This window comes from Malus sylvestris, chromosome 3 (genome assembly GCF_916048215.2).
Source record: "Malus sylvestris chromosome 3, drMalSylv7.2, whole genome shotgun sequence".
NCBI lineage: Eukaryota > Viridiplantae > Streptophyta > Magnoliopsida > Rosales > Rosaceae > Malus > Malus sylvestris.
This window is the reverse complement of record NC_062262.1, coordinates 7,813,710-7,876,584: the sequence shown is the minus strand read 5'-3', so window position 1 is coordinate 7,876,584 and position 62,875 is coordinate 7,813,710. Positions and strand designations below refer to the sequence as shown.

The 62,875-nt window shown below is 37.9% G+C and overlaps 7 protein-coding genes and 1 long non-coding RNA gene across 8 annotated transcripts in view; 5 read left to right on the top strand and 3 right to left on the bottom strand.

Annotated features, from left to right (window-relative positions):
• Positions 1 to 3,180: 3,180 nt before the first annotated feature.
• On the top strand, positions 3,181 to 6,579 carry LOC126616880 (probable serine/threonine-protein kinase PBL9). The gene is made up of 7 exons (XM_050285011.1): positions 3,181 to 3,489; positions 3,756 to 3,854; positions 4,383 to 4,696; positions 4,985 to 5,120; positions 5,213 to 5,355; positions 5,466 to 5,589; positions 5,889 to 6,579. The coding sequence occupies exons 2-7, from the start codon at positions 3,803 to 3,805 to the stop codon at positions 6,374 to 6,376; spliced, it is 1,257 nt and encodes a 418-aa protein (XP_050140968.1). The 5' UTR covers positions 3,181 to 3,489; positions 3,756 to 3,802; the 3' UTR covers positions 6,377 to 6,579.
• A 72-nt stretch (positions 6,580 to 6,651) lies between these two features.
• LOC126616879 (serine/threonine-protein kinase PCRK1-like) lies at positions 6,652 to 10,278 on the bottom strand. Its single transcript, XM_050285009.1, has 4 exons — positions 9,777 to 10,278; positions 8,478 to 8,738; positions 7,786 to 7,908; positions 6,652 to 7,454 (listed from the first exon to the last, which is right to left on the bottom strand). Exons 1-4 carry the CDS (start codon positions 10,161 to 10,163, stop codon positions 6,891 to 6,893), a joined length of 1,335 nt encoding a protein of 444 aa, XP_050140966.1. The 5' UTR covers positions 10,164 to 10,278; the 3' UTR covers positions 6,652 to 6,890.
• Positions 10,279 to 32,000: 21,722 nt separating this feature from the next.
• Positions 32,001 to 32,638, bottom strand: LOC126616892 (flowering-promoting factor 1-like). Its single transcript, XM_050285024.1, has one exon. The coding sequence runs from the start codon at positions 32,597 to 32,599 to the stop codon at positions 32,213 to 32,215; it is 387 nt and encodes a 128-aa protein (XP_050140981.1). The 5' UTR covers positions 32,600 to 32,638; the 3' UTR covers positions 32,001 to 32,212.
• A 10,484-nt stretch (positions 32,639 to 43,122) lies between these two features.
• LOC126616889 (uncharacterized) lies at positions 43,123 to 44,069 on the top strand. The gene has a single exon (XM_050285022.1). It carries the CDS (start codon positions 43,123 to 43,125, stop codon positions 43,648 to 43,650), a length of 528 nt encoding a protein of 175 aa, XP_050140979.1. The 3' UTR covers positions 43,651 to 44,069.
• Positions 44,070 to 54,825: 10,756 nt separating this feature from the next.
• Positions 54,826 to 55,233, top strand: LOC126616903 (uncharacterized). Its single transcript, XR_007621291.1, has 2 exons — positions 54,826 to 54,907; positions 55,124 to 55,233. It is a non-coding gene; the product is annotated as an uncharacterized LOC126616903 (long non-coding RNA).
• A 2,830-nt stretch (positions 55,234 to 58,063) lies between these two features.
• On the top strand, positions 58,064 to 58,965 carry LOC126616922 (uncharacterized). The gene is made up of 3 exons (XM_050285043.1): positions 58,064 to 58,094; positions 58,199 to 58,855; positions 58,961 to 58,965. The coding sequence occupies exons 1-3, from the start codon at positions 58,064 to 58,066 to the stop codon at positions 58,963 to 58,965; spliced, it is 693 nt and encodes a 230-aa protein (XP_050141000.1).
• Positions 58,965 to 61,085, top strand: LOC126616888 (factor of DNA methylation 1-like). The gene is made up of 4 exons (XM_050285021.1): positions 58,965 to 59,011; positions 59,114 to 59,383; positions 59,998 to 60,210; positions 60,741 to 61,085. Exons 2-4 carry the CDS (start codon positions 59,213 to 59,215, stop codon positions 60,969 to 60,971), a joined length of 615 nt encoding a protein of 204 aa, XP_050140978.1. The 5' UTR covers positions 58,965 to 59,011; positions 59,114 to 59,212; the 3' UTR covers positions 60,972 to 61,085.
• A 1,378-nt stretch (positions 61,086 to 62,463) lies between these two features.
• LOC126616874 ((R)-mandelonitrile lyase 3-like) overlaps positions 62,464 to 62,875 on the bottom strand; it is a 3,033-nt gene continuing 2,621 nt past the window's right edge. Inside the window, exon 5 of the mRNA XM_050285004.1 lies at positions 62,464 to 62,800. Coding sequence (XP_050140961.1) covers positions 62,761 to 62,800 — 40 coding nt within the window. The 3' untranslated portion in view covers positions 62,464 to 62,760. The remainder of the gene's footprint in view (positions 62,801 to 62,875) is intronic.

The following is a 62,875-nucleotide window of genomic DNA, read 5'->3' as shown; positions in this document are numbered from 1 at the left end:
TGCGTTCACGTAGTTTAGGGCGTGTAATTACAATGTCCTTAATTTAAACATTGGCAAAAAAAAACAATCCTTAATATTATAAGTCGTTATATTATTGGTTCCCGTCTATGAATGTCACATCCCGATCCGGGCACCCATCACATTTCGGGTTCGACTCCGCCATAGCACGATATTGTCCACTTTGGGCCCCGACCACGCCCTCATGGTTTTTTTTCTGGGAACTCACACGAGAACTTCTCAATGGGTCACCCATCCTGGGAATGCTCTCGTGCGAACTCGCTTAATTTCAGAGTTTTGATGGAACCCAAAGCCAGTGAGCTCCCAAAAGGCATCGTGTTAGGTAGAAATGAGAATATACATATAAGGCTTACATGATCGATTCCCCTAGGCGATATGGGATGTTACAATCCACCCCCCTAAGGGCCCGACGTCCTCGTCGGCACACTTCCGGCCAGAGATTGGCTCTGATACCAAATTGTCACATCTCGGTCCGGACCCACCACATCCCGGGCTCGACTCCGCCGTAGCACGATATTGTCCGCTTTGGGCCCCGACCATGCCCTCACGGTTTTGTTTCTGAAACTCACACAAGAACTTCCCAATGGGTCACTCATCATAGGAATGCTCTCGTTCAAATTTGCTTAACTTTGGAGTTCCGATGGAACCCTAAGCCAGTGAGCTTCCAAAAGGTTTCGTGCTAGGTAGAGATGAGAATATATATATAAGGCTTACATAATCAATTCCCCTGGACGATGTGGGATGTTACAATGAAACTAGCACCTGATAGGTATTTCAATATGATTGTTACATTGACATGTAATATTACTAATTTGGTCATATTGTAACATGTATATATACTTTATTAGGGAAAATTAGATTCTACCACTTCGTTTTCACATTTTTTTTAAACTAAACATTTGTAGTGTTTTAAGTTTTGATTAAACTTTTAAAATTTTAATAGGGTGCTTTAATGTATGTCCACATCAGCATTTTATTATTTAATTCATTATCTTTTATTAATGTAAAAGCATATATGCTCATTTCCAGTTTATCCTTTAATATCTATTACTAATTTTTAATTATCTCCCTAAAAATCAGAGAACAGTTTTCTGCCTTTTCGTTTCTCTCACCCGGTTCATCAAAAGAGAGATACAGTTGTGAGAAATTTTGCAGGGGAGAGAGAAAGAGAAAGAATGAGAGATAAAATAGCTATTGAAAATAAGCTGAAATATGTTAAGGGAGATAGAGAAATAAGGCGTTCATAAACAATGATCTATTTTATTGGCTTACGAATGTTCCGCGATCTTTATATCCACCATTATTGAGTATACACACATTGTATCTTATATCTCTTGACATGGATCATTACAATTTATTTTTCAAATAGAAACGTACCAATGTCAAATTGAAACGTACCAGTATCGAATTAAAATGTACCAATGTCGAATTAAAACGTACCAAGCAAGTTGAAACGTACCTCATGTTAAAGTGAAACGTATCCACTATAATATCTAGAAGGTAATGTGCCAACCGAAGTTAACTTTCCAAACGTACCATGCAACTTGAAACGTACCTCATGTTAAAGTGACACGTACCCACTATAATATCTAGAAGGTATTGCGCCAATCGAAGTAACTTTCCAATTGTACCATGGTATGTGAAAAATTATGAAAACATGGATACAAAGTGCGGTAAAACAAAAGGCTCACCCTATGGTATCAATATTTAGATTTGAAGGTGTGATATATCATACCACCATCGAAGTTGGTGGAGAACAGTCATTAAATTTACTTAAATGGTGGTACGATATACACATCGATTGGAAGAGTTGGTGTGTAAGATCCCACATCGTCCAGGAGTGAGGATCCTGTAAGTCTTATATGTACATGCCCACCTCCAATTAGTACGAGGCCTTTTGGGAGCTCATTGGCTTCGGGTTCCATCGGAACTTCGAAGTTAAGTGAGTTCGCGCGAGAGTATTCCCAGGATGGGTGACCCACTGGGAAGTTATCTTGTGAGTTCCCAGAAACAAAACAATGAGGGTATGGTCGGGGTCCAAAGCGGACAATATCGTGCTACGATGGAGTCGAGCCCGGGATGTGGTGGGGGCGCAGGCCGGGATGTGACATGGTGTGTGCTCCAATATGGTGTGGAGTTGGAAGAAAAAGGTACGGAAGAAATAGAAGCAAATATCAAGTTGTTTTTAAAAATTGTAAAAGAATTTATGTTGAAATTGAATACTGAATCATAACCACTAGAGATTTTATAGTTAATTTGGTGCACTACATATAATGACAAATCATATAATTTTGTATTATGTGGTGCCTAAATTGTAGGACGATGTTTAATCAAAATTCTAAAAAAACATGGTTATTTAAGCTTAAAATTTCAAGAGCTAGGCATTTGTATCAAAACGCCCCTATTTATTAATACTCTATCATATTATAAAGCATAAATAAGTATCATTACGTAACAGTGTGATAATAACACTTGGTAATTAAACTAATAGATGGGGACAATGATTAGGATTTCATTTTCGCCAACTTTTAAAAGACAGTAAGCAAATTATCACTAACACCAACCGAAAGGGTTCAAGGATAATTGGCCTATAATCTAATGCTACTAACAAGTGTAAGAATATTTCTTAAAATATTGTCCTATGATAAAAAAGGTTCAACTCAAATCGAAAACGAACGCAATACCTAATTAATTCTTATACGCAACACCATTTTTTTATTTTCTCCCCAAGAAATGATATCTACATGTATGAAGATGGACACTTAACCCACTTTGAAAAAGACGAAGTAAACAAAATTTCAGTGGCTAAATTAAATTAAGTTGCAGAGTCCCAAAGCTGCTGAAGCCAAGCCATCTCACTCATCTTATATTATGCATCGAAGATTGGAACACGAAACGTTATATTACAAGTTCATAATATATAATAAGATTCTTCTTCATATAATTTTTTTTATGTGTTCAAAACACGAGTTTGTATACCGCATTTATTGTAATACAAATAAATTTTTTATTTATTGTGAGTGTTTATCAACTTACACTGTAATAAGCGATGTACTTTGAAAAGCTTCTCGAAGATTGGGGTCTTTGAAACCAAATCAAACGGCTAAGGTTGGTTTAGCAGATGTGAGTAGGCTTATCTGCGGTGACTCGACTGCATGATATAGAGCGAGGGAGAGATAGGAAAGCCAAAAAACAGAGCGGTAGGAAACGTTGAGCTGAAGAGCGGGACCAGCCCGCCATTAATGCAGTACTCTGCACCGTCCTTCACAGCCCAACCCTCTCTCCATCACACCAAAGCTTTCAGTCAACTTGCTCCTGATCAGAAAAAGTTTTATTTTCTGCGTATCTGCCCATTAGAAAGCAGAAAACCATCTCACTCGAAACCATAAACAACCCACCTCCCTCTCTGTTATCTCTCTCTCTCTCTCTCTCTCTCTCTCTGAATACATTCCAGTTTTCGAAAAAAAAGAGGTAGGTTTTTGGATTCTTGGTGTTTTAGTTCATGGGTTTTTGTTAATTCTGTATCTAGATTAAGAAAGTTTCTTTCTTTCTTGTTTTGGAGAAAAAAACAAATTGAATCTCAGTTAAAAACCAATCAACTTTGGAAGCTTTGATGCCAACTTTTCCTGTTCTTTTTCTCTTTTGGGTTGAAAAGTTACTGCTTTTACTCTAGATCTGTCGGTTCTGAAGTTCATTTGAAGTGCTTTCAGCTGAAACAAAGTCTGTGTGATCTGCAGGTGGAGGGTTTGAGGAAAGCTGGTTGTTTTTTCTAGGGCTAGAATTCATGGGGGTCTGCCTGAGCGCCCGAATCAAAGCTGAGAGCCCTGCAAATACAGGTACGTATAGATTTCATGGATTCTAATTGCCACAAGCGTGGTTGTAAAGGAAATGTTTGAACCCGGGAAGCAATCCATCACTTGCGTACTTGCTTGATTTTGCTTCAGCTGTGTGTTCGGAATTTTGGGTTTTATCTAGTTATAGTGTTGTTTCAGTAGAAATTATAATTGTGGATTTGTATAATATTTTGGTCCTGGGTGGGTGGTTTGTTGAAAAACAGATTATCTGGAAACTTAAATATTTTCTCATGTTTATTTTCCCCTGTTTAGTTGCTGATAGATTCTCCGAAAGAGTTTCTTCGGTTTCCTTCGGAATACGAAAAATGGGAATGTCACTGAGCAGTTATCGCTTTGCCATTCTCTGATGAATTTGTTCTTCTTTCAAAATACAGCCGAAAACGAGAGGAGAAGTTTCACTTCTCAATAATTGTCTTAGATAATATGGTGTAAGGTATTGAGTAGTACGAAGCTTATCGATGCCTCGGTTGTGACTTTAAATTGATTTCCACTACACATTTACTTGTGCAGGTTCACAATTCAAAAGCAATGACGGGAACCTCAGCGCAAGCAGTAAGGTCTCATCATATACGGCACCTCCAACTCCTCGGAGTGAGGGCGAGATCTTGCAGTCTTCCAATCTAAAGAGCTTTAGTTTTAACAACCTCAAAATGGCCACAAGGAATTTCCGTCCTGATAGTGTGTTGGGAGAAGGTGGATTTGGTTCTGTTTTTAAGGGGTGGATTGATGAAAATTCGTTTACCGCTGCAAAGCCTGGGACTGGCATAGTTTTGGCTGTGAAACGGCTTAACCAAGAAAGTTATCAGGGTCACCGAGAGTGGTTGGTGAGTTATTTTATCCCCTGATTATATACTTCACACAAATTGAAAGCTTGCGTATTATCATACTCGGTTCTTTGATCCTATATATATACGGAGAACCTCTTAATCGTCTGGGGAAGGCAGAGTTAAGTTACGCATTGGTGCTTTTAAGTTTCAGCAAATTATCGTTTGAGCCTTCCTGCTCTTGAGTGCCTAGTGCTAGCAAATCCTGAGTTTCGCAATTTTAAATGAATTTTACTCCTTTTCTCCTCAAAATTGACTTATCGTGTGCTTTCATTTGGGTTTTCATAGGCAGAAGTGAATTATCTAGGACAGCTCTACCACCCGAATCTCGTGAAACTAATTGGCTTTTGCTTGGAGGATGAACACCGACTTCTGGTGTATGAATTCATGCCTCGAGGCAGCTTGGAAAATCATTTGTTCAGGAGTAGGTTCTTTCAGCTACGTCTCCGGATACATTTGAAACAAGATGGTTTTAGCAATTAATGTATTGATGATTTTAAACTGACTTTGTACCAGGAGGCTCTTATTTCCAACCTCTTTCTTGGAACCTCCGCATCAAGGTTGCCCTTGGTGCTGCAAAGGGTCTTGCTTTTCTTCACAGTGCTGAAACAAAAGTGATATACCGAGACTTCAAGACGTCAAACATCCTGCTTGATTCGGTATGTGACTACTCAATGTGTTAACTACAATATTATGATTATATTAGGAGATCTTTTGACTTCATTGTGTGCTATTCTGATAGTTTCTTTGGTTTCTGATATAATTCCAGAACTACAACGCAAAACTTTCCGACTTTGGTTTGGCCAAAGATGGGCCAACGGGTGATAAAAGCCATGTCTCTACGAGGGTCATGGGTACCTATGGATATGCAGCACCAGAATATCTAGCCACAGGTATTAAAAGTCGGGTTTTTATCACAAATGGTCCTTTATGCATTATAAATGCATAATTTACTTCCGTTATGTCTTGAACCAATCAATAACATCCTTCATGTTGTACAAAACACATCAATATGGTCCTTCCGCAAACTCCATTACAAATTCCATTGGTGTGCTGATGTGGTATACATGTGGGACTCGTTCTCTTTCCACATTCAACTTGGAATATTTCCAAGTGCTTTGGTTTTATATTCCTGATTACCATATATCAAAATTGATGCCTGTATAACGGCTCCAATTTTCACTAATTCCAGGTCATCTAACTGCCAAGAGCGACATCTATAGTTTCGGAGTCGTTTTGTTGGAGATGTTATCTGGCCGGAGAGCAGTTGACAAGAACCGGCCATCCGGAGAACACAATCTGGTGGAGTGGGCTAAACCCTTCCTGATAAACAAGCGTAAGGTCTTTCGCATCATAGACAACCGTCTAGAAGGTCAGTATTCAATGGATGGAGCTCACAAGGCAGCTACCCTTGCAGCAAGATGCTTGTCCACAGAATCCAAGCTCAGGCCAAACATGGATGAGGTTGTAAAAACACTTGAACAACTGCCAGATTATAATCCCAATGGAGGCACTCAGAGTAATGGTCAAAGGATGCGCAGACGAAGTGCAGACGATGCTAGCAAAGCCAAGCGTGCAGCAGCGGCAGCAGCAGCGGCAGCTGATGCGATAAAGGCAGCTAACAAGGCAAGGAATACCGTCGCCTATCCTCGGCCCTCTGCTTCCCCGCTTTACGCTTGAAAATGGCGTCAAACTAAATGGCAAAAGCTGCAATGTACGAATGTTCGTCCTGTCGATGTACAGTTTATTATGGCTAAATGTTATTCAAATTTCAACCCTTTCTTGACAAATTAGGCGAGCTTGTAAAATGAGCATTGCCATGATGTATCTTGTTAATCGCCAAATTGTTATTTTAGCTTGGAATGGTAGGGATGCAAGCGCTAGCTGCGTGTGAGAAGTTTTTTTTATTTTTTTATCACGGATGTCACGCACCTCTAAAATATACTCGGTACTCGTTACAGGGGAGAGAAAATTAACTTGTGACTCAAATTATGTGCATGAATCAAACGGACGCATGCCTCAAAAGTACAGCGTCCTTTTACAAATTATATATACAACCATCTGCCGAAAAAAAAATGGATAGGAACCCTATACCTCCGTAAGATTTGAAGAACATGTATCTGTTGTCTTTCGTTCCAGGAGCGAGGAAAGCTCGTGGATGAGGGTTTTTTCCTGACACAATCTGGCTGATAGCTTAATCACCAAGTCTAATCAACCACGGGCTCCAGAATCTCCAATCCAACTTCCGACTAGACTTGGTTCTAAAGTTTACCATGTCTCTTATATCGAAAACCCTCTTTTTGTTCCCTTGTTTAGTAGACTCGATCGCAGTCTCCTCCACGGTTTCTTCCTTCGCTTCTTCGGTTTGAATCACAGGTTCAGGGACAACTTTGTCTTGAGATGACAGCTCTTCTATGATGCATCGCAAAACCCCAACCACCTCACTCATTTTTGGGCGAGACTTTGGTTGTTTTGATAGACACCTGTTAGCTAATGATGCAAGATTTTGAGCTGATTTGACGCAATACTGTCCTTCAAGCCGAGGGTCAACAATAACGTGGAATTTCTTTGAGTCTGGAACATAGGGCTTGACCCATTCCAAAAGATTTTGCTCATTCCGGGGCAAATTTCTGTCCACCGCCCTTCTTCCTGTGATGAGCTCATACAGAACCACTCCGAAGCTCCATACGTCACTTTTAGCAGTCAGCTTCCCTGTATGTACATATTCTGGAGCCGCATAACCTATTGTCCCCACAATCTATAAAAACCGAATATTCATTGTAAGTAATGCATTTCCCAGAACACAGGACTTACAATTCACCAGAAACAAGCAAAGAAGTTGGTTGCCATTGCTAATAGGTCCCATTTCAGAATTCATAAGAGATTGGCCATCAGTTTAGTCTTACCAGAAATTTTCAAAGTGCCAAAGAAGGCCTAGAATTTTCAACAACCATTTACTTTTATCGCTAATATCACCTAGGTGAAATCAGCGACTTTGCATCCCAAACTCCCAATACCTTAAGAGGACGATATGCCCAAATTCATTCTAGAAAGACAAACTTCTCTACCCGAAGGATAATGCAACTTACTGTTGTTGAAACATGACTTGTTCCCTCTGGAGGTCCCTGCCTTGCAAGTCCAAAGTCTGAAAGCTTTGCATTGAAGTCCTCGTCTAGCAGAATGTTTGATGGTTTAAAGTCACGGAAAATTAGCTGCACCGATTATAAGGAAGATCCAGATCATATTGACTAGAGAATAGTTGAGAAAGTAACTTAAACAAAATGTCGGACACCAGATATATGAAAAGTGACGGGAGGCATGTATTTGCAGATATCATCTGTTATAAAAAAAATGGGAATATTTAGGCACAAAAAACTGTTTGGACGAGGGAATTGCAAGTACCAAGGGATTTAGGTTAAGTTAGTTAGAAATGCACTACAAAAGATCAGATGGAGGCTTTTGAACATAGATACTCAATACAATTCAATAACAGGGATTTACAAATAACTACTTCGAAGGAGTCATTTGTGAATCTTTTGTTTGTCTTTCTAATCATCATGCAATGCATTTCAACTCCCTCAATCTAATATTTTGTAGTTCATTTCCTACTAACTTAGCCTAAATCCCTTGGTACTTGCAAATCCCTCCTGCAAACGACCTAAGGGAACAAGGGAAAAGGCTACAGACAATGGATCTGTATGTGTATTTTAGATAAGGGCAACATGAGAACAGTGTCTTCATGCAGGGTGGTTTTGATATAAAAATAAACAACAGAGCGTACCTGAAAATCCATCTCCTCATGTAGATATGCCAATCCGCGGGCTGCATCTTGGGCAATTCTTAGTCTTGTCATCCATGGGAGATGTGGTGAAAACCGAACCAATAGATGGTCCTCCAAGCTTTTATTTCGCATAAGTTCATAAACCAATAGCCGTTGAATCCCCCTTTCATCGTCTTCTGCACAGTATCCTACTAGCTTAACAAGATTTGGGTGCCTGACAACGCCCAATAAGTTTACTTCGTTAATCCACTCCTTATGCCCCTGAATACTAGAATGTAAAATACAGCAACCCCATTAGACAACCTCAAAAAACTTGAAAACTTGAATCCCAAATAGAGCACGTAAAGTAAAATACATTCAGACCGTTCAAAGAAATTCTTAATCAAAACCAATCACTAATCAAATTGCCCTCCGAGCAAAACACAAATTCAGTCTAAATCTACACAACGACGGTTAGTAAACCGGATATGTTAACAAGCTTTTTACTTAAGAATTATCGACTCCTTTCCAAATATATGGTTTCTCAAGTACGCCGTGCCTACAAACCGAATTCGACTTAGCCGAAATGGCACAAATCCCATCTCTAAATTCAAGCAAACTTTCACCCCAACGCCACAAACTTACTAGAAAATAAGAACAAGACGGAACCCACAAAGCAGCAGTCCCAGAGAAAAGCTTGATAAATTAAAGTGAAAGGCTTGATAAATTCAAATTTAAAATATACAATAATTGCCGCATAAAATTTGCAAAACTGCAACCCAATCCAACAATTTTAGTGATTGAGGATTATATTCAATTGAGATTTTGAGATATTTTATTTCTTTTAATAAACTTAGGGTATAATTTTAAGTGATTCTCTGAAATTGATTGAAGGGGTATTCAATTAGAATTTTAAGATAGTTTATTAAAATCCTTAGAAATCCGGTGTATTCAATTATGATTTTAAAGAAATTTATAACATTTCAGGTGTATTCAATTAGAAATTGATTTTAAAGAATATGAGAAAATTGAGGAATTAGAGGAAATTAGAGAAATTTCGTAGTATATTTTAAGCATTCACAAATCTTACCTTACCTCTTCCCATAAGATTTCGAAGAATTGAATCAAAATTTTATATGAAATCTTTACAAATCAATTAAACTCTATAAAAATTCATGAATTTGTAAATCCTCCTGCCTTCTCAATTGAATACACCCCTAAAACACTAAAAATCCAAAGCTTTTCAGATACAGTAACTATCTTACAATAAAAAGGCGACAAATTTTGAAAAGGAAATTGAAAGGGGATCAAAGAGCATGCCTGGAAGCCATTGCGACTCAACTGTTTGATAGCAACGTCCAATTTCCCGTCGCCGACGTCGCAGCCACTGACGATTCCTCTGTAAACGCACCCAAACCCTCCTTCCCCAATCAGCAATGCCCTGCTGAATCCCCTGGTCGCCGCCTTCAGCTCCGAGAACGTGAACACCCTCAGATCATTGGCCCGCCGCATACTCAGCAGCTCCTGGAATGCCAACGAGTCGGACAGGTCCCTCGAGTCCGAGTCGAACTCGGACCGCCTAGTGTCGTAGCTACTGGAGGCCACGCTGAGAGACCGCACCCACGACACCTTCGACGTCGTCCGGGGAACGACGCCGGGTTCATCGTCGTCCCGCCGCTCCCCGTTAGTGAAATGGAAGCACTTCATCGGTTCAGAAGAAAGTCCGGCAAAGTTCAGAAGTTGCAGACAGACAGAGTCAAGAGAGAGAGAGTCAAGAGAGAAAGAGAGAGAGAGGAGCTTGGAATTGGATCGCAACTCAGAACGACGAAGTTGACAAAATGTTTTTTGTTTTTATATTTTAAACCGTTGAATTTTGAGAAATTGGGCGGCGATTTTGTCGAGAAAAAAAAACATATGCCAATAAAATTGTGGGTTGTTTAAAACGAAGGCAATATTGGAGTAAAATAATCGAAACAAGCTACTCTTTGGTAGGGATGTTTATCGGTTTGTTTTTTGCTTGTTCAGGTTCGATTTTGTAAAATATTAAGCTCGCTTAAAAATGGAGTCAAATTGTAATTTTGTATGTATAGCTTGTAAAACTTGTAACTCGCGACAGCTCATATATTTTTATGTACAACACTGTTTTAAAAAATTAATCACTAAGTAGTTGTCAACTGCTGGTCACGATTAATTTTTAAACGTTTGAAAATTACGAAAAAATGTGTAACTTACTTAAGCACCTGTCTAAACGATCGCCTATCTCCTCTAGACCTGTCTAAGTCGCGAAAAAGTGAGTTTACCAAACACAAACACTCAAGGTCCAAAGTAAAACTAAAAACCATCCAATTAAATTTTTGTTTATAGAATGAGTCCCAATGTACAAACACTGTTTCAAAGGGGGAGTTCTGAGTTGATATATTTATTTTCTCTTTTGTTTTGATCTTGTTTTTTGTATGCCGTTTTTACATGAGGAGTCGGAGTGGATCACGAGCGACTGCGGAAGATCCCCCATTACTTCGTTGAAGGGTATAATAGGAAATTTAGGTGTCTGCACTTTTCGTCGTTTGATTAGGTCAAGTTGTTTGGTCACCTTCAACTTCAAGTAGCATTATCCTCAAACTTGTCCTGCTGCCCCAGCCATGCCTTCTAGAAAAGCATACGCGGACCTGTATAAAAATATGCAGTCTTCTGGTAATCACTGTTATACTTTATATATTTCATAAATATCTAAAAACACTAACCTGAAATCGTGCGGAATATGCTCAGCCATGGACTTCTCTTTCAGTGGAAATTGTATTGGAATCCTACGGAATAATATGTTAGTTGACCAAAGTCTTATGCACACTCAACACTCCTCTATGCTCGAACTAATGGAGCGTTCGTATGAGTTTCTGTGTATTGTGAGCAGGGACTTTAGCCTTGTATTTATATGGACTTAACCCTAATGAATATTCCGATAATAATGTCATTAGGAATCCTTGCAGTCCAAGGATAATTAATACACCAAATCTCATTCCCAATAGGATAGAATTAGGAGCCTTTATTTTCCAAGGAGATCAGGAATATATTAACTTTACTTGGGGCTATTAACTAAGTCCTAATCTTATTTATATTCCAAGCAATCCTTAAATTAACTGTGTAGACCTATTAACTGTTGGATTATGGTCCAACGTCCAACAATCACAACACAATGATGCTACGTACCTACATTCTCTTTTCTGCAGTCTCTTTTGAAACGCTAGCAAAATTATCAATAGTACTGTTGTCTAATTCATACAAGTCAAGTCGGTAAGCAACAATACTAAGTCGTCTAATTGAAACCAACGAAAAAGACTGCAGGAAAAGAAAAAAAACATCATATAAGATGTACAGTACATGAATGATATTGTACTGTATATCTTGATCTTCTTCGTGGGTCTTCCCAAAATTACAAGCAACTTCCCAGATCGATCAACCAGAAAAATGGGATGCAATATCATAATCATGTTAATGTACTAACTGTACTAACTGTACATGAAATTAAATCTTTGCTGGTTTAAGAAAAAAAAACCAAACACATTCAAAACCATTATGTTTGGGCCATAAATAAAATACGGTCCAATATGGGGTCAAACTATTTCTATTTACGCAACGAGGTCTAATTTGGGATTCTATCTCATGGCTCGGACGACCACTTTATTCCACCTCAACCCGTCTGACGGCTCGAATAGGATACTCACCGGGCTAGTCTGTCACGTAGACGATCAGGCCTGAGAATATTTTTCCATCTTAGATGTCAACGTATGCGCCATCCACCACGCCGATGTCACCACGTGAAATAAGACACATATGAAGGCCACTTCAATATTTTCCTATATATTTTATCCTAATTTTAGTAATAATTTATTGATTATTTTGATAAGATTTTGATGTTTTGAATTATATTTCTAATGTAGGACATTCGACTTTCTCTTGAGTAAAAAGTAATCAAATAGACGAATTTTGGAGTGATTCCAATAGGAGAATGTTCGTGAGTTTTTCATGATGATTTTATCAAAGTTTCAAAATTTTCTACTGAGTCGTTTGACCGTGGCAAAGAAATAAAGGTCCAGCGCGTAGCTTTTCCAGATTGACGTTTCTGGACGTTTTGGGTATTTTGGAGGTCAAGATAGCATATTTTGAGGAATATTCCTTCTAAATATTTGTAGGGGACGTCTTCAGCTTTTAAAAGAGACCTTTTGGACTCTGATTTGGTCGGCCAAAAGTTTAATTTTCTGAGAAGTTTGAATTTTAGTTCAAATAGGAAATCTTTTATTTTCAATTTTATTATTTTATTATGTTTCCTAGTTTTATTCTAAGACATTTTAGGGTTTTATTTTGTAGTAGTATAAATAAAGATATTTAGCCATTAGGAAAAAGAGGTAGAAGGAGAGGAGGAGGACGCACACCTTACTTAGCTTTTGGCGATTCAAGTTTATTTTCAAGGTGTTTTCTATCCATGTTCTTAATAATATTATATTTTATGATTGTTCATAACTAATTTCTTTTGCTAGGGCGAGGTCACGAGCTTTAGTAAGAATATGTAGTTTTTTTTCAATTTACTTATGATATTATGCATGCATGTTTTGAATTATTAATCACCGTTTTAAACTATTTAATTGTCTTAGTGATCGCGACCATTAGGATATTTAGAAAAGTAATTTGATGCAATTTTGGTAGAAAGGTTCACTGAAATTGGCGCTGGCTTCTTGTGACTAATAATTGTAATTTCACTTAGGATGAACACTAAGTCTTAAGGGTTGCATGATTTTTAAAAGGGTTTTCATAAAACTTAATGAGTATTTCGTATTCATATTTGATTCGGACGTCTGAACGGGTTGCATGTTAGATATACGTTCTATGTTGGAGGTTTCAAGTATGACATATATTAGGAAAACCTAACCTTCGAAATATGCATGGGTAATTTATAAGTAATTGGAAGAACTACGTATGATTGTAAAGGTGATAGCGGAACCCTAATGCTTTTACAAATAGTCTATTTTCTTTAAATTGATTTTTTTATTATTAAATTAGTTTTTATTATTTTAAAATCTAAAATCAACATTTTCCAAACTTTGTTTATAATAATTAATTAAGAGTTGGTTTTAAATACAAAGTATTCATTCAATCCCTGTGGAAAACGACCTTACTTGAACTATTTATATTACAACTACCTTGTACTATTGCAAGTATTTTTAAGTGTTTTTATCCCTACTTTTGCAGGTGATAAAAATCTCTATCAAGAAATCGGCGCCATTACCCATTAGGAATTATAGTCATTGGTAGCACCAAATGACCATTTACCCCTGCACCAGCTTTTTGATATGATTGAGGTTACTCATTTTCCAATGCCTATAAATAGAGGTCTTCATGCTCAGGACCTTCGTCAAATCCAGTCTCTACGATTATACAAAACCTTAAGTGATTCTTCAATCAACCAAACTATTTTTCACCAGAAACCTAATTGCTCTTCAACAAAACCCTTTTGCTCTTCAACTCCGATGTCAAAACCTTCCTTCAAAGCAAACACAACCTACAATCCTTGAGGTCTAAAACTTTTAAAGCTCTGCCACCCCTGGTATGATTCATGTGATGTGCCATTCCAACCACCTTGATTCTCTTTCAGAGGCGTATATTTTGTAATAAGTCCAATCCAATATCAGTGATCTAGGTGGACTACTCTAGCATTATCTTGTTCTTTATGCCATAATTTTACTAGAGTTTTACTACTTTCTTTACATTTCAGGTTATGTAGTTCAGCTCAACGGTCTAGATTTTTCTTTTGTAAACATTTGTAATCTTGACTTCAACATGAAATGATTACTATTTGTACCATACTTGACCAATCCCGAAACTACTGAGCACTAGTCAACGTTATACCGTTAAAGACCCATAAGAGTTTCCTTCCAACCAGGAGGCCAATCACAGCGCAACATGTGTCGAAATTAGAAGCCAATCATAGCACGACACGTATCAACATCAGAAGTCAATCACAACACGACACATGTCAATGTCAGAATGAAACTAGAAACTTTCTTCTATAAATAGAGATCATTCTCTCACAATATTTCTTAATGTCATTTGTACTAAATCATTCACTAGTACTCACTAAATGAGAGCTTGAACCTATGTACTTATGTAAACCCCTCACAATTAATGAAAACTCCTCTACTCCTTGGACGTAGCCAATCTGGGTGAACCATGTACATCTTGTGTTTGCTTCCCTGTCCCTATCCATTTACTTACTTATCCACACTAGTGACCGGAGCAATCTAGCGAAGGTCACAAACTTAACACTTTCTGTTGTACCAAAGTCCTCGCTGATTTTGTGCATCAACATTTGGCGCCGTCTGTGGGAACGACACTTATTCCCACTCTCTTCAGCTTTGCCAAGATGGTTTCCACCATTCGTACACTCTCTTTTGACCAGACATCTCTCTCCAACATGGGGAGCGAAGGAAGCCACAACACACAGAATGACACCCCTCTTGCACCTAGTGCGAAGCAATAAAAGAAGGAAAGAGGGTTGCTCTTCAAGCTAAAGTCGATGAGCTAGAAGCTCAGAACAACAAGATAGCAATGAAGAATGAGGTCCTCCAAGAGCAGTATGAGAAGCTCTTTGACACGCTCAACGAAACTAGACATACTCAAACACGCGAGCTCATTGCCCATGTGGATATCAACCATCATCTGGGTGCCCCCCAACACGGAGGGTCACCTCCATTCGACATGGGTATCCCTGATGAGGAGCGAGCTAATCATTAAAATATTGATCAACATGAAACTTCTCTCAACCTAGATGCTTCGACCCGAAGTAGAAGAAGTGGAGGAAGGCACTTCATTGCAGAAGGGTTGGAAAGATCGAAAGTCGTTTATCGTGACTGCTGAGACTTCTTAAAGCAACGTCGAGAGAATCCCCTTCACATATGCTCGAAGATCAATGACCCAAGGGTTTTGGAAAGACTCGGTCTCCTCCCACGACCCAGGCCAGTTGCCAATCTAGGGAAGGAACGACATGTCACAGAGGAACATGAAGGTACGGGGGACTCTGAGGTATTCCGACAGACTCGCCCTAGAAATCAGTACGGTGAGTCCAAGAAAAAACCACCTGCCCTTACTCAAACTTTCCTACTTCCAAGAGGCGATGGAGACTTACGAAAGAAAATTCTAGTGGTACATGACTCCACTTAGCCCCCCTTGTCCTATAGCTCATTGAGGAAGTAAACAAGTTGAAGGCAGAACGTCAGACCGAGATATCTGACTGGAACCAACCCAGCCCTGGCCTTCTCACAAGAAGGATCCTCGACACCCCCTTCAAGCGAAGACAAAACAAAAGCTTGGTTTACAACTTTATACTGGAAGGGATGACCTAATTGAACACCTTAACCTCTTTAAGTTCATCATGGCATATCAGATGCACACCAACGAAGAGCGATGTCTTCTCTTCCTTTCCACCCTCTTTGGCGGAGCTCTAAACTGGTATTGCCGTCTTCCACCTGAGACAGTAGACTCATTTGAGGAATTGAGGAAACTGTTTGTCTCTCAACACATCTTCCAGACCGATCACTTGCATTGTGCAGATGACTTGTACACTATTTGCCAGAAGCCAGACGAGTCACTACGAGAGTATGCCGGTAGCTTCAGCCATGAGTATTCTCGCTGCACTGAGGCAAATGACAAGACCGCCCTCAAAGCCTTCACGGCAGGCTTACGTGATTGTTTCTTCAAGTACATGATCAATGCCAACACTTGGAAGACTTACTCTAAGGTGATGGCATAAGCTTACAACCACGCCTCCGCCGAAGCAAGGACATACCAAGGGAACCCCCATATGGTTAACCCCTATCAACAAATGGGAAGTGGAAGTCAAGTTCTACCAAGTGAGAAGATATTGGCCATTCAGTCACCCATTGCATCATCTCCTACCTTATTTAGCTACTCGCTAAGTCACCAAACATATCTGTCTCTTGGTAAGAGGAAGGATTTTTACTCTCAGGAAGCCCATTACAACAAGAAGGGTAAAAGTTCATATCAAGACAACCATGGGTGAACGTACCGTCGACTATTATGATTATGGGGCCAAGCCTCACTTTTTCAAAGTGGAGGACTAGGTACTGAAGGAAATGCTATTATAAGAAGGCATACACATTACAAATGTTTTAACTCTCAACCGCTTGAGATCTTTTGTCACACAAGCCATTCGGAAAATATTTAAAGAAGAGGGAATTCGGACAACTTCTTCTGAGTCTTTTGTGTTCCTAGCACTGGAACACTTGGTCTACGCCGACGTACCCTTATACTCCAACTCAGAGCTTCAACATGCGTACTTTGACACAAAGTATGTGATACTAAGTGTTACAACCAACATGGTTCACATATCAAAAATATAGATCCCTTCATGCATAGTGATAGGAGCATATTTATGCGACTGAGTTAGCTTGTTCTCATGCATTTATGTTGTTATTTCTTAGTTAATTATGTATTTTAAACTATTTTCGTGTGTTTGTAGGTCCATAGGCCTTATGAAGCAATAAGATGCATTTTGGTGCATTTTGGAGCAGTTTTGGGCTTAGAATGAATAGCACATGTATGGAGCAAGGTGGATGGACGAAATTGAAGACTAAAGAGGCTAGAAATGTGTTAAGAAAAAGAAGAATTAATGTAAAAAGGACAAAGAGCTCAGCCACAAAGGGGTGTCACTCCACCATTCACTTTTCCATCATTGCCGTGCACCACCATTGCACTCCCTTTAGATTCCTATGCCGTGCATCATCATCCATGTTCCCTCCATTGACTCATTTGTTGCATTATTCCACCTCCATTTCCTTTCTCTATCATGTGCACAATCATTCATGTTCCCTAGCTGCAACACCACTCCATTTTACCCCCATGCTTTGCATCATCACTTCACTTTTACCTTTGAATCATTTCAAACACCACTCATTGCACTCAATTGCTACACCATTTCTTGTTCCCTCCATCATTTCAGATTCATGCATCATTACATTGAATCATTGCACTCAATTGCTACACCATTCCTTGTTCCCTCCATCATTTCAGATTTTATGCATCATTGCACTCAATTGCTACACCACTCCATGTTCCCCTCCATTGTCATGCACTTCCTCTATAAAAGGAAGTGTGTGTAACATAAATTTAGTTCATACTTGGTTAGATCATTCACTCCCATTTCAACACAACCTTCATCCAAACACATCCATTCATCTTCACATCCATTCCTCCATACACACAAACCTTCAAACACTCACCAACACCTTGTGCCGTAGTAAAGGAAGGGAAAGAAAGTGCTTGGACGTGCTTGCTGTCCAACATGGATCGTTGGAGCGTTTAGGTGTTTTCTTTCTTTTGTTTCTAATGTTTAAATTCATTTCCTTTCGTTTTGTTGTAAATATGAGTGGCTAAACCCCTCTTGGCTAGGGGTGATTTCAAAGCCATGATTATGTGTGCAATATAATTTGATAAATTCCAGTTATGAACTCTTGAATCGTGAATGCAATTGGCTTAACTACTTGATTGATAACTTATTTGTATTTGTTAATTAAGGGTCGACACTTAATTGGCATGCATAAATCCGTTGCTAGAATATAAGGAAGTTTCACATAATCGTTACAAACTTATATTCACACGTAGTGAAGGTCGCTTATAAACGATCGCGTTAAGTTCAATTCCTAGCATGAGTGACATGATGTCATAGTTGCAAGTGCTTTGTCAATGCTTATGATTTTCATTAAACGTAATGATCTTTGCTTGTATTTCTATTATGATGTCATGTAGGTAACTTTAGAAGAATGTTTTGGGTTGTCGAATGATGTCATCCAATCCAATAAAACAAGGAAAATCTGAGAGTTAACTAGTGATGTCACGGTTAATTTGGAGCATTGTCGTTCATAATTCAATGAAGTAGTAACTGGAAATCAAGTTATTTGCATACATGTCATGTGTGGAGAAAAAACCTCTAGCTATCCCATCAATCATCTTATTTCTCAAATTTGTTTAACAATCTGTCTAGTTTTTCATACTTGTTTGTTTGTTTCAACTTCATCCAAATCAATACCCCCCTTTTAGTTTCTTGTTTCAAAGTGTTTCAAATCTGTTATAGTCACCAACAAAGTCTTATTGCAGGCCAACAACAACTTCAGTGCATGGCATACGAAGATCAAGCTATTCAGCCCTCTTGCATCTGCTTCAGACATTTCCCTTCTGTAACAATGCAAACACTACAACTCGTAGAAAGCTTCACACTCTTGATCAAGACAGTGTGAAGCAAAACCAATTTATGGTGCCAACAAGAGCTTCATCAAAGGAATTCAACCACAATTCTCAAAAGCTTCACACACTCTTGATCAAGACAGTGTGAAGCAAAACCAATTTATAGTGCCAACAAGAGCTTCATCAATGGAAGGCAACCATAATTCTCAAAAGCTTCACATACTCTTGATCAAGACAGTGTGAAGCAAAACCAATTTATGGTGCCAAAAAGAGCTTCATCAATGAAGGGCAACCACAATTCTCAAAAGATTCACACACTCTTGATCAAAACAGTGTGAAGCAAAACCAATTTATGGTGCCAAAAAGAGCTTCATCAATGAAGGGCAACCACAATTCTCAAAAGATTCACACACTCTTGATCAAAACAGTGTGAAGCAAAACCAATTTATAGTGCCAACAAAAGCTTCATCAAAGGAGTTCAACCACAATTCTCAAAAGCTTCACACACTCTTGATCAAAATAGTGTGAAGCAAAACCAATTTATGGTGCCAACAAGAGCTTCATCAATGGAGGGCAACCACAATTTTCAAAAGCTTCACACACTCTTGATCAAGACAGTGTGAAGCAAAACCAATTTATAGTGCCAACAAAAGCTTCATCAAATGAGTTCAACCACAATTCTCAAAAGCTTCACACACTCTTGATCAAGACAGTGTGAAGCAAAACCAATTTATGGTGCCAACAAGAGCTTCATCAATGGAGGGCAACACAATTCTCAAAAGCTTCACACACTCTTGATCAAGACAGTGTGAAGCAAAACCAATTTATGGTGCTAACAAAAGCTTCATCAATGGAGGGCAACTACAATTCTCAAACCTTCGAGGCAAATTCAAGACTATTTGAAGCAATTTCAATTTATATGGTTCATCCAAACCTTCAACTACTACAAGGTGTGGCTTGCATCACAATCTCTTGCTCAACAATATGGAAGCAAAATTTGTATATGTTGTCTCTCCCACATTTTCAAATTTCTAGTTTCCCAAAAAAAAAAATGGAAATTCAACAAAGCTTCATCAATGGAAGACAATTACAAATTCTCAAAAGCTTCACACTATCTTGATCAAGATAGTGTAAAGCAAAATCAATTCGTGGGACCCAACAAAAGCTTCATCAATGGAGGACAACTACAAATTCTCAAAAGCTTCACACTATCTTGATCAAGATAGTGTGAAGCAAAATCAATTTATGGTACCCAACAAAAGCTTCAACTCCAAAGCTTCACCTGCAAAAGATTCACCCACAATAGCTTCACCTACAAAAGCTTCACCCACCACAAATGCTTCACCTACAAAAACTTTACCCACAATAGCTTCACCTACAAAAGTTTCACCCATAAAAGCTTCACCAACAAAAGCTTCACCCACAAAAGATTCCCCCACCACAAAAGCTTCACCCACAAAAGCTTCCCTCACCATAAAAGCTTCACCAACAAAAGCTTCACCCACAAAAGCTTCACTCACAAAGCCTCAACCTACATGCTTCACTCACAAAGCTTCAACATACAAGCTTTAACAAAAGGAAAAATTCAAAGAACTCAGTGAAGAAGGCATTGGTGTATTTAACACAATACGTTGAAATGAAGCAAAGCTTGTTTATTGATATCTCCGATAAGTTACAAATATGTACATATACATGAATCAAAATAAACAAACAAGAGGAAGCCTTCACAAAGGTTGCTAAGGAGAAGTCTCAGCAGTCGGCAGAGCCCCAGAAAGAGAAGGCATTAGAGGGTGATTATTCGGAGCCTCAGTACTAGGCAGAACCCCAGAAGGAGGAGGCACCGAAGGTTGATCATTTGGAGCTTCATTACGCGGTACAGCTCCAGAAGACGAAGGTAATAAATGCCTTTGGAACAAACCCACAAACCTCTGATGATCAAGTAAAATCTGACCATCAGATTCCTACAGCTGGTCGAGCTTCCTCTTCATATTTGTAGCATAGTCATGTGCGAGCCTGTGCAACTGTTTATTCTCATGTTTGAGCCATCTGATCTCATGTTTGAGACTTATCACTTCAGCCGCCAATGATTCAACTTGCCGGGTTCAAGCAAATAGGCGTTGGGCTATATTAGACACAGAACCTGCACACTGAACACTGAGACCCAGATAATCCATAACAGCTAACTCATCAGACCATTTGGAAAGTAGTCTGTTATCTTTGGGAGTGAGAATGTTCCTGGCCACCAACGCAGCGGTCATATCATTCTTCATCACAGAGTCCCTAACGATAAGAGGACCAGTAGGGGATAAGAAGGATGAGTGCCATATGTTGTCTTGAGAAGGTATGGCTTCCTCTTCACCAAAGTTCAAGTCAAAATGACGGTCGGATGGGCCAGACATTCTCAGAAATGATGAAGGAGAAATGAGGTGCAATAAATCTCTGAAGTAAGGGGAAAATTCCTACAAGCAATAACTCTCTGAATGTACTTCTTGCACACAATTGGTGCCCTTATAAAAGAAAGTGCAACATGGCCGTTGGTTCAAAAATCGAAGAGGCACCATTCTCCAGATTCCGAAGAGGCACCACTTTCCACATGCAACATCAGCTCATCGGGTACCACATATAACTTTGCCAAAGATCTCTGACAAAATTTAAACACATAAATTTTGAAGGTCTAGCTGCCCTACTATTACCCACAAGGGTAAAGGAACAGCACCACTGCTTGATAACTAGAAAGTCCCAATGTGTGTCAACTTCCATGCTCCGTGGCAACGCAGACTGCCAAAAATGCCCAACATTTACTCACATTCGAGAAAACACTCCCAACAAGATTGCTTGCTCAAAAATCGAAGAGGCACCGCCCTTCGAATCTCGATAGCCAGACTTCCAACATGATTACTTTCTCAAAAATCGAAGAGACACTGCTCTCCGAATCTCAAGAGTCAAACTCCCAACATGATTGCTTTCTAAAAAATCGAAGAGGCACCGCTCTCTGAATCTCGAGAGCCAGACTCCCAACAGGATTATATGCTCAAAAATCAAAGAGGCATCACCCTCCGAATCTCGAGAGCCAGATTCCCAACATAATTACTTTTTCAAAAATCGAAAAGGCACTGCTCTCCGAATCTCAAGAGTCAAACTCCCAACAGGATTGCTTTCTCAAAAATCGAAGAGGCACCGTTCTCTGAATCTCAAGAGCCACATCTTCGACAGGATTACTTGTTCGAAAATCGAAGAGGCACCGCTCTCCGAACTTCGAGAGCCAGATTTCCTTGGATAAAGCTTGTCTGCAATCTTCACACGCAACATCAGCTTTCCAGATACCACAGACCACTTTTTCAAAGTGCTCTGACAAAGTTAAAACACGTGAAGCTTGCAGCTCCCACTACATCGCTATGACCAAGAACGGTAAAGGAATAACACTACTACTTATTGTTAGGGAGACTCCAGATAATACCTCTGCAAACAAGCCACACCAGAGCAAGAGTATCTCATATCATCGGGGGTTAAAAGCAAGAATATCCCATATCATGCTTTTTCCCTGTCTTTTCCTTTAGCCTTGTTCTTACCTGCAAGACAAGGAGAAAGAGAGCAATCAGTCAGCACTTGGAATTAAGCTTCCAGTCAGGAACTGACTGCTTGGAACCCCTTTCCTAATTACTTACCTGGCATTGCTCTCGAGTACTCATCTTCAACATCTTATGCTTCCAGAGAAGATACCACATCTGCCTAAGGAACAGATAGGGCAAGTGAGAAGGATACAAGGAAGCATGTGGAGACAAGCGTAACAAAACACATGCCGATACATCCACTACTTTATTAACAACAAAAGTATCCCATATCATCAGGGTCGAACGTACTCTAGATTTGATGAACTTGTTTTGACCCTCAAATTCTTGAGTTGGCCTTATACTCTGGAGGAAACCAGAAAACCCTCCAGCCCAGTTCAAGAATAAGCCTGTGGAAAATTACTTATTGAAAAGCAAAAGTATCTCATATCATCTCTTCTCCATTTGCTTCTCCTTATCCTTGTTGCTATTTATGGCACAAGGAGAAGGAGAACAATCAACCGGAAGCCGAAGTCGAACCTTCGATCCAGGTTGCTTGCTTACCTTGTCTGTTACCTCCTTCGGCAAATCTCCTAGCTCGGCAACTTGGGGGACTCCTACTATTCGGTTTGTATCGCACTTGACCAAGCCCAAAACTACAAGTAAGCTTCAAGTGAAATTGATACATTACCTTGTGCATCTTCATCGGTTAAAGATACCACTCCTGGATGGAGGAAAAGTACTTCTAGAGAAGATGCCACATCTACATATGAGACAGATAAAGCAAATGAAAATGAATGCACACTTCGGTACTTATCAATACTAGTGACCGGAGTAATCTAGCGAATGTCACAAACTTAACACTTTCTGTTGTACCAAAGTCCTCACTGATTTTGTGCATCAACAATTACAATATGTTTTTCGGTTTAGTTTCTATTTCTCCTGCATTTTCTTTTTAGGCAAGCATACACGAAGCTAAATTGAGTTTTAAGTCCTCATTCACTCAAGGCACAAAAAAGAGCTTAACCAAACCAACGTTCCACTCGGTACACAATCATTTGGTTAAGAAGTCAAATTTACGCCCAACTTTCACACAGTTCAGCACAAACATTGTCTGTCAGCATCCTCCAATAGTGACACGTCTATTCTCTCTTCTCTTGAGCCATCCCGTGGCACTGAAACAAAAAACTACACTTTGGACAAATACGTGGTACCCAGTCCAGATTTTGTTCGAGTTTTGACACCAAGACATTAGTCATTAATTCCATCTACATATTCAATTGATATGGGAAGAAATCTTAACTTTCAACATGATTTCAATTCCACTGACCTACAAAAATACTTGGATAGGGGGACTGACATGTGTATAACTTGCGCTTCCGATAGGGTATTTTTCCAAGTCATATATTTTAACAAATATTAAAGCGACTTTTAGCACCGGTTTAGTAAACCAAATGTTGTTTGGGAATTATGCAGATTCCAAAACGTTCATACAAACTGATGTGCATGGTGTTAACTGTCATCAATTAATTATATATTTGTAGAGAGGTTAAACTCCAACTGATTTCAAAAGTCAGAGACAATTTCTAGTGATGACTACGGTCAAGAATTTCTTCTCGAATTTATTCAATTTTTTATTTATGTCAATGAATCATAAAATTTTAATACACAACAGAAGAATAACTCGGGTACCAGATGTTGGAATTTAGGGTTATTTTATTGTTTTGAATTTGGGTTTAACCCGTTAGTATTAGGGTTTCGTTTTCTTGCTTATTAGGGTTAGGTTAGTTCTATATATATATGATGATTTGTAGCTCGTAGAATAACAATTCATTCACAATGTAGTCTCTTAGAGTTTTGTAGCCGTTTCGGCATTCTCAGTTTGTTTAATAAAATTCTTATTATTTTGTTAGTCTTGTTCGTTGCGCACTCTGATATTCAACTTGGTATCAGAACAGGTTTGATCCTTAGGGATTTAATCTGCCCTTGATTCATATCAGTTTGTTTTGTAATCTTGTTTGTTGCGCACTCTGATATTCAACTTGGTATCTTGATATCAGAGCGGGTTCAATCCATTCTCGTTGGTATCAATTTGTTTGCCTTTGTCGTCGTTCATTTTAGATTTGTTAGTTGGTATTGCTTGTTTGTAGACCTGGCAGTTTCTAACACGACACGATGACACGACACGAAAATAACGGGTTTCGGGTCAACACGATAACTTATCGGGTGACCCGTTAAGAACCCGTTAATAGTATACACGCGGGTAACACGTGGGTAACCCGTTTCGACCCGTTAAGAATTTTTTTTTTGATAATTTTAAAGTTTAATTACTAAAAGATTTATTATAAAATACAATAGCCATATTAATATATACAATATATTCTATGTTAAATATATAGTTTTGTATTATTATTCTATATAAGTTTTTTAAAAAAATTAGTCATTATTTATTTTTATTATGAGAGTTCCTTATTATCATTACTAGGATAAATTTTACTTAACATGTTGTTGTCCAAAATTAAAATAAACTAATATAGTATTTGTATAGGCAAGAACTAAAAAGATATACATACAAGTATGAAAAATGTGAAAGAATATATAAACACTCGTGATTCATCATTATTCCTCCACGAGTAGATAATGGTTACACTTACATTATCGTTTAGATTTTTAAAATCCTCCAAACCTTCATGAATAATGTTTTTTATTTGAGGGAAAAATTAATAAAATTAATAATAATTATTGTAGAAGTGTAAAAAATGTAAAAAAAAATATACAATCACTCATAATGACAAACTTTACAACTTTCATGAATGGGCCAGCTTCGAAATCCAACACTATAATTCATAAACCTTAAATTTATATTTAACCGTCGATTGTCATTTATGCTTTATTCTTCTTACTGAATTTCATTTTTTAAATTTTCTTTTTTGAAAACATGATCATATGGCGGATGTAAGAAGATGAACGGTTCAGATCTTTGATATCACGTTTCAATATTTAAGGTTAACTGAAATATGAGTCGATGTCATATAGTTAGTAAAAACTTTATAAACATCAAGCAATATTTTCACTAACCGTAAAACTCTGAATATAATATCAATGATCCAAACCGTTCATCTTCCTACATCCTCTAATAGATCAAGTTTTCAAAATAGAAAATTTGAAAAAACAAAATTTGATGAGAACAATGAAGCGTAAATGTAAACAACAATCAACAGTTAAATTTTGATCTATGATTTATATGATTATTGTGGCGAATTTCGAAGTTAAGCTCTTCATCAAAGTTATAAAGCTTGTCATTATGAGCGTTTATATATTTTTTCTATATTTTTTTACACTTCTACATTAATTAAAAAACTATTAAAGACTTTAAGTAAGTGAAAATATACTTAAAAGAAAATTGTGTTTTATGTCTTGGATGTGACAATATGGTATGTATATACTTATTTAGTATTATGTTTTTCATTTGATTATTTATTGGTTTAAAATATATTTTCTTTAACGGGTAACGGGTCGGGTCATATTACTTGTTAATATTATCGGGTCGATTTCGGGTAGGGTCATTTTACTCATTTATTTTAACGGGTGTTATACGACACGACCCGTTAAGATATCGGGAATGACACAAAAACGACACGAGCACGAAAAACACGACACGAATGCCAGGTCTAATTGTTTGCAAGGAAAAGAAAGATGAAAAAAAAATATCGAATTAGATGATCGTGAGGAAAGCCTGAAGTTCGTATACTGCAGTGCACTGAATCAAGAACCTGGGTCAAACCCGCCTTCAACCTGTTGCCCGTCTGCTAACGAGGCCCTGATCCGAGAACCACAACTTGGATCGAGTTCATCTCCGCTGCACCTACCCCATCTGAATCTGCCGTGAACCTGCATCACAACGTCTCGAAGCCGTCCTGCTGTGAACTGCAGCCCAGATCCATCCCACCATCGAAATCCCATTGCCACTGCACTAGCATCAACCCCATCTGCACATTGCCGCTGCAACCAGAAACCTAGCACATCTGTTGTCCAAATGGATTGTTCGTTTGTTCGCTTGAATCACTTGCCTTGTCCTGTCCGCCTAACGGAGCTTGCCTTGTCGTGTTCGCCTAAAGGAGCTTGTTTTGTCGTGTTCGCCTAACGGAGCTTGTTTTGTTGTGTTCGTCTAACGGAGCTTGCATCCGCATCTGCTTGTTGGCAAACTCTTGCCATGTACCGCCATGAATTTGACGGGGGGTGTTGGAATTTAGGATTATTTTATTGTTTTGAATTTGGGCTTAGCCCGTTAGTATTAGGGTTTCGTTTTCTTGCTTATTAGGGTTAGGTTAGTTCTCTATATATATATGATGTTTTGTAGCTTGTATAATAACAATTCATTCACAATGTAGTCTCTTAGGGTTTTGTAGCCGTTTCGGCATTCTCAGTTTGTTTAATAAAATTCTTATTATTTTGTTAGTCTTGTTCGTTGCGCACTATGATTTCTTCTTTAATTTATTCAATTTTTTATTTATGTCAATGGATTATAAAATTTTAATACACAACAGAAGAATAACTCGGGTAGCAGAAACCAGTATCATGAGAGAAGCAGTCAAATTGAAACCTACAAGAGGCCGGGTCACTAGACTCACACTCCCAGGATATAACTTATATTGTTTTTTTTTTTTTTTTTAACAATTGAAAAACGTAAATTTACAACGAGGATCCGCGAGAGATTCTATAACCATACATGTTAAAGATTAGTTTGGGAATAATACAGAATGGAACATGTTAAAACGATTGTTTGCTCTCATCTATTTCTCGAAGAAGACTCGTATCCAAATTCATAGTTTGATAGTATCGTCAAGTTTGTAAATAGATAAACAAGTTGATTTCAATATTTATAATATGGAAAATTAATTAAGATTCGCCTCTTATTTTATTATGCACATAGTAGTGGCAATGTTATTTAGAGACACAAAATTAGTCACACTGCACAAAACCGATCACATTGCAGAAATATATTGTTAATCAGATCATAAGTCCTATTATTATATGTGATACCCACCTGTATACTAAGGACGCGTCAAAAGTGTGATTAGTTTTAAAGAGTCATAATAACATTACTCTGAAGGTAGCACTATTTTTTACAGCACACAAACCACTACTTTCGTTTTTTCACCTATCAATACTTTTTTTAACAAACGATATTATTTACACTAAAATTAAGGGGGTGTGGGAGTAAGTTAAGTCTCATAATGAGTTAGCAATAAAGTGGTTTAAATTCGCATTTGGCGATAATCAAACCTAAGACATCTCACTTATCAGTGAAGAAGAATACTACTAAATCGTAGTACTAAGTGGTTTTATCTATCAATACTTAAGTTAATGCCTTAATCTTTGTTTCTTTTCTTTGAACGGCTGATCGAGTACTATATGAATAGTTGAGGCCGGGGTCACTTGACAAGAAGCCTTCAGATACATCGAAACCATAACCCTTAATTGTCTATGCGCATAAGTAACAAACTAGGGCTACAAAACTAACGTAAAACTAAGTTAATTTGTCGCATCTCGCTGATGGCAAACCTTGCAAACTACTTCACATGCATCAGCGAGAAAAACTGCAGTATTACAAATTAACTTGCTGGATGAGAACATTTTTGGAAAGCCAAGTTTGATAATCTATTCTCCACAGTATCTAGTTTAATGGTAGTACAAGTAGATTAATGTCAAAAAAACATAACCTGGAAATGTGCACGCGTAGCGCACGCATAATATAATGTGTGACCCTCTCTCGCTTTGCCAAGGAGACCTTCGTGGTTGCGATTATTGTCTCATTCTGTAGAGTACAACTTTTTGTTACAGTAATAGCTAACTATTCAACCTTGGATCTTAGAGCCTAGAGTGGTTTTGTGGTTTGTGCGTTTGGAAATGACTATGAGTAGGATGCTCAAGGTTAGTGCAGGTAACTCCTAGGGCGGTATTTTCCTCGTGGTGCCTTTATGTTAGTTCTTTGGCTTGGAAGGTTTAGTCTTTCATGTTGATTGGATTTTGGTCTTCCATGACTAGGAAGGAATTACATTGTATTAATGATAAATTTGTAATTGTGAAGTTGTTTTGTTTCTTTTAGCATATGTGACCTCTTGGTTTGCTGCGATGACAACTTTTGATTTACCTATCCTATGTAAGTTTTTGATCTTTTTTAATAGAGTTTCTTTTAATCTAAACAAAAAGAAGAAGATCAATGTCAAATTATACAAAATTACAAAAATTGTTAACGAGTTAAAACAAGGATAAAAATTGGTAAAATTCAAAACACAGGACCAAAACAAAAGACCAGTGTGCCATTGTTCTATTTGTCTTTGGCAAACTTCCACTAATCTGTCATGTTTAATAGCACACATAGAAGTAATTGACCGATTAAAATAAGATGAACATTAGGGCTTGCGATGGTATCATAGTAGCTATACTGTAGCGTATAGGATCATCAAGCTATACTGAAGCCTAATGAGTATTCATTACCATCTGTACGTTATGCAGATGGCTATGAGACCTTCCTGAATCAGCAGCTCGATGTGTCTTGTCACGACCTAGCTGTGATCTGTTTTTCATCTTACTTCCTCTCTCTTAGAGAAGGATTGTCTGCCCTCCACTTCCCATGCTTTTCTTGTGCCTTTTTGTTTATGTGGTCACGGTTAAACCACGTCAATATTTTATATTACTATTTATTTTTATCTTATTATATCTATAAAAAAATATATAAAATGTTAACGTGACTTAACCGTAAGCACATAAAACAGGAGGGCACCGGAAGTGAAGGGCAGACAATCCTTGTCCTCCTTCCTTTCGTGCTCTCTTGCTCTATTGTTTTTCAAGAGAGGATCTTCTCCCGATCATCTTTGTGAGGATATAAAGAATCCTTTAATTACATTTGTTTATCGTACATCGTGTGATCAATTTTTATCAAATACTGTTTATATTTAATTTTAAATAAAAAGAATTTATAATAATTTCTAATCGTATGATTTACAATAAATAAATGTAATTAAAAGATACGTAGAATCCTCGTAAAAAGGATTCTACCAGGATTCTCTAGTTCTTTTTTCTATCTCATATTCCGAAGTTTTGAATCATTAGATTTTATTTAGTTTATTTTAGCTAGGGATCCTATGATTAAAAATTCTGAAATATAAAATACATTGAAGTATGCTAGAAAATCCCCATATTTCCAGCTTTGCCAGGTCGATATCCAATGGGGCCACCCCAAGATTCGAATCAGGTCACCACACACATTATGCAAAGAGACTTTCTTGGATGCTCCAGAGTATTGGAAAAGGATCATCTCCTTATCCTTTTTAGCTAATTATACTCATTAAACAATTTGAGCTTTTGAATTTTGATTTAACGACTAAAGTTATTATTATTTTTAGAATAAGTTTATATTTTTAACCGTTTGATCAAATTTCAAAGACCCAGATTATTTGATGAGGAAGATTAGATAGAAAGAATCCGGAGAGAATCCATTTCCCAGATTATCAGGTACTCTAAATATTTAATTTGTTAATTTTTTATTTAAAAATACTATAATCAAAATTTAACGATTAAAACATCTGAAATACCAAATACCTCAGAGCATCTAAAAATTTGTGCCTCGCAAAAAAACAGATTTCCTTTGACCACAGCGAGATAAGCAGTCTTAGAAAATTGAAATGAGATGCAGATAGATATACCCCAATGGGGCTGGAACAAAAGGATATCATACGGAATAGGATCCTCTTCGGATCTTCTTTGTAAGAATCCAGATCAATCAAATATATCTGTTCATTATATATTGTGCAGTCAATTTTTATTAAATACTAGTTATATTCAATTTAAAATTTAAAGTTTAAAATAATTACTAACCGTACGATGTATGATAAACAGACATAATTAATTGATTCCCGAATTTTCACAAAAACATCTGAAGAGGATCCTTGTCCGATATCATACCATCATATGATCTGCATTTATGAAGCTGTAGCTAGCTTTTCTGCTACTTCTCAGAGCTTTGCAATAATAATGGGAATAGAATTCTCTTCGTATCCCTTCCATCAAGTCTTCTTTATATACTACATATCCTTAAAATTTGATCACACAGCTACCAAAAAGGCTCATTTTAAAAATTATAATAACTTTAATTGTTAGATCAAATTTCAAAACCACAAATTATTTGATGGAGATGATTTGATAGAAGGAATTCGGAGATCATCATTTTTCCATAATAATGGCATGGACACTGGTTTATAGGTAGTACATAATACGTGGTACAAGTAACGGGTTCTTTTCAATATTTTCAACACACAGCAACTACCGAGTCCACAATATATATATAGGAAAGGATCGTCTTTGGATCCCTTCCATTAAGGCCACAAATTCGAACCTTTAAAATTTGATACAACGATTAAAGTTATTATAACTTTTAAAATGAATTATTGTTTGTAACCGTTGAATCAAATTTCAAAAACTCGAATTTGTGATCTTAGTGGACTTGATGAAAGTTATCCAGAGAGGATTCCTTTATATATATATATATATATATATATATTTTTTTTTTTTTTTTTTTCCTTTTATTTTAAGTATTCAATATAGGAACCGGATCCCCTCCTGAGCATAGGATGAAGATTCTCCTGATCGAACCATCTAGACCATTGAAATTTGATTAAACGGTTACAAACAGAAGCTCTCTAAAAATTATAATTATTATAACCGTTTGATTAAATTTTAATGATCTAGATGATCAGCTCAGGAGTATCTCCACCCTATGCGGGGATCCGGTTCCTTCAATATAACCTTTTGCATTAAATCTCTACAGCTCTCTGTGGTACTTCTGCCTTCTGAAACTAACAATCAAAAGGACACGGTATAGCTAGCTAGCTACATGTTCTTGATGACTCTAATATTCATTACAAACTGCAAATTCCAGTTGGATTTTGTCTTGGTTTTGATTGACAATCATTAATGCATGTGGGGGCTCACTTGTTACTCTCTCAGTCTCACCGGTGCTATATGCTTCTGATCAACATACATGCAAGCAGTTCAAACAAACCATCATAAGGATTAACCCACAACCCTATCTTTGGGGAAGACTGGGAAGGCTTACCTACACCCCGTGTATGTGCCTACCAAGGATGAAGGTGAGTTTCTATTATCTTAGAGAGAGAGAGAGAGAGAGAGAGAGAGACTATCATAGAACATACATAATTTCGTGTTTACAGCACTCATTACGAAATATTATTGTTCACTTAGTGACAAAATGATTTCCTCTTATCCTAATTGCTACAAGATGTTAAAAAATAAATAATTAAAAGTGGTTGTTTGATATCCATTTCCATTTCATTTATTTTCAGTTATTAAAAACTTATATAGTAACTATTTTCAGCATAAAACTGAAAGTCAAATTTTGAAAACTCAATTTTTTTTTTTACTTTTTTTCTCAATTGGTTTTTTATGTTTTACAAAATAGTGAAAATAAAAACTGAAGAACTAAAACCAAAATTGTTATTAAAATGCCTCCAAAGAAATAAAAACACATGCACCAATTGATAAAACATGAAAAAGGAAGACTGCTAAAAACTTGAATATTATAATTAAGATTCGATAATTTAGAACACGATCACATTATGATACAAGTGATGTGTTTATTAAAGAATAAGCCAATGTAAATTTCTCTAATCGTTTTATCAACCACATAAATGTAGGATTTTAATTATCCTCCGAGGCCATTTAGTGGTACAGTCCAGTAGTATATCCTTTTATTGGTACAGATCTTCGGTTTGATTCTCACTACATACGAATTTAAATCATAGATAATATCATTTATTCAAAAAAAAAAATAGAAAAAGAGATGAAACAATTATATTTCACTGTTAATTGGCTGACGCAAACCTGGTGTTTACATGATGACCAAAATGCATATTGAGGATGAATAAAGCACCATAAACCCTAGTTCTGCAATGCAGCAGGGTCACGAACTTCGAAGAAGGAGCGATTCTTGACGACGATGTCGTACATATGGAAGGACTTCAAGTTGGCAAAATTATTTGGGAGCGAGATGAGGTGGACTGAGTTCTCGGAGCGGTGGAACTGGAGGAGGTCGGGCCGATTGGAGTTGGGGTAGCGAGTCCAGCCGAGTTCAGTGAGTCGCTGCTCGAGTTCGGAGTAGGATTGAATGACCTGGTTGGCTGGGAGGTAGACCAAGACTCGGGGCCGAGCACCGGGTGCGGTGGCTGTACCCGGATGCGGCGGCTCTTTTTGCTCGAACGATTCCCTGGTTGGGTTGGTGACCAGCCGAACGACGCCGTTTCTGTCAAATATCCACACTCCGGACATTGTTGGTTGTAGCGGGGCTGGTGAAGATATTGAAGGTAATGTAAGTTAGTCAGAGTGCAAGAGAAAGTACGGTTGTCTTGTGCAGGGAAAGTATGCAAAACCCTATTCTACTTATAGCAGCCGAAGGACAACCAATAGTAAATGATGTCAAAATTGTTAATCTTTGATTCGAGTTGTGGGGTCGATATTGGTTTAGCTTCTAACATACTGTTAAGAAGTTATTGAGCTTTCATAATTTAGAATAATGTTAGGAATATTAAAATTTTAAATCAAATTTATAAATTAAATGATGTATCATTAATAGAAAATAAACACGTTAATCGATATTTAATTAATAATTCAAACACAACAATCACATCATTTGGTTTATACAATTTGATTTAAAATTTTAGTATCTCTAGCATTACCCTATATTTATACATGGAAGATACCGTCTGGATGTGAAAACTCATACACCTGTTTATTAAGTCTTGTACTGTCCTATTATAAATTGGATTTTAATAATAACCTAAACTTTCTTTGTAGTATTAAAACAAGTTAGTCTAGCCATATTTAAAGTTCAACAGTCACATGTTTTTTACGCTACATTTAAATTGTCCACGTGGTAAGCCACTCCACATTGCTAATTGGAGGGGTTTTCTTTTTATTAATATATGTCATTGGATTAATGTTTGAAATCTTCTCTTTTTTATGGTCGAAGTAAGCAAGAATCCGGTATAATTAATGTTATGGTGTTTTAGTACGAAATTTGAAAAAATAACCAAATTTTAGAATTATAGCCACCACTTTAAATTTATGATAATTATAACCAAAATTTGATGTAAAAGTACTAATCTACTCTTAATATCAGGATGTCTCACAACAAGCAAAACACAACCTATAATATTGCAGATCTGAATATAGACGGACAGAGTTTATCGAAAATAAAAAACAAAATAAAAACAAAGAATAAAGCATGAATTAAAAACAAAAAAACAAAATAAAAAAACAAAGCCTAGGTTAAATTGTTAGGCTTCTTGGTTGTGACAGCCCGTCCCGAAATATATTTTTCGATGGTGCGAATTGACTAGAATACCCTTGGATGTTGAGTATATGGTGTAGTGTTGTGGTTTGAGTTTGGGTGTTAGACTAATCTAATTAGTTCCTAAGTTTTTAGAACTTAAAAATTATGGTTTTGTGGTTGTTAGTAGCCCAAAACTGGACCACACACTCACACTCACACACACCACTCCCGTTGACTTCTCTCTTTCCTCCCTCCCTCGGATTTCTTGCCATTACCGTACAACCTGTACGGACAACCCTCAAAACCCTTTCAAACTTCACAGATCGAGGTTGTGATCGATGTTTTTGGACTCCTTGCAAGCTTAGGAGTCGAATGGTAGTGATGGTTGGACGTGAAAATCCCAAAAAACCCGAGAAAACATAATCTCCGATTGGAGCACTGTTCATGCACTCGTGATTTCGAAGTTTTTAGAAGATTTTAAGCTGCTAGTGAGCTTTAGGACATCTTCACGAAGCTCGGAGAAGAAAAACGAAGTGAATTGGACGTCGGGAAGTCGAGTTTGGCGAGTTTCAAGTTTGGCCAGATTATCGAGGTTCCTCTGGAGAAATCCCGTGGATTTCAAGGCTTGAAAGTGGTAAGGTTTTGTTCCTCTTGTCCTAAGCTTCATTTTGGTACAAATTTCATGAAATTTGGTTGAGAAATGAGCGGGAAATGATGATTTGAAGTTTTCCAGTTTTCCGGCGACGTCGTCGGTCACCGGAGTTCGAAGGTTGAAGACGACGAAATATTCCATCAAGTTTGATGGAATATTCTGACGGCGTTAGGTTAGTTTTAACGAAATATGCTGCTTTTTGACGGAATATTCCCTAACGCCGTTAAAGATTTTGTTAGGCGTGCCAGGCACATGGCCGTGCGTGGGGGCGTGTCTGGCCGTGCCTTGGCTGGCGCATGGCAGCGCGTGGGAGGTCGGAAAATTTTCTAAAAAATATGGTGATGTTCCTGAGGTTGAGTAAATCATGGTGGTATATTCAAATACCCCATTTGAGCTTTTTATGAGAAGTTATTTCCTAGCTTTGTGTATGTGCTTTAAATAACGTTTATTTAGTTATTTCGCATATAGGTGAGACCTATCCTGAAGACGAGCACCATCAATCGAGGCTCGGGGGCTACAACCCTTCGACATATCAGTGAGTGGGCTTTTGGTTTTCCGTATATACCTATATACTTGAGTTTTCCCAGAAAATGAATTTGAATGATTAAACTTTTTGAAATGCCATGCAAAGTATCTATCTATTTTATTATGCATTAGTAGTTGCATATATTTATGATTGGTGCTGCGGACGCACAGGTAAGTTCATAAATTAAAGATATGAGGTTACTTCAGTTATGTAAGATATGATGTGATGTATTGAGAGCTCATAAACCTGCACTCGGTGTTAGTGCTCCCGCCCAGAGTTAGGGCACAATCCTTCACGTGATGTTCACATCCCGCACCTTATGCTCACCTTGGATCCAAGTTAGGTGCACAGGCTTGTTGTACATACCACTTTAGGTGGTTTCGACTTGTAGGTGACCTGCAATTATTCGCACAGCCTTCTCGTGATCGTAGCACTAGAGCATATTTACTTTACACCTAGTCTTGTCGTACAGACCACTCTAGGTGGTTCTGACTCGTGTGCATGATTTGATTTGATTTGATATGATTGAGATTGGTTATGAGCTATATACTCAGCAGTGCAGTTTGAGTTAGAGAGATTTGGCTGATGCGATATTTGACATTGATATATTTTGCTTGGTTTACCTATAGCATTGCATTGAGATACTTTGGCATGGTATGCTTCTATGGATTTTCATCTTCAGTATGATTTCTGATTCAAATTATTATTATTATTTTCCTGGAAATTATACAGGTTTTACGGCGAGGGGTTAGAACTTTTGAGAAATGAAATGATTTTGAAAAGCTTTGTTTTTGCCCACTCACACTTTCTGTTTTGCGCCGCTCTAGGTTTTAGGTAGAAGTGCTCTGGTGGATCATGAGGATTTTGACGGTGGTTCTGACAGAACATCATAAATGTATGATCACCTTTGGGTGTTGAATAATTAGTACTTATCCTGCTTGACTGCACTTAGGATATTTATGCTCTGGTTGTGTATTTCACTTAATATCTCTCTAGCACTCTATCTTAGCTAGTTCTCTAGTTAACTTGGTTTTTATTATCCGTAATTCCTTATATCTCTATTGCTTTTGCACTGTGCACATGGTTATATCACTCTCACGTGACGGCCAGCACGCCTTGATTTAGGTCGGGGTGTGTCATTGGTACTTCCAATAAGATTCTAAAATTGATAGGTGATTGAACAATGAAAGTGCAGCCAAAGGTAAAATATGGTTGTTGTATCCTTTTACAAAGAGGGTGTGCTATCCACACATTCCATTTTACTTCTTACACACCCCTTGTTAATTTCTACCCGATGATTTTTTTCAATTCATCTTATCCGACGGCCGAAAATTAGAAGGATGTGTGAAAAGTAAAATAGGTTGTGTGAATATCACACCCTTTTACAAATATTTGGAAGGTTGCAAAAAGTAGTTCAAAAGTTCTAGAGAATAATGAAAAAAAAAAGTGATAGAAATTGATTCCTCATTTTAAGTTAGTTTAAAGGTTGTGTTTGGGTTATCATAAAAAATCTTAATATTAAGGATATATTAATACTTTTACATCAAGTTTTTGTTACAATTATCATAAAATTAAAATGATAGCCATAATTTTATATGGGATCTAAAATTTGGTTATTTTTCAAAATTTTCATCTTAGTTTTGGCTAGCTTTTATTTGAACCCAATATATTCATAAGTAAACACAACCATTTTTTTTTTTCTGGATTAAGAAAATCACAATTTTCTTTTCTTTTCAAGTTATTGCCTTTTTGTTGTAATTTATTTATTTTATTTGTGTTAGTTGTTAACTTGAAAAATATCATCCTGCATATTTGTCTATTTTGTCTGGCAACTAATTAAAAAGTGCCTTTGGGATGTTCTATTTCTGTCTCACTTTGGTGGATTTGCAAAACTTATTTAAAAAGATAAAATGGTTTGGACATTGCCAGAAAGAACTGCCTCGTTTGGTGTCTAGAATTGGTTTGGATTAGAAAACTTTGTAGATTTATTGTATCTTGAATGAGAAAATGGATGCAACTTCGAAGTCTTGACCCATTTGAACGTCAAAAAAAAAAAAAAAAGCAGGATTGGGAGGGATAAGCTTGCTTCATGAAAAATTGATCTTCTACCTTCAATTGGACAAAATTCAAAAGTTGCATCAATTTCTTCCTTCAAAGTACATTAAATCTAGGGTTGTCCAAACCAAGCTAATCCGGGACAACAAACGAGACGTTGAATTTTGTTTGAAAGGTCTTATTGTTCGACATCTTTGTATACAGTAGCAACAGATCGGAAGGTTCATAAGAGAATTCATGGAATTAAAACAAAAAGAAAGGCTGGAGTAAGAATTCTTGAAGAAGATAAAATTGGAGAAAAGTTAAAGATAAGTTAGAAGCATTTTTCGTTGAATTATGTTAAATGTACCTTGTCGAAACTTAGCGGTTCACGTTCCATTACTAGTAGCACCGATCCTCTCTTGTGATCAAACCCAACTTTGCCCATAAGGCTTCTATATTTTATTTTCTCTTCATAATCAATCTTCTTACTTACGATTAACTTATTATGGTATACTTTTTGAAAATTAAAATAATGCATAAGAATCGTGCTTCATAGGGCTCGATTTAGTAAGGAAATAGAAAACTCGTTCTTTGAAAATATATGTCCTGTTTGTTAAGTGAGTTATGTCAATTAGTAATTAATTATTGCAATAAGTCTGCATCCTTACCTCTGAAATTGGACATCTTGTTGTAAACTTTCCTAGTTTATATGTGATTATGTAAATCCTAGATTAGATTTGATTCTAGTTATCCCTTCCTATTACAACTTGTATTCTTTGGGGATGAAGGAATTTCTTCTCTCCTTTTACTACTATAAATAAAGGCACTATGTAGGAGGGATAACACACACATTCCCTTACAATGCTACAAACACATATCTCTCAATCTCTCTACCCTTGCCGCCGGCCCCCTTTAACCTTGGTAGTTTCTGAAAAATTGAGTATGCAGCTGATGGACGTAGTAACTGCGTATCTCTATGGGGATCTTGATACGAAAATTTACATAAAAGTTCCCGAAGGACTTACATTGACTGGTTCAAATATTTCCAACCCCTGGAACACGCTTTCAATTCGGCTAAGACGTTCACTCTACGGTTTGAAACAATCTGGAAGAATGTGGTATAACTAGTTAAGTGAGTATTTGACTAGTCATGAATATGTGAACAACGAACTATGCCCTTGTGTGTTCATTAAGAAGTCACATTCTGGATTTGCGATTGTTGCAGTATATGTCGATGACATGAATCTCATCGGAACTCTTGAAGAGCTCGCGAGAACTACCGCGCACCTGAAGTTGGAATTTGAGATGAAAGATCTAGGTAAGATTCGATACTGTCTCAGTCTCGAGATAGAGCATTGTTTGGATGGAATCCTAGTACAACAATCGAACTACACCTAAAAGGTGTTGCGCCACTTTAATGAGGATAAAGCGAAGCCTTCGAGTACTTTTATGGTCGTTCGATCGCTAGATGCAAAACGAGATCCCTTCCGTCTGATAGAGAATGATGAAGAGATTTTGGCGCCTGAAGTTCCCTATCTAAGTGCGATAGGAACTTTATTGTACTTAGCTCAATGCACTAGACCCAACATCTCCTTTGCTGTTAATCTTTTGGCAAGATACAGTAGTGCACCAACATGCAGACACTGGACTGGCCTGAAAGACATCTTCCGTTACCTTAAGGGTACTACGGATTTTGGCTTATTCTATCCCTACAGATCTTTGAGTGATGCTGCACCCCCTGCTTCTTGAGTCGATTATCGCCTTGTTGGTTATGCCGACACTGGATACTTGTCTGATCCACATAAGGAACGTTTTCAAACGGGTTATGTCTTTACCGTTTGAGGCACTGCAATCTCTTGGATGTCAACTAAATAGACCTTAGTTGCCACTTCGTCTAACCATGCTGAAATTCCCGCCTTACATGAAGTAACTCGGGAATGCTTTTGGTTGAGAGTAGTAGTGAGCCATATTCGAAGCACTTGCGATCTTTATCCCGCCATTGATGTCCTGACGACGATCTTTGAAGACAACGTATCATGCATTGAACATCTCAAGAAGGGCTACATCAAAGGTGACAACACCAAGCTTATTGCGCTGAAGTTCTTCTTTTCACATCAACAACAAGAGCATCAGAATATTGAAGTCATGCAAATCTGTTCACAAGACAATCTGGCCGACCTCTTCACCAAATTATTGCCGAAGACGACGTTTCAAAAGTTTGTTCATGGAATTGGTATGCGTAAACTTTCTGAGTTGTAACATTGCTATTTCTCTTTGGAATTGTGTCAAACTCAATGGGAGTATCCTGAAGATACTTGCTTAATCTTAATGTACTCTTTTTTTCCTACGATTAGGAGCATTTTTCTCATTGAGTTTTTGCTACCTAACTAGGTTTTAACGAGGCACCCACCATGGGCTGGTCATATCTCTGATGACGTACCGTAGACGTTTTTTTTTACTTTGCATTTCTCACACATTTTTCCTTAGACTATGGATTTTGTCCCTACTTGGATTTTTGTCATAGCCTTAGGGTTTTTTTTTTAGTGAGACTTACTTACTTATGCAAGTTCCTACCTTATTGAGAATAAGCGTTGTTTCTTAGAATCAGTGTCGACGAGTAGACTTCCTCAACTTTTGCATGATGTTAAATCTACCTTGAGGATGTACACACTCAAGGGGAAGTGTTGTAAAATTTCCTAGTTTATATGTGATTGTGTAAATCCTAGATTAGATTTGATACTAGTTATCATTTCCTATTACAACTTGTATTCCTTGGGGATGAAGGAATTTCTTCTCTCTTTTGACTACTATAAATAAAGGCATTATGTAGGAGGGATAACACATACATTCCCCTATAATTCTACAAACACATATCTCTTAGCACTCGTGTTAAAAATAAAGGAGGTCTCTATATATTTGTATAATCTTACCCACAAACGTGCTTTTATCCAATTTTCAACAAGTAATGTTGCACTTATACCACATGCTTATAGCATCATTTGTATCATCTCTAATAGATATATAGTTTACTAACACATGTAAGTCTTATATCTATTAGAGATATGATACAAATGATAATACAAATACTTCGTAATTATATCATTTTTTATTTCCATCAATTTTTTGAGCCAGTTCTTTCTTTGGTCGAACAAGTGTTGGTTGGTCATTCCCGCCAATTGGCAGGTTCATTCTCTAGCCTCCCCGTGTCGTCCAAAGGCCCACAGAGTCAGGTTACACAAAACTATGTGCTGTAGCCAAACTCGCTTTGGTGCAAACATCTGGCCGTTGGATCAACTAGTCACCGAAATCCCACCAAATTACTGGCGAGTAGAATCTATTATTACACTTTCTCGAGGAGGTTTCCATTAAATAACAAAAACAAAAAAATCTGGAAATAGAAAGATTCAAGATTGATGTTTTTCAGAAATTCTAAACGCTATTTTCAAGCTGCAGAGACACCCTTCTCTCCCTCTCTCTCCAAAATTCCAGATTCTTCACTGCACTCACTGCGTCTCTAAAACCCTATAAACGCCATTTTCTCTGCCGCAATCTCGTCATATCTGCCGTCGTCTGGCCGCCAACTCGGCCACGGTCTCCTTTCAGCTTCCAATTTCACTGCATTTCCCGATTTTCGCTGATCGTTGCCGGGATGGCCTTCTCGTAGACGACGTTTGAGAAAGCGTCGTTATCTCTAAGAAACCGAGGTATGCATTTCTAACTCAAAGGCGAGTGATTTAGAGCTGCTTGGTTTCCCGAAAACAGAGTTGAGGATTAGCTGAGAAATTTCAGATCTTGTGTATTGATCTTTGTGATTCTGCTGCTTTTGTTGTTTATAATTTGAAATGGACTATTTGGTTGCTGAGAAAATTTGTTTTTTGGGGGGGGGGGGAGCAAAACGAAAATGAATGTCCGAGTCCTGACTGATCAGTTTTTTGGTGGGTTTTATTTAAAAGAACTTTAACTACTGTTTATTTTAACGAAAAATCACAATTTTACATTAAAAAAATCAATCATTGTGCTATTTATTTTATCCTTTATTTTGTCCTTATCGTTAACTCAAAGTTTTCAAACTTTTTTCAGTAAGTTTTCTTTATTTAAAATGTAAACCATACACACCTTGACACATTTACCCTTACAAATGTTTTACTTATTAGTTTTAAATAATAAACATTTTTTTTCCCGCATAGATTTGTGTAGTTTAAAATATCACTTTTAAGAAAAAAAATTTATATAATAAATAGCAAATGTGGCCTTTTGGCTAGGACATTGTGCTCTCACCTGTACACTCGAGTTGCCGGTCTAAATCTTTTTCCCGTCTAAGTTTGAGTTGTTTAGAATATCACCTTTAATAAAAGAATTTATATAATAAATAGTACCTGTACGTTAGACCGTTTGGCTAAGACATTGTGCTCTCACCCGTACACCTGTGTTCGAGTCACCTCCCCGTGTGGTTTAGATATCGGCTTGTCAATTTTTTTTTTTTGTTTATGTAATAATACATTTTGAATCCAATAACTTTTAAAACAACATATGTAATAAATAACAAAATTAATTTGTTAGATGTTTTTCTTGTATCTCAGGATATATACCAAGGGCCAAAAGATTTTACTTAACATTACCAAACATACATAACTTGCATTAAATCTACCAAAGTCTAATGACAAGTGTTTTTAAAATGACTAAAAACACTTTTATAGAAAATATTTTTGGATTCCAAAAGAACTTCAATTGCTTTTCTAAGATGCTGGATTAAATCTACCAAAGTCTAATGACGCATTTAGAAGTGTTTTTAAAATGACTGAAAACACTTTTATAGAAAATGTTTTTGGATTCCAAAAGCACTTCAAGTGTTTTTCTAAGATTCATTTGTACTTTTGCTAATGATTGGTACTAAAACATTTTCACCAAAAATACTTTTAGTCATTTTAATAGCAATTACAAGCGAGCCCTAAAACTATATAGATCCTTGTATAATACTCACAAACAATTAGATCTTGAGTGTTGAGCAAAAATTGTACATAATATGTAAACAAATAATTCACTCGACACAATTTCACCCTCATTCAGTTTTCCGAAGAGGGTTTTATTAATTCGAGTTCGACCCATTCTAGGCTACACGCCTATTAATTACAATCTTTCTTTTGGGAAAGAAATACCCTTTGATTCCAATTTGAATAAAAATGTAACTTGAGGAATTTGATGTTTGTTTGATTTTGTGACTGCACATAGGTTGAATCCTAGATTGCCTACGTACCCTTTTGAGGGATCAAGTCACTCGTAGTTCATGGATTTGGTATTTATTTGGATTTGATGCCTTGTGCAGTTTTAGCTCATGCGGGCGAGGAGCATAGTGCCTTATGCAGTTTCAGCTCATGCGGGCGAGGAGCATTTGAAAATTTGATATGGCTTCATGCCATTTGAGACTTTGATACGGCTTCGTGCCCTTTGAAACTTTTCTTTGGCTTCGTGCCATTTTGGTATTTGATGGTAGGAGTGAATTTAGTTTATATAAACCAGGGATTCATTTCGGTTTCACGGTTGCGTCTAAAATTTGATATTAGACTGCCTACGTATCCTTAACGGAATCAAACCGGCGTAGTTCGTTAATATTTACGAATGAATGAACCACGTGAATAACATGGGGTGTGTTTTTCCCACTTGTAACTTACTTTTTGTCCACACTTTCCTTTTATCTACTCTGCTTTTATTTGGCACAAACTAGTGATCAATGCATGCAAAGTCACTTAATAGCTCGCCAACTTTACCAGGTACTAGAGCACCATTGCTATTTTTCATCTCTCATGTTTTTGTTGGATTGCCTACTGTGATCAGTAGCTGTGAGAAGAGACCAAACTGAGTTTGAGACGAATTTAGCATCCAAGAACTGCATGAGTTTTGTACCCAAATACTTTGCGGGATTTAACACTTACGAAACGTTCATGGAGGTTAATGACCTGAGTTTTGCCGTTGTGGGATTTAATATCCAAGCTTTGCTCTTTGTAGAACAAACAAAACCTGAGAACTTGATCGTGGGTTAAGTATCCGATTCTTCATCGCAGGTGAAATGCTCTTTTGTTTTGTAGCATTTGTCAATTTTACTTACTTTTCCTTTGCAAACCATCTTTTCCTTTGCAAACCTTCTAGATGCCTGAGGAACCCTTTGTGTTCTCTCTTCCGTTAGTGACCTGAGAGCAATCTTTATTCCCGCTGGTGCTTGAAGTCGACGTCATTCTGGCACACTTTGTAACGCAGGAAGACTTAGGCTGATTTCGTTGCCGCCGGTCCATGCTTCTTGTTGCTTTTCCATGTCCGTGTTTGTTGCTGCAGTGTTCGACATCTTCAACTTTGAGAAGACAAAGCATGGCGTCGGGACTCTCATAGAGCTTTCAGGTTTGATTGGAACTTCACGGGGTGGTTTAGACCACTCCGAAGAAATTCATGGGACTAACTACAACGGCACGGAGCACTTAGATTTGATTGGAACTTCACGGGATGGTTTAAACCACCCCGAAGAAATTCATGGGATTGACGGCAGCGGCACGGACGAACTTGCTGGGCATAGAAATCACTGCATGGCCGCTGTTGGTGGCAGAGACGATGGTTTCTTTGCGGCTATTGGCGAAGAAGACAGCAAATGTCTCCGTTGGTGGAGAAGAAGAAGAAACGAGGACAGGTTTGGGGGGGTCGGTGCGATTTGTTGGTGGTGCATGTTCCCACCAACATCTTCTTTGCTTCAGTCAAACAAGAAAAAAAAAGAAAACCTCCCCCTTTTTTTTCTGCAAAAGACGACAACAACCTCTCTAATAAAAATCATGAATCCATTAAGAGAATGAAAAATACCTTTTTAATCTTTCTTCTTTATATTTGGCTTCTTGTTGCTATTCATTTTCGCTTTCTTTTGCTGCCTGTCTTTTTTTTTTGTCGATTTCCTTCCTCTTGTGCTTCTCAGTTTCTGCAACGTTTTCTTGTCACTCTACCCCGTTTCCGTTTTCTCTCCTCTTTTTTCCTCTTGCACTGCAACTATTATTTATAGGCATGGTTGGAAGGCTCTGGAGTTTTTACGTGGGGGAGTAGAGGCCTCCACTTTCCCTTAACTTCTCCCATTATCTGTGCAGCAATCTTCCACAACTGCAACCCCCCCACGTTTTGCAGAAAAATGAGGAGTTTTTTTTTTTGCTCACGTTTCTTCCTCTTCTGTAGGGAGATATATGTGTTTTGCTTTATATATTATTATTATTATTTTTTTTTTTGTTCAACATTGAGTTTATAACATTTAAGATGTAAGATTTGCAATTGCAAAAGTAGAATACTTTTTCCGTCGTCACTTTTGTTCTAACAACCATAAGCTTGGGCAGAGTACATGAATGGGGTTCAATTAAAAAGTCACCAAATTTGGACGAAACTTACTTGATTGCTTAGCAACGTAAACAAACTGCAACGAAACAGTGTGATAAAAGTTCGGTAAAGAATGCTCTTGGAAACATTCTCCTTGCTGTTAGTCTAGCAGGTCCTCACAGCATCGTGGACGAGGAAAGAAAGTTAATGTAGCATATACAATCAATCGAAACTTGTTGCTTAATTCTACATCTAAGTTGGATGGAACCAGTTTTAGAGTTATCAGTGTGTTTTCAGATTTATATTGGTGGAATTTGTTTTTTTATTTTATATCTGTGTGGTTTTTACTTGAAAAAACCCATCATGCATATTTGTCGATTTTGTCTGTCAAACTAAATATTGCCCTTAGGATGTTCTGTTTCTGTCTCACTTGGGTGGCATTTGCATAAACTCATCTTTTATTTTTTATTTTGTTACGGGGAAAAAATCGAATGGTGTCTAGAATTGGCTTGGGTTAGATAACTCTCTAGATTTAGCGCATCTTGAAAGAAGAAATGGATGCAACTACAAAATCTTGTCCAAGTGTTTATCCAATCCAAGCCAATCTCAAACACCAAACAAGGCCAAATACTTTAGTCTGGAAAGTCTTATTGTTGGACATCTTTGTATACAGGAAATCTTGAAGAAGGCTGAAGAAGAGAATGAAATTGGGGAAAAGTTAGAAACATTTGTTATTGTGTTCTGTGGAATACTAAATCTGAAACTTAGCGGCTCCACTACTGATACCACCGATCCCCTTTTGTGGTAAAACCCTCCAATACTTATTAGCTAGCTGTGATTTGTGATCATCCAATGGCACAGAATGTCTTTGAGGATCTTGTTGCTGACGGTCGTTTAAAGATTGTTCCTGGTCCGACTCATCCTTCTATTGTCACCCATGCTATCTTCCTCGACCATCTCACTACTCGGCTCACATCAGTCCTCAGTGATGTTTATTGTAACTGGGATGCCTTGCGCTGCCACTACTCTGGGACGGATGACACTGTCACAGAGCTGATCACCGCTGGCATCAACAGCATGGTCATTTATGGTCTGTGGTGCTGCTACAACAGGCTGCGTGCCGTTGCTGAGTGCTACTCCCCATACATCAAGGTGGCGAGAATGAATCCTAGAGCTCCATGCTGTTCAAGGATGGTATTTCCTACTTTAATTTCATCTTTGCTGCAAAGCATTGGACCTCTCAGGATCTCTGATGCAGCTGCTGACATCCTTGTTATCTATGCCCCGGACTTCAAATATATGGAGAATTATGGTCGTAAAGAGACTCAGATTCCAGACGAAGAAAGTTACAATCAATTGGTGGAAGCCCTCTCAATGCTCTCCAATTGACACCACTCCTAATTTTGGTTCATTTTGGACAACCTGTGCTTTAACCAAGACTTCTTCTGGTTTGTTTAACGTTACAGGCACCGTGCATCAGTCTCATTATCAGCTTGAGGATGCTGTTCGTGCTTTCGTGCTTGACGCTAATCAAGCCAGAAATCCTTTTCCTTGGTCATTTTTGTCTATGGGTTACGTGGATGATCCAGCTGTGCTCTCCGCACTTGCCGCTGCTCGCCCGCCAAAGACTCCGAATTCTATTACTGCTGATTCTCCTGGACGTCCAGTCGGATTCATTTATGATGTGAACTGGTTCGGAATCCAACCTGGAGTTGCTGCTATTGGAAACAAGCCTGCCAAACCGAGAGGCTGCTACATCCTCGGAAGAGTAGGAGGAGATCCCCTTTACACATGCTACATTGCTCGCAATGCTACTTTATATGAAATCAACGCTGCGGTTAGGGATCGATTAACTCACTAAAGTAACATGTACTGTTTAGCAACAATTTCTTCGACTTTATTTTGTTTATACCATACTTAGGGTCTCCGTATTTAGATATCGTATAAATACTCGGAAGACTCAAATGTAATTATGTAATAAAAGAAGGGGCAAATATATAATAAGTGATGAGCCCTTATTCTATAAAATGACTCATCACCCTCACAATTAGGAGAGGCCAATTCCTAGGCCATCAGAGACCTCACTCTCTCTCTCAGAGGCTCTGAATCTCTCACCCTCACAATTAGGAGAGGCCAATTCCTAGGCCTTCTCACCCCTCTCACATCCCCTCTCATATTCAGAGGTTCTCTCCCCCACCTCTCAGATAAATACAATATCAGTGTGGACGTAGCCCAAACCTTGGGGTGAACCACGATACATCTTGTGTTATTTACATTACTTGCAGATTCACGGTCGGATTTACGTTGTTCCAAGACCTCCGGTTTTGTGCATCAACATATTTTTTATGATTTTGTGATGTAAGACTCTTCATACAGTGACCGAATGCAATTTGATGTAAGACTCTTCATATAGCCTAACCGAGGGTGTTCTAGAATTCATACAGCCGACCCCACTTAGTGGAATAAGGTTTTGTTATTGTTGTTGTTGTAACGTAAGACTCTTCATGAATTACAATTTTCGGAATGTGATTTTATGATGTTTCTGTCATTGTATAGGAGTAAAATCTTTTGTGCTTTTGTTGCCGGGCCTCTGCAAATAAAAAAGTAGCAGAAGGTTTTTGGCAGCTCCCCGATGACCGCATTATAAAACCTCTCAATGGCACGGTCACTCCCTCGCTATCCCTGGTCACAAAGTTGATGGCAACACCTTTTCTTCCAAACCTTCCACTGCGCCCGATACGATGAAGGTAATTCTCTGGCTGATTAGGCAGATCATAATTGATGACAAGGGACACTTGCTGCACATCAATACCACGAGCCAAGAGATCGGTAGTTTATATTTTTTTAACAAACGATATTAGCTACACTAAAAAAGCGAGAGAGTATGCTAAGCCTCATAATATGCTAACAATAATGTGGTTCAAATTCGTCTTTCAAGAGATTGGTAATTATAAGAACACGAGAAGAGCCGGATCGAAACTCACGAATGATAACATCACGCTTGTTCTGATCCATTTCGCCATGCATACAAGAGTCAACATGGTCAAGGCTTTCCATCTGTTCAAAATCATACAAAACAAAAATCACAATTTATATTGGGATATGCTATCCACACATCCCTTTTTACTTCTCACACACATTTTGTTAATTTATATCCTTTGATCTTCTTCAATTCATCCAATCCGACGGCCAAAAATTAAAAGGGTGTGTGAGAAGTAAAAATTAGTGTGTGGATATCATACCCCTTTATATTAAACAATTATCTTCTAATTATACTGAGACATTTTGCATAAAAACTAGATAAATTATTGATTGTACAAGTGATTGAATAGAACTAATATCAATGCAATTTGGTATCGTTTGGTACGCAGACGGGACGGGACGGAACATGACAGAATAGATGATATAAATATTGAAAAAGATAAGGAGAAATTTTTTCATAAAATGTTATAAATTTGTGTTCCACAGATGTGGAACGAATCATTCCAGGGGGAAGAGGTAGAATGAAAAATTAGCTAAATTTCGTCCCATGGGACAACCCGTCCCACGTACCAAACGGTAGCGATGAACTGCGTTCTATCTTTCTAAAACTTTCACAATTATAACAATCTACATTTTACAACACATAAATTGCGGTGCGTTACATGATAGAGATTCAAGCCTAGAGGAGATAATTTATATAAAATTTTGAGCCATGTATAGCAGGTTCTTAATCAAAGGTCAAAACATTCACAAAGATTAAAATCAAATAAAGAAAATCTGACACACAATCGGGGTTTATGGTTTTATTCTTTTAGTTTTACTTTTTATTTTTAAAAATGGACAGTTGGTGGCAAACTACAGTTATCCACCTCTTTCGAGGTACATAGACATTTCAGTCTCTCCCTGACCACAAGTTTGGCTTTCACACCAACAGCGCGTTTCGAACCAAAACCTCCAGTTTTTAATTTTAAGTAAATCTCGTAATTCGCTATTTACTAGTAGACCACCAGCCGGTGATTATGGTTTTATCCCATTTCCAGCAATTTCTATTACCCCAGCTCTTTTCCAAGTGACAGGTACATTTGCTGACCTGGTGTTCCACCTATTAACATCTGACATCTTGGTTGACATCATCGAACCAGGATTCTCTCCTGAGCATTCCCTAGGGATCCCGCAATCATGTCCGTTCATCGTGTATCGTACGGTCAGAAATCATTTAAAATTTAAATTTTAAAATTCAAATATGAATAGTACATAACGAAAACTGACCGCACAATATAAAATGAACGGACAAGATTACGGAATCCCTATGATCCCTAGGGAAATGCTCAAAGAGAATCCTGGTTCGACATCATCTTTTATAATGACAATTAATATTTATTTTAAGAATATAATTTAAATTAATTAAATGAAGAACACAGATTCCTCTCTTTTCCATTCTATTACGCCCCACCCGCATCCATTCCACCCTTTTCCATCATCTGTTCGTTTTTTTTTTCTTTCTCAGATAAAACTTGTGAATTTGATTGTTTTTGTTGGAGTTTGATTTGGATTTTTGATTAAGTGGTGGTGAATTTTGATGGGCTTTGATCAAAAACCCAAAATTGCATCAACCCATCACCGAAAATGGCCACCACCCCATCCCCATCACTGAAAATGCCATAAACCCAGTTAGGAGTCTTGGGACTGCCAAGCCTGCCATCATCTCCTGAAAGCGTCCTCGTCGACATCGGAGAAGTTCTCGAAATCGTCGTAACTGTCCGAATCTGAATGGTGCGGCGCGGCGGCGCTGTGGTCGGTGGGGTCCTCGAGGAAGCTGAAATCTTCTTCGTCGTCATCAATCGGAAGTGAGTCGCCGTTGGGTTGGTGGGATCGGCCGCTGGGAGGGTGACTTTGCACCTTCTACGAGTTTTTTCTTTTTGTTTTTATTTTTTATTAAACAAAACTAATCTATGCAGCTGTAGTGGGATATGTGGCATCATGTAATTGGAGGGGAACTCCAGCTCAACAGTTGTACCGGTCATCTGGAAAAATTACTCCTTTCTTTGGTCAAAGAACTGTTGGTAGTATAATAATCGCCAATAGGCATATGCATTCTCCGGCCTCCACGTGTCGTAAATGGCCCACAAGGTCAGGCCACACAAAGCATGTGGTAGACCCACCCCCAACGCCACCAGTTTCTCCTAAATCCGCACTCGCTTTTGTTGCAAACATCACGCCGTCCGATTAAGCAGTCACTATAATCCTGCCAAATCCGCAGCGAGTAGAAGAATTTATTACACACTCGCGACGACGATTTTTAAAAATGGTAAATCATAAAAATTAGAGAACGGATGTCTTTCGGGAACGAAAAGGGTAAATAGTGTGTTGAATTTGCAGAGACCCCTTCTCCTCCCTCTCCTCTCGCTTTCTCTCTCTAAAACTCCACTCTCTCTCCCTCTCTAAAATCCTAAACGCCATTTTCTGTGCCGCAGTCTCGTCATTTCCGTCGTCGTCGGGCCGCCAACACGGTCACGGCGTCGTTGCAGCTTCCCATTTCATTGCATTTGCCGAGCTTTTCACTGACCGTTGTCGGAATGGCTTTCTCCTAGACGACGTTGACGAGAGCGTCGTTATCTCTTTCGTACCTCAGGCCACACTGTCGTCTTAAGCTTCGAGGCTGAAATCGGTGCTTGGTCAACATCAACGGCGTCGTTTGGTTCCGGTCCAGAACTTGAGATTTGCGATTACCGGCTAGTGTTTCGAAATGTCTGTCTCCGAGAAACCGAGGTATGAATTTTGAACTCAAATGCGAGTGATTTAGGAAAACCGAGTTGGGACTCTGTATTTTTGGGTAACCAAACAGAGGATTAGCTGAGAAATTTATGATTTCGTGTATTGATCTTTGTGATTCTGCTTTTTTTGTTGTTTGCAATTTGAAATGGACTGTTTGGTTGCTGAGAAAATTTGGGGGCAAACAAAAGGAAAATGAATGGTAGAGTCCTGACTGATCAGTTTTTTGGTGGGGTTTTAATTAAGTCTAATCCACAGATTCCACACACACCTTGACACATCTACCCTTGCAGATGTTTTGTTAGTTAGTTTTAAATCATAAATAGCTGATTGGTGGTACAAATCTTCTGCTTGCGCGTAGATTTGAGTTGTTTAGAATATCGTTATAAGAAAAGAATTTATATAATAAATAGCAGACGCGCATTAGGCTTTTTGGTTAGGATATTATGCTCTCACTTGCGCATTCGAGTTCAAACTCCCTTACCCGGTAGATTAGCTATCGACTTGTCATTTTTTTATGTAATAATACATTTTGAAACCGATAACTTTTAAAACTATAACGATTCTGTCTACACCAATATGTAATAAATAACAACATTCATTTGTTAGATGTTTTTCTTGTATCTCAGGATATACCGAAGCCAAAATATTTTACTTTAACATTTTCAAATACACAGAACTTCGATTAACTTCTTATTTTTCAAAAACGTTTGGTTAAATTTACCAAAGTCTAAAACTGCATAGATTCATGTATGTACTCATCCTAATTCTTGAGTGGAGCAAGCTTAAAGAGCTTCGGTAGCTGTCAAGACTCTAAATGTTGAAATTGGTAAATAATTATCAAGACTCTAAATGCTCTTTTCTATTGCGTATATGTTCTGAATAGATTGAAAATTAAGAATTTTCTTTTAGCATCAGATGTAACTATATTAGTTGCGGGTAGCTTTGGAACATATATATAATTTTGTGCAGGGTCTCAAACATAAGATGTTAGATTTGTATCTGTTTAAAACCTCATCAATCTAGCAACCAATGTCCCGAACAAGCCTTGGTGTTTCTCCAACTATTGAATTTCTACCTATGTAACTACTATTTTACGAAATTATAGTTACTAACCCTTATGATATGATTGAATTAAATTCCATTGTTTTCCTCTTTCATGAATATTGGAGCAATATCACCTAGCCCCTATCACTATACCAATTTTGTCTTTTGATCAAGGAATATAGACTGATTTCTAGATGGGAGGTTGAGGAAACTGTTTCCATATGCTTATGATTATATGAATATATAATATCCGAGAACAAAAAAAATGATTGCCATCGAATGTGTTTAAATTTCGAGACTTGTATAGCAGTTAGATTAAATCACATTCATCGAACATTAATCCATGTGGTGATAATGCTCGCGGGCCGTTAAAACGGTAGAGCACATTATTTGCTGTTGGATGCAAGCAAAATGCACTCTTCAACTAGCTTGGCAAAAAATGCACAATTGTTCAGAATATTTTGTGTTTAGCTTCTACCTTTTTTTTATACGACATATTTACATGATGGGAAATGCTAGGAAGACAATTTTAAACAAAATTTTATAAATCAAATGATGTGGATGTTGATAATTGAATTATTATTTAATTTTTTATTAATGTGCTTATTTACTATTGGTGACATATCATTTGATTTGCAAATTTAGTTTAAAATTTTGGTCTTCCTAACATTATCCATACGCGATAGGGTGAGAAAACAAATTGATATGACGAACTAATGGTAAATGAAACGAACGGGAGATAGGTCTAGGAATTGCTCAACCAAGGGCGACGAAACACTCACTTCAATTGCACAAAGAAATATAATTCTTTTTTTCGGGAAACTTGAAACAAGTCCAATTTTGTGAACAATTATTATTGGGTATAGTTAAATTTTATTTAATTATTGGATTAGATCCGATAACTCATTGTCCACATCAGTTTATTGTTATGTTTTTGCCAAAACTACCCCTTAATGATTAGTAAAATAATTAATATTATTACTTAATTTTATACTTACTTGTATTGTGAAATTAATTATAATTCATTATTTATCCTTAAAATAATCCCCTACTTGTAGAATTAGTTTTAAAGCATATCTCTTCTTCCATAACTCCCGTATACAATTTGTGCCATGTTCTCCTCCCCTTCCTTCTTCTTCAATCTTCTTCTTTCTTCTTTCAAGCTCCTATGATTTCTTCCTCTTTTTTGAAATACAAGATCACAATTTCTACTTTCTTTGCAGTGGTATAGAGTTTTGAAGTATTGCCATGAAAATATAAGTTTCATGCGTGCACTATTAATTTCTTCCTAAGTTTTAGTTTAAACTTTGTAACATCCCACATCTCCCAGGGGAGCGATCCTTAAATGTATATTCTCATCCCTACCTAGGACGAGGCCTTTTGGGAGCTCACTGGCTTCGAGTTCCGTAGGAACTCCGAAGTTAAGCGAGAAGGAGGCTAGAGCACTCCCAGGATGGGTGACCCACTGAGAAGTTGCTTGTGAGTTCCCAGAAACAAAACCGTAAGGGCGTGCTACGGTGGTGGAGCGGGCCCGGGAAGTGGTCCGACCCGGGCCGGGATGTGACAAACTTTGATTATACAACAACAACAACAACAACAAAGCCTTTTCCCACTAAGTGGGGTCGGCTATATGAATCCTAGAACGCCATTGCGCTCGGTTTTGTGTCATGTCCTCCGTTAGATCCAAGTACTCTAAGTCTTTTCTTAGAGTCTCTTCCAAAGTTTTCCTAGGTCTTCCTCTACCCCTTCGGCCCTGGACCTTTGTCCAGTAGTGACATCTTCGAACCGGAGCGTCAGTAGGCCTTCTTTGCACATGTCCAAATCACCGGAACCGATTTTCTCTCATATTTCCTTCAATTTCGGCTACTCCTACTTTACCTCGGATATCCTCATTCCCAATCTTATCCTTTCTCGTGTGCCCACACATCCCATGAAGCATCCTCATCTCCGCCACACCCATTTTTTGTACGTGTTGATGTTTCACCGCCCAACATTCTGTGTCATACAACATTGCTGGCCTTATTGCCGTCCTATAAAATTTTCCCTTGAGCTTCAGTGACCTATGACGGTCACACAACACGCCGGATGCACTCTTACACTTCATCCATCCAGCTTGTATTCTATGGTTGAGATCTCCATCTAATTCTCCGTTCTCTTGCACGATAGATCTTAGGTAGCGAAAACGATCGCTTTTTGTGATCTTCGCTAGATTGCTCTGGTCATTAGTATGGATAAGTATATAAATGGATAGAGATAGGAAAGCGAACACAAGATGTACGTGGTTCACCTAGATTGGCTACGTCCACGGAATAGAGGAGTTCTCATTAATTGTGAAGGGTTTACACAAGTACATAGGTTCAAGCTCTCCTTTAGTGAGTACAAGTGAATGATTTAGTACAAAAGACATTAGGAAATATTGTGGGAGAATGATCTCGTAATCACGAAACTTCTAAGTATCGGAGTGTGGTATCGTCTTGACGTGTCTTATCTGTCTCATAGGTAGATGGGGCATCTTCTCTGGAAGTACTCTTCCTCCATCCCGGGGTGGTATCTTTAACTGGTGGAGATGCACAAGGTAATGTATCAATTTCACTTGAAGCTTACTTGTAGTTTCAGGCTTGGTCAAGCGCGATACAAACCATGTAGTAGGAGTTCCCCAAGTCGCTGAGCTAGGGGATCTGCTGAAAGAGGTGACAGACAAGGTAAGCAATCATAGCTCCGGCTGATTGTTCACAGTCTCCCTATCTTGCAGGCAGCATGAAGGATAAAGAGAAGAAAATGAGAAGAGATGATATGGGATACTTTTGCTTTTGAAGAAGTAACTTTCCACAGGCTTATTCTTGAACTGAGCTGGAGGGTTTTCTGGTTTCCTCCAGAGTATAAGGCCGACTGAAGAATTTGAGGGTCAAAACAAGTCCATCAAATCTAGAGTACGTTCGACCCTGCTGATATGGGATACTTTTGCTTTGACAGAGTAATGGATGTATCGGCACGTGTGCTGTTACGCTTGTCTCCACATGCTTCCTTGTATCCTTCTCCCTTGCCCTATCTGTTCCTCAGGCAGATGCGGTATCTTCCCTGGAAGCATAAGATGTTGAAGATGAGTACTCGAGAGCAATGTCAGGTAAGTAATCAGGTAAGGGTTCCAGGCAGTCAGTTCCTGGCTGGAAGCTTGATTCCAAGTACTGACTGATTGCTCTCTTTCTCCTTGTCTTGCAGGTAAGAACAAGGTCCAAGAAAAAGACAGGGAAAAAGCATGATATGGGATACTCTTGCTTTTAACCCTGATGATATGAGATATTCTTGCTCTAGTATAGCTTGTTTGTAGAGGGATTATCGGGGGGAAAGAAAGCTGAATATTTCGAAAGGCTTCGTTGGGAGTGCCCTCTCAGATATGAGGAAGGGTTGAGCATTTTTGCAGGTCTGCCTGTCCGTTGGGGATGGAGGTCGACATATATAGGAGTCTCCTTAACAACAAGTAGTAATGTTATTCCTTTACCCTACTTGGTCATAGCACGGTAGTGGGAGCTGTCAGTTTCACATGTTTTAACGCTGTCAGAGCACTTTGAAAAAGTGGTTTGTGGTATCTGGAAAGCTGATGTTGCGTGTGAAGATTACAGACAGCTTTATCCAAGGAGATCCGGCTCTTGAAGTTGGGAAAGTGTTGCCTCTTCGGTTTTCGAACAAGCAATCCTATCGGGGATCTGGCTCTCGAGATTCGGAGAACGATGCCTCTTCGATTTTAGCAATCATGCTGGAGGTCTGGCTCTCGAGATTCGGAGAGCGGTGTCTCTTCGATTTTTGAGAAAGTAATCATGTTGGGAGTCTGGCTCTCGAGATTCGGAGGGCGGTGCCTCTTCGATTTTGGAGCAAGCAATCTTGTTGGGAGTATTTTCTCGAATGTGAGTAAAGGTTGGGCATGTTTGCTAGTCTACCTTGCCACGAAGCACAGAGGTTGACACACAGGGACTTTCCAATTATCCAGCAATGGTACTGTTCCTTTACCCTCTTCGATTTTTAAGAAAGTAGTCATGTTGGGAGTCTGGCTCTCGAGATTCGGAGGACGGTGCCTCTTCGATTTTGGAGCAAGCAATCTTGTTGGGAGTGTTTTCTCGAATGTGATTAAAGGTTGGGCATGTTTGCTAGTCTACCTTGCCATGAAGCACAGAGGTTGACACACAGGGACTTTCCAATTATCCAGCAGTGGTACTGTTCCTTTACCCTTGTGGGTAATAATATGGTAGCTAGACCTTCAAAATTTATGTGTCTAAACTTTGTTAGTGTTGTTTCTTTGCTATTCTTTTACCCTTCTTGGTCAGAGCGATGTAGTGGGAGTTGCAAGCTTCACGTGTTCAACTTTGGCAGAGAGCTTTGGCAAAGTTATCTGTGGTACCCATGAGCTACTGCTGCGTGTGGGAAGTGGTGATTGAACAGTAAAACTCATGTGCTTTCTACTTCACCAGAAGTCTTCGACCGAATGCCCATAATTTCCGCAAAGCTGAGTGTGCGTGTGACAGGTGCTGACAAGGCTGGAAAAGTAGGTGCCTCTTCGATTTATGAGATCGGCCCTCGTGGTCTCTGAGCAGCCCAGCTTTTGAGAAAGCAAGCGCCTCTTCGATTTCTGAGATCGGCCTTCGTGGTCTTTGCGCAGCCCAGCTTTTGAGAAAGCAAACGCCTCTTCGATTTCTGAGATCGACCCTCGTGGTATTTGAGCAGCCTTGCTTTTGAGAAAGCAAACGCCTCTTCGATTTCTGAGCAGGCGCCTCTTCGATTTCTAAAGCTCCATCGAGTGCAGATTTTTATAGGGGCTGGCATTAAGTTCCAAAGCATACTTGAACTCCACCAGTAGAAGCTCCATTCTTGCACTTCTAAGATCTTGATTTGTCCGACCTCTTCTCTCTTCAACACCTTTGAAAATGTCTGGCCCCTCCGACCGTCGTTTTGACTTGAACCTTGTTGAAGAGGCAGCCCCACTTTCTCCTGACAACATATGGCGTCCATCATTCGTCTCCCCTACTGGTCCTCTTACCGTTGGGGATTCCGTGATGAAGAATGATATGACCGCTGCGGTGGTGGCCAGGAACCTTCTCACTCCCAAAGATAACAGACTACTTTCCAAACGGTCTGATGAGTTAGCTGTTAAGGATTCTCTGGCTCTCAGTGTTCAGTGTGCAGGTTCTGTGTCTAATATGGTCCAACGCCTATTTGCTCGAACCCGCCAAGTTGAATTATTGGCGGCTGAAGTGATGAGTCTCAAACAGGAGATTAGAGGGCTCAAGCATGAGAATAAACAGTTGCACCGGCTCGCACATGACTATGCTACAAACATGAAGAGGAAGCTTGACCAGATGAAGGAATCTGATGGTCAGGTTTTACTTGATCATCAGAGATTTGTGGGTTTATTCCAAAGGCATTTATTGCCTTCGTCTTCTGGGGCTGTACCGCGTAATGAAGCTCCAAATGATCAACCTCTGATGCCTCCTCCTTCTAGGGTTCTGTCCAGTACTGAGGCTCCGAATGATCCCCCTCCGGTGCCTTCTCTTTCTGGGGCTCTACCGACTGCTGAGACTTCTCCTAAGCAACCTTTGTGAAGGCTCCCTCTTGTTTGTTTATTTTGGCTTATGTATATGTACATATTTGTAGCTTATCGGGGATATCAATAAATAAGCTTTCCTTCATTTCAACGTATTGTGTTAAATACACCAAAGCCTTTTTCGCTAAGTTCTTTGAATTTTCTTTTGTTGAAGCTTTGTGAGTGGAGCATGTAGGTTGATGTAGTGTTCCCTTAATTTCCTGAGTGAGGAAAACTTCTCGGTTTGAGACTTGGAAAATCCAAGTCACTGAGTGGGATCGGCTATATGGATCTTAGAACGCCATTGTGCTCGGTCCTGTGTCATGTCCTTCGTTAAATCCAAGTACTCTAAGTCTTTTCTTAGAGTCTCTTCCAAAGTATACATATATTTTTTTTTCTAAGTGAAAACTTTATAGGAAATTATGCACTTTTTGTTTGCTTTGTTTATCTACCCGTATTATATATTTCTTTTATGAATCTATGTCTATATTTTTCTTATTCTACCTATACTATAGATTAATTGTATTTTATCTACCTATATATGACAAATTAATTGTGTTATCTACCTATACAATAGGTTTTTGTTTGTAGTCTATCTGTATCATAGATTATTTTGTATTATCTATCTATACAATAGGTTTTTGTTCATAGTCTACCTCTATTATAGATTAATTAATATCATCTACCTACATCCCAAATTTTTTATTTTATTTTTTATCTACCTCTGGAAATGTTTCTTTTAATTTTTGATAAACTTGTAAGATTTGTAATAATGTGTTTTTAAAATGTTTTAATTAGAAAACGGGTAGATAAAGGTATTTCAAGATTCAAATTTTAAAAATTCAAATTTAAAGAATTAAAAAAAATTATTTTCAAGGGGCAAAACAGGTGTAATAGAAAATCAAATAAAATTGGATCCAATTCAAAAAGAGCTGAATTTTTTGAGCCTGGATCAAAGTACCTTTCTAGTACTATATTTATAAGAATTCACAAGTTAATATACCTACATCTTCCAAAATAACTTAACTCATTCAAATTTTCAAACTCAATTAAGCCATATTCCCCATACCAATGACTCCCCTTTTCTCCTTTAAAGAAAAACAAATAGCTTGACTCTTGCCCTACCCTTGCCACGGTCTCTTTATTTAATTACCAATCTGACGCGTGCCTTTCATGCACCACATGACCAGAACAAAAATAGTGCATAAACAGTCATTATGTTCTCTTTTTCTTTTTAGGTTTTCAAGTTAATCTTTTCATCTTCCTGAACTCAAAGGAACGGAGTTTTTTGCAGAGGACTCAATAAGGGGGGTGAGGATTATCTTATCTGCATGAACAGTCATTCTGTTTTTTGTTATTGTTCATAAAAATGAAATGCATTGGTTTCTAAGAAGAAATCAGAAAAAAGAAAGTGGAATATATATTGTGCTGATATAGTTTGGGGGCTTGTTCTTTGTATACCTTGTTTCCATCTAAATTTGGTTCTCTTCGAATCTCTAACATCTGTTTCTTCTATTTATTGTAGTTTTGAATTGGAAATGTCTCACAGTTTAGAAGAAATGGATATTGGTGAGTATGATCAAACTTCAAGATGCTCCATGCATGTTGTCTTTGCCTTTGAAAAGGGCTGCAAGATTAGCTGAATTTTGAATTTTTTATTCCATGTTAAATAGGAAAATTGCAACAAAATGTTCTTGACCACATCGAGAAGCTATTCTTCGAGCAGAAGGAAGCCTTGTCAAAATTTCAAACTGAAGTGTTTGGTCTTAAGAACGAGCTCGAGTTGAGTGAACGTAAAAAAAAGGAGTTTGAGTATATGCTTGTGCAGAATGCAGCACAAATGAAAGAGCTGCAGAAAAAGCTAGAGCATGGCGAAGCTCAGAAGAATGAGCTTCAGAGAAAGCACGAGCAGAGCGAAGCGGAGAAGGAAGAGCTTGAACGTAAAAAAAAGGAGTTTGAGGATATGCTTGTGCAGAGTGCAGCACAAATGAAAGAGCTGCATAAAAATCTAGAGTGTGGCGAAGCTCAGAAGAATGAGTTTCAGAAAAAGGACGAGCAGAGCGAAGCGGAGAAGGAAGAGCTCCGGATAAAGCATGAAAAGAGTGAAGTTGAGAAGAAAGAACTTCAGAAAAAGCTAGACCAAAGTGAAGGGCTTCAGAAAACGCACGAGGAGAGCGAAGCGGAGAAGAAAGAGCTCCAGATAAAGCAGAAAAAGAGTAAAGCTGATAAGAAGGAGCATCAGAAAAAGTTTGAGCAAAGTGAAGTCCAGAACAAAGAACTTCAGAAGAATCGTAATCAAAGCGAAGTTCAGAAGCAATTAAAAAAAAAAGGTATGCTTAAATTACTTATTTCTGTCGTTGGCTAATCGACTGGCCAGAATATGACCGTCTAAGACATTATTTAACATGAGCTAATTCTGTACCTTTTTCTTTCAGCATAAGAAGCTTACCAATAGGGAGGCTGATGAGACAATTTTTGCACAAACGGTTTGTTTTCAATCTATTATTAAGCCTAGGAGAAATGTTTCAAATTAATCATAAACAAATGAGTTTTGAAATGTCCGTTTTGTGATTGACTGACAATGGCAGGAAGAAATTGTGCTACTTTATAGGAAAATCGAGGTGTTGGAAAAGTTTTGTTTTCAATATAAGGATCAATTTTGTGTTAAGGATGTCAAGCAGGAGCCAATGGAGCACGATCAGGATGATGAGGATGGGCATGTGATGGATAACATTCAAGAAAAGTTAGAACATATGAAAGAGGAGTTGGATAATGCTGAAGCTCTTAACACTACACTTGCTATAAAGGAGCGCATGAGTAATGATGAATTACAGGAGGCTCGTAAGGAGTTAATCAATGTATGTATGCTAAGGGTCTTCAATTTCTGTGCATGTATTTTATTCATTCTACTAATTTTAAATACAATTATTCAATCTGTCAAAAAAAATATTTTGGATAGGTATCTACATTGAATTTAAATTAGTAAAAAATTTAACTCTAAAATAGGAAACTTTTCATCAAAGACAAATCATTCTGCATTAATCTTATCTGCATCTGTTGTTGATAATTTCTTTTTGTATTATTTAGATGTTTACATTATGCAGGTCCAATGTCAGATCCCATTGACCATATTCTTAAGTTTCTGAAATTTTGGTATACAATGGCATTGGACTTTAAATGTTGCTACATCGCCTGTATATATATTAGCACTTGTGTTGTTTGAAAGATCATGTGGTAGAGTCTAAAGACCACCAGATAGAGGATTTATTTACACTGTGCAACATGCAATTCTCATTATAACATGCTTCTTTTCTGGTTTGATCTTTTGAATACTCTATACAATTGGTTGGAGAATCCATAAATTTTTAGCTACAGTTTTATTTTATTTTATTTTTTTTAAATTCAATTGGCAATCATTGTTCTTGCTTGTGAATGTGATTTTCTCTTGTCGTTTGGTGGGATTACTTTGCAGGGATGGGAATCAACAAGTCCTGCTGTTATTGGCGTGAAGAGAATGGGTGATCTGGATTTCGAACCATTTCAAACTGCATGCAAGAGAAAATATCCAACGGACGAAGCAGCAGATGACCAGGCAGCAATGCTGTGCTCTTTGTGGGAGGATTATCTTGCAGATTCAAGCTGGTATCCATTCAAGATGAGCATGGATCCTTCTGGAGTTGCGAAGGCAAGTATTTTAACTTGTAAAGCACTATCAAGCATCCATAGAATACAATTGATTGTTGCTCCTATTACACCAGCTTGTACTTCTCATGAGTGCATGTGGTTTCACTTAAAAAAGTTATCCATGTTATTGTTCCATATCCAGTTTTTGTTCAGGATATATCTAAGCGCGACTGGTCCCATGAATTGGCATTTTCATATTTACTATGGCCTTTCTTCTTCAAGGTTTAGGTTTAGTCCTGTGAATTTGCATCTTCATGTATGCCTCCTATAGCCTTTCATCTTGAAGGTTTAGGCTTCTGAAGCTCGCACTGGCTAGGTTTTGTATAACAAGGAGCTTGTTCTGTGTGTTGAGTCAGGCTCCATTTATATGACATTGGCAGTGGTGTAGTGTACAGTCTATTCACATTTTGATTGCCGTTCTTTTGGCCCATCATTATCATGCTCTAACTTTGTTGTACTCAATTGATTTGTTCCAGTACATCTCATTTCTCATGCCCTTGTAACTGGATTATGTTTGTTTTAACCATACAGCAAACTATTGATGAGAAAGATGACAAACTGAAAAATTTAAAGCTTGAGTACGGTGTTCATGTTTACAATGCTGTGACAACTGCCTTGCTGGAATTGAATGAGTATAATCCCAGTGGTAGGTACGCAATACCAGAATTATGGAACTTTGAGAAAAAGAGGAGGGCCTCACTGAAGGAGGGTATCTCAGCTTTACTGAAGCAGTTTGAACTCCAGAAAAGGAAAAGAAGCTGACGGTCCGTACATTTCGTAAATTATTCTGGTTGTACATTCTCTTGTTACTTGTTTTGTTTGATCATACGTGTTTCACATCACTGAATTTGGAAGGGCTAGCTGGAGGAATTTGGATGGAAGTATATAGTTGACAACATCTTTTCTAATTTCTATGAAGTTCTCGTGAACACACACAACCCCTACACACACCTAGGCGCACCCTATGGTTTCTTCAGAATTACCCGGTTCGAACATAGTTTAGGCAGTTCATGTTGATCGTTTTCCTACATGCCAAACACACACATGTTTTTCTGAAGACCACTCATCACTTCACTGATATAGATATGCTGACGGTAGATTTGATTTCGATCAATTCCTCATGTTTTCTCCTGTATCATAATTTAGTTTAACCGGTGCCACTAATAGTTATACTCTTAATTTCCTGTTAATTAATTTCACTGATATAGATAGGCTCCACGACACATCTTCACTTGTCATCAATGTGGGAGATGGGGACTGCAAGAAAACACATTGATAAACAAAAAGGTTATTTTTTACGAATGAAATATTTGAAATCGTTGTTTGGATGCTGCGCATGAAGTATGATTACATTTTTCTTAATTTTGCATAATATGACTACTTTTTTTTAAATTTTTTTTTTATAAATTTCGCATCAATTTGAAGGGCGTCAAATGCTTGGAAAACCCTAAACCTTGATTTTCGGCCGTCAGATCGGATAAATTGAAGAAGATCAAAGAACATAAATTAACAAGGGGTGTGGGAGAAGTAAAAAGGGGTGTGTGGATAGCACACCCCTAAGTTATTTCAGTGGATACGTGCCAAAATATTGAATCCTTTCATTTGTCACGGATTCATGTACTCTAAGGTTGGAGCCTACTGAAAATACGCACAACTTCGGTAGATACCTGCTGAAATTACATATAGTTATGACAGATATAACTGTTGAAACGTGTACGGTTTTGGTAGACACATGCTGAAACTTTTTGTGGAGATTGTGCACCATGTGATTAGTTTGGGTAAGGTGGATGTTCTCTAAATTATTTAGGGTTGTCTTAAGGTGACGTCATTGACACTTTGAAAAATTATTATACACTTCTAAGTGTATTTGTTGGAGAGTGCACGGTAAGGTACATTAAGGTACTTTTTTTTTTTTTCAAGGTACATTAAGGTACATAATCTCTCACATTCTGTTAGAGAAAAAATGATAAACTTTATAAGATGAAGCCACAAATTACATCCACAAAAACAAACCATGTCCAAAATTAAACCAACCCCTTGACTGCTATGAAAAACACAATTGGACTTCAAAGTAGGGCAATTAAAAAATTTCACCCAATTGAGCACCTCTAGCTCAAAGTTTGAGTCGAAATAGGTAAGTTGATAATACAATGTATAGTGGGACATGTTTTTGACTTAAAGTTGGGGTGAGTTTTAGATGGATGAAATTGAAATAAAGTTTTATTCCAAAACTTCAGTTCATATCGGATACATATTTCCAAAAGGGTTTTTTTATTCACACTCCACATTTTATTGAATACACCATACATGGTGAATACACTCTACATCTACCATTTCAATTACAATTCTAAAAGAAAAAACAAATGATACAACTAATGTGCCTTTAGCTTCGATTTTCAATTATTCTTTCCGTCCTACCACTTGAGTCTTGAGTTACATCATGACCTTATTAACTAAGTTTATCTTAAGTAAAAACACCATAACGCTAAAGCTTGTTGAATAATCTTCAATCCATTGCATGACAAATTGAATATAATCTCGAAGAAACATGTCACTCTGATCTTTCTTCCAGCATTTGAACGCCAAAATACCTGCCCAAAGAACAAAATTTGGCGTGGGAAAAGAACAACTATATATTCTTACACAAATAAATAAAAAAACCAATT

Coding starts and splice junctions, on each gene's coding strand:
- LOC126616922 (XM_050285043.1), top strand. CDS start 58,064: ATGTCTCACAGTTTAGAAGAAATGGATATTG. Junction 58,095..58,198: donor TTTAGAAGAAATGGATATTG/GTGAGTATGATC, acceptor CATGTTAAATAG/GAAAATTGCAACAAAATGTT.
- LOC126616888 (XM_050285021.1), top strand. CDS start 59,213: ATGGAGCACGATCAGGATGATGAGGATGGGCATGTGATGGATAACATT. Junction 59,384..59,997: donor CTCGTAAGGAGTTAATCAAT/GTATGTATGCTA, acceptor ATTACTTTGCAG/GGATGGGAATCAACAAGTCC. Junction 60,211..60,740: donor ATCCTTCTGGAGTTGCGAAG/GCAAGTATTTTA, acceptor TTAACCATACAG/CAAACTATTGATGAGAAAGA.
- LOC126616879 (XM_050285009.1), bottom strand. CDS start 10,163: ATGAAGTGCTTCCATTTCACTAACGGGGAGCGGCGGGACGACGATGAA. Junction 8,739..9,776: donor TGAGTCGCAATGGCTTCCAG/GCATGCTCTTTG, acceptor TCTAGTATTCAG/GGGCATAAGGAGTGGATTAA. Junction 7,455..7,785: donor CAAGTCATGTTTCAACAACA/GTAAGTTGCATT, acceptor CGGTTTTTATAG/ATTGTGGGGACAATAGGTTA.
- LOC126616892 (XM_050285024.1), bottom strand. CDS start 32,599: ATGTCCGGAGTGTGGATATTTGACAGAAACGGCGTCGTTCGGCTGGTC.
- LOC126616880 (XM_050285011.1), top strand. CDS start 3,803: ATGGGGGTCTGCCTGAGCGCCCGAATCAAAGCTGAGAGCCCTGCAAAT. Junction 3,855..4,382: donor TGAGAGCCCTGCAAATACAG/GTACGTATAGAT, acceptor TTACTTGTGCAG/GTTCACAATTCAAAAGCAAT. Junction 4,697..4,984: donor AGGGTCACCGAGAGTGGTTG/GTGAGTTATTTT, acceptor GGGTTTTCATAG/GCAGAAGTGAATTATCTAGG.
- LOC126616889 (XM_050285022.1), top strand. CDS start 43,123: ATGTCCGTGTTTGTTGCTGCAGTGTTCGACATCTTCAACTTTGAGAAG.